Here is a 72,089-nt window from a genome sequence, read left to right as displayed (position 1 = left end):
AATCAGATGGACTTGGAATTTTGTCCCAATTGCCACACACTAGTTTTGTGAATTTCAGCATTACTTCACATCTCTGAGAGTCAGTTTCTTCATCTATAAAATGGATTTGATAATAATAATCCTCACCTCATAGGGCTATTGTGAAGATTACATGAATTAATACACATAAAAATTTTACTAGTGTACCTAGAATGCAGCAAGAACTCAGTAAATACTACTTATACATATTATAAAGCTGGAGAAGACTTTAGGGACACTCTAGAGTTTAGCCTCAGTTTGACATTATTCTGTGGCAAAGAAAATATACAGGCAGTAGCCCCACCAAGTGTGCCACCATAAGAGGGAAGCCTTCTGAGCAAGAGAGCCAGGCAGTGACACCTACGGAGCCAGCCTCAACAAATGACAGCTACAGCATTGCCCAACAGCACTGTTCGTATGCTGACAGCAATGGTGAGTGCCAGAATGTACTACTAGACAGTACTCAGTCTTCCCAGTCACATCTGAAGAGTCTCCCTTCAAAATCCAGGTACCAAGCTACCAGACACTCTTCACCTTCCATTTGTTTCTCTTATTCACCAGAAATTTTTTATCAGGCTTAGGAAATTCAAGATGCAAGCCTCAGTTTCCTCATCTTTAGAGGATCAAAATGAGATAACCAAAATTGCATTTATATTCCCAGGCCAAAAAAAAATCTAACTCATGAAAGAGGACCATATATTGTAATATAATGGCCAAGGAAAACAGATCTAGGTAGATCTGAGTTTAAACATGGCTCTGTTACTTACAGGCTGTGTGACCTTAGGCCAGTAACTTACCTTCCCTGAGCCTCATTTTTTATAAAATGAAGGACAGTTATGGTTGCTGCAAATAGTAAATGAAATGTTGGATGTGGAAGTGCTTTGCAAACACTAAGGAGTATATGAATGGTAAGTATGCTAATGTAGTCAGGCATATGTGAATAAAAATACTAAAAATAAAAATTGCTGTAAGACTGGTTAAATTTCTAACAGAAAAACACCACCAATGAATTAGAAAATATGTATTACTTATTTATTATTACTATCATTTTGACTGCCAAAGTTCTAGAAAATACAAGTATAATTTGAAGCAAAAGAAGGAATAAATAGAAATCTGTGGAGAAATTTTGAAGAAAGCTCGTGGGCAGGTTTTAGGGCTGTAGATGACACTGGTTCTTCAGAATGTCTCAATTCTCTATAAAATGTGTGGTTTCCCTTTTTCTTGATTAGGGGTGTGGATGATAAAGGATTACCCATGGTGAAGGTTCTCCAAGACCCCCAAAGAAAAGAAGAGTGTACGTAGGTACATTCTAAGCTGGAAAGGACAAATACTGCACACATCCTGACTCTCCCCAAATAAATCCCATTGTTAGGTCTCAGGAACCCTCTCCCAAGCAGAGCCCAGGCAGTCAGGACTGCATTGTTATCATACAGTCACGGGACCACCTTCTACACCTCCAATTTCCTGGAGATTAGTGTAACCAGAGCAATTTTTCTTCCTACCTTTGCTGAGATAGGGTAAAATTTTGAAAAGTGACCTCAGAGAGAAGCTAAGGAAAAACAATACAGAAAGAGGCAAATACAATTCAAGAGTAGAGAGACCAATGAGTTCAGAGAGCACTAATTTCTTGTATCTTGTATCTAATTATGTAACTTGGCAGTTATCTACTAAATTTGAAATGAAAATATTCTTCAGCCAAACAACTCCACTTTCAAATCTCTATTCACAGAAAGTCTTGCACATGAGCAGAAATGGGAATTTGCAAGGATGTTCAGTATAGAACTGCTTGTAATGAAGAAAGAAAAGGGTGAGGAAGAGCAAAGGAGGGAGACAAGAAAGGGGGAGAGAAATGAGGGAGATAGGGAGAGAAAGGAAGAAAAGAAGTAACAAAGGAAGAAAGCAAGAAAGAGAGAGAAAGAGAGAAAAAGAAAAAAAGAAAGGGAACGAAGGAAAGAAAAAGAGAAGCATTTGTATCAACTATGGTTTATCCAAACAGCATAGAATACTGAGCAACCATTTAAAATGAGATAGAGCTCTCTATGCTAACACAGAAAAACAATGTTAACGAATTGTTGAATAAAAAAGAAGCAAGCTATACAGCAATGCATACAGTAGGATATTACTTATGTGGAAAAAACCCACAAAACCAAACATATATTTCCACATATGTAGTCAAAGTCATAGAAAAATTTCTAAGAGGATGCACATCAAACTGATGTTTGAAGGAAGGTCAAAGAGAATTTTTGCTTTGTCTTTACTGTGTGAGTTTTTTTATTAAATTTTTAATTTTACATCTAGTATACTTGACATGCAATGTTATATTAGTTTCAGGTGTACAATATAGTGATTCAAAAATTCTATACATTACTCAGTGCTCATCATGATAAGTGTACTGTTTAATCCTCATCACCTATTTCACCCATCCCCCCCACCCCCTCTCTGATAACCATCAGATTGTTCTCTGTAGTTAAGAGTCTGTTTCTTGGTTTGTATCTCTCTTTTTTTCCCTTGTTCATTTGCTTTGTTTCTTAAATTCCACGTATGAGTGAAATCATATGGTATTTGTCTTTCTCTGAATGACTTACTTCACTTAACATTACACTCCCTGGCTTCATCCATGTTGTTACAGATGGCAAGATTTCATTCTTTATTTTTTCTTAATTTTTATTGTTATGTTAATCACCATATATTACATCATTAGTTTTTGACGAAGATTTCATTCTTTTTGATGGCTAAAGAATATTCCATTGTATATATACACCACTTCTTTATCCATTCATCTATTGGTGGACGCTTGGGCTGTTTCCATAATTTGAATATTGTAAATAATAGTGCAATAAACATAGGGCTACATGTAACCCTATAATTAGTGTTTTTGTATTTTTTGGATAAATACCCAGTAGTGCAATTACTGGATCCTAGGGTAATTCTATTTTTAAATGTTTGAGGCACCTCCATTCTGTTTTCCACAGTGGCTACACCAGTTTTCATTCCCACCAACAGTGCAAGAGGGTTCTTTTTTCTCCACATCCTCACCAACAACTTGTCATTTCTTGTGTTTTTTATTTTAGCCATTCTGACAGGCATGAGGTGATATCTCATTGTAGTTCTGATTTGTGCTTCCCTGGTGATAAGTGATGTTGAGCATCTTTTCATGTGTCTGTTGGTCATCTGGATGTCTTCCTTGGAGAAAAGTCTGTTCATGTCTTCTGCCCATTTTTTACTTGGATTATTTGTTTTTTGGGTGTTGAGTTGTATCAGTTGTTTATACATTGTGAATACTAACCCTTTATCAGATATGTAATTTGCAAATATCTTCTCTCATTCCATTGGTTGCCTTCTGGTTTTCTTAATTGTATCCTTCACTGTGCAGAAGGTTTTATTTTGATATAGTCCCAGTAGTTTATTTTTGCTTTTATTTCCCTTGTCTCAGGAGACATATCTAGAAAAAATCTAGCTATGGCCAATGTCAGAAAAATTATTTCCTGTGTTCTCTTCAAGGATTTTTATAGTTCCAGGTCTCACATTTAGGTCTTCAATCCATTTTGAGTTTATTTTTGTGTGTGGTATAAGAAAGTGGTCCAATTTCATTCTTTTCATGCAGCTGTCCAGTTTTCCCAAAACCATTTGTTAAAGAGACTATCTTTTTCCCATTTCATATTCTTGCTTCCATTGGCAGAGGGAGAAGGAGAAGCGGGCTCCCCGCCTTATCACATTGATTGACTTGCAAATATTGTACCATCCTTGCAATCCAGAAATAAATCCAACTTCATTTTGGTGAATGATTTTTTAATATATTATTGAATTCAGTTTGCTAGTATTTTGTTGCAGATTTTTGTATTTATGTTCATCAGAGATATTGGCGTGTAGTTCTTTTTGTGGTGTCTTTATCTGGTTTTGGTATCAAGGTGATACTGGTCTCCTAGAATGAATTTGGAAGTTTTTTTCCTTTTCTATTTTTTGGAATAGTTTGAGAAGAATAGGTACTAACTCTACTTTAAATGTTCAGTAGAATTCACCTGTGGCCTTCTGTTCCTTGATTTTTCTTTGTTGAGAGTGTTTTGATTACTGATTTCATTTCAATGCTGGTAATCACTCTGTTCAAATTTTCTATTTCTTCCTGCTTCAGTTCTGGTAATTTATATTTTTCTAGGAATTTATCCATTTCTTCTAGGTTATTCAATTTGTTGGCATATAATTTTTCATAATATTCTCTTAGAATCCTTTTTATTTCTGTGGTATTGGTTGTTATTTCTCCTCTCTCATTAATGATTTTGTTTATTTAACTCCTCTTTTTTTAAGTGAATCTTGTTAGAGGTTTATCAATTTTGTTGTATCTTTTCAAAGAAACAGCTCCTTGTTTCATTGATCTGTTCTATCATTTTTTAGTTTCTATATCATGTATTTTTGCTCTATTCTATATTTCCTCCATTCTGCTGGTTTTGGGTTTTGTTTGTCCTTCTTTTTCTAGTTCGTTTAGGTGTAAGTTTAGGTTGTCCATTTGAGATTTTTCTTCGTTCTTGAAGTAAGTTTGTATTGCTATAACTTTCCCTCTTAGAACCACTTTTGCTGCATCGTAAAGGTTTTGGACTGTTGTGTTTTCATTTTCATTTGTTTCCATGTGTTTTTTTATTTTTTTTAATTTTTTTGGTTGACTCATTCATTGTTCAATAGCATTTTATTTAGCCTCCATGTATTTGTGGTCTTTCCAGATGTTTTCTTGTGACTGATTTCTAGTTTAATAGCACTGTAGTCAGAAAAGATGCACTCTATGACTTTGTTCTCTTTGAATTAGTTGAGACTTATTTTGTGGCCTAATATGTCATCTATTCTGGAGAATGTTCCATATGCATTTGAAGAGAATGTGTATTCTATTGTTTTAGGATGGAATGTTCTGAATATATCTGTTAAATCCATCTAGTCCAGTGTGTCATTCAAAACCTCTGTTTCTTGTTGATTTTCTGTTTGGATGATCTGCCCATTGACCTAATGGTGTGATAAAGTCCCCTGCTATATTATATTATTATTGATTAGTACCTTTATGTTTGCTATTAACTTTTTATGTATTTGGGTGCTCCCATTTTGGGTGCATAAATATTTACAATTGTTATAACTTCTTACTGGATTGTCCCCTTAAATATTATTATTATTATTATTATTATTATTATTATATAGTGTCTTTTTTTATCTCTTATTTCAGTCTTTGCTTTAAAGACTATTTTGACCAATATAAGTATTGCTACGCCAGCTTTCTTTGACATCCATTTACATGATAAATGTCTCTATCTTCCCACTTTCAATCTGCAGGTGTCTTTAGGTCTAAAATGAGTCTCTTGTAGCCAGCATATAGATGAATCTTGTTTTTTCATCCACTCTGTCACTGTATGTCTTTTGACTGGAGCAATTAGTCCATTTACATTCAAAGTGATTATTGACAGATATGAATTTATTGATATTTTGTTACTTGTTTTGTGGTTGCTTTTGTAAGTATTTCTGTAATCCTTTCTTCTCTTGCTCTCTTTTATGGTTTGTTGGCTTTCTTCAGTGATACACCTGGATTCCATTCTCTTTATTCTTTGCATCTATTATTGGTTTTTGATTTTTGGTTACCATTAGTTTTGTACATAACATCTTCTGCATATAGCAGTCTATATTAAGTTGATGGTCACTTAAGTTTGAACCCATTCTTTGCTCCTCTCTCTCCCACACAAGTTTTAGGTAAATGGTTCCAAATTTTAGATCCTTTTATTTTGTGAATCCCTTGACTGATTTTTATAGAAATACTTATTTTTACTGCTTTTGTATCTCTTACTTTTCATACTCTCCAGTTATGGTCTTTCCTTTCCACTCAAAGAATCCTCTGTATTTCTTGTAGGGATGATTTAGTGGTCATGAACTCCTTTCGGTTTTGTTTTTTTTGTTTTTTGTTTTTTAATCTGAGAAACTTTTTATCTCTCCTTCTATTCTGAATGATAGCCTTGCTGGATAGAGTACTCTTGGCTGCAGATTTTTACCTTTCAAAGTTTTGAATATATCATGCCAATCCCTTTTGGCCTGCAAAGTTTCTGCTGAAAAATCCCCTGACAACCATATGGGATTTCCCTTGTATGTAACTGTCTTCTTTTCTCTTGCTGCTTTTAAAATTTTTTCTTTATCTCTACTTTTTGACATTTTAATTACTATGTGTCTTGGTGTGGACCTCCTTGGGTTGATTTTGTTAGGGGAGCTCTGTGCCTCCTGGATCTGGATATTGTTTCCTTCCCAAGATCAGGAAAGTTTTCAGCTATTATTTCTTCAATAAATTTTCTGCCCCCTTTTCTCTCTTCTTCTTCTTCAGGGATCCCTATGATGTGAATGTTATTACACTTGATGGAGTCACTGAGTTCCCTAAGTTTCTTCTCATTTTGCATATTTTTTTTTCCTCTCACTGACTAAGCTTGATTACTTTCCATTATTCTGTCCTTCAGGTAATTGATTTGGCCGTCTGCTCCTTCTAGCTTTCTATTTATTCCTTCTAGTGTATTTTTACTTTCAAATACTGTGTTCTTCATGTCTAATTGGTTCTTTTTATTCTCTGTGGTAAGGGTCTCACTATTGTCTTCCACTTTTTTATCTAGTCCAGTGAGTATCTTTATGATCATTGCTTTAAATTTTCTATCAGACATATTACTTATATCTCTGTTTTACTTAGGTCTCTTGCTGTGATTTTGTCCTTTTTTTTTCATTTGGGACATATTTCTCAGTCTTCTCATTTTGCCTAACTTTCTGTGTCTGTTTCTGTGTATTAGGAAAGTCAGCTACCTCTCCTGCTCTTGAAAGTAATGGCCTTATGAAGAAAAGGCCATGTAGTGCTCGACAGTGCAGTGTCCCCTATTCTCCTGGACCTGGTGCTTCAGGGATTGTCTCATATATGTGTTGCATGTGTCCCACTGTTGTGTCCTGGTCACTTTTTCCTTCAGTCCAGTTGCCTGGAGAGGCTCTCTTTGCCTCTTGTGGACAGGGTTTTGTCCCTGGCCAGGTGGGGTGCATTTTAATAAAGTTTGCCCTGGTCTGCTTGCAAAATGAGACCTGCCACCCCCATTGCCAGAATTGAGGCTTTGGGTTGGGAGACAAGGTGTTGGCAGGGTATGCCCCAGTCTTCTGGAGGAGGGGACTTGCAGTACTGAGACTGAGGCAAGCATGACTAGAAAGGGTGGATCCACCAAAATGTGTGGGGCAGAGCTTGGTGCAAACAAGTTAGGTAGCAAGTGTTGGAATTTTCCCTGTTCCCACAGGTGGCCATATGTTTATGCTGGGGTATCTGGGAAGGAACTGGCACCTGCCAGCTCCTTTGTTCCTGGTGGCATCTCCCTATGATCCCTGCATCTCTGGGCCCTGCTCCAAGATGAGCAAATAACTCTCCCTCCAGTGTGACCTAGGCATTTTTCAAACTGCTGCTTCTATGCTGCATCTCCACTGTTTGTCATGCTGTCTTTTTAAGGGGGAAGACTCAGCTTCCTAACACCCTTTTGGCTCTCCCAGAGCAGAGCCTGCTGATTTTTTAAATTCCAGGTTTTAATTGCCATTGCTTGTAAAGACACAAAATTTGGCCCCTCTTGCTTTCAAAGCCAAATGTTATGGGGATTTGTCTTCCCTGAGCAGACTGCCCATGTGATAGTCTCTTTCTTGCCCCTCACCACGCCCCCAGCTCCCTCCTGACCTCAGTTAGGTACAGTCTGTTTTGCTCCCAAACTGCATCTCCACCCTTCCTACATTCTTCTATGTGGCCTCTTACCTACCTTTAGTTGTGGAGTTTGTTCTGCCAGTCATTGGGTTGTTTTCTGGGTTATTTACACTGATATGACTGTTATATATAGTTGTATCATATCTATGGGATAAGGTGAGTGTAGGAACCTCCTACTCTGCCATTTCCCCTGACTCTTATTGTGTGTATTTTTTAAATGAGAATGTATTTCATATACTTATATTTTTCTTTTTAATTTAAAAAAATATTTGTAATCTATAGCCACAGACCAGGAACCTAAAGTGGCTTCCTATGGGCACTGTAACAGCCAAGAGCTGTCCTTATTACAGTGGGGGCAGGCTCAGATTGCCCACTCTGGTCTACTCTTGTCCTACTTCAGACTGGCAGCCTCCAAAGCTTTCCTAGGTTCTTCCCCAGCTTTTAGTTAGAATTTCCCTTTCTGCTGCTCTTAAAAGCATTTATTTATTTATCTTTCATTCAGATCCATGAACCACTTTTGAGTACCCACTATTTGTTAGCAGTTGAGAATAAAATTATAAATAAAAACAGATACAGCCCTTTCTTATGATCTGGAGCCTGTAGTTAGTACTCTAATATGGGAAGAGTTTGGACACAGTATGAGGTTTCAGCTTTGCATGACTTGGGATGCAGTGTCCTCATCTTTAACATGATAATAATAATGCCACCTATCTCCCAAGGTTATAGTGAAGAAGTAGTGCAAGTAATTCATAGAACAGAGCTTCTGGAATATAGCAACTACTTGGAGAATGTTAACCTGTCTCCTTCCATGTACTCAGTATTTTCCTGCACGAACCTGTTCAAAATAATAATAGTTATTATAGCAAACATTTATATTGTTTTTGTTATGTGTCAAACACACTATTCTAAGTGTTTTACACCTACTAGCTCATTCAATCCTATCAAAAACCCTATGAAATAGATACTAATTTCCTCCATTTCTAGATTACGAATTTAAGGCACAAGTTAAACAACTTGCCCAAGATCACATAGTTAATAAGTGGCAGAGATGAGATTTGAAGCAAAATAGTTTAGTGCCAGTCTGTGTTTCTAACTATTCTTTGTACTTTATAATTGTCTCTATGGTTGTGGGCCCCTGTCCTTCCTCCTCTAAGATCCAGTTATCTGTTTCTTCATTCATTCAACAATACTTACTGAAGACCTACAATGTGCTAGGCACTGTTCTAGGCATAGTGCTATAACAATGAACGAGATCTGCCACCATAAAGTATCTATTGGGGTACAGCAGGTGAAGAGTGGTGAGAGAAAATGAATCCATCTATAATATAACATCATGTAGTTTTACATGTTTGAAGTAAATAAAGTAGAGATGAGTTTTATTCACTTTGTCTGAACCAGTCACTAATTGCAAATTAAGGCAGTTTCTCCTCTTTGGAGAAAGTCAGGTTTGCTGCCTATTGTTCTGGGCTCACAGGAAGGCACGTGGTTTCTGTGACAGCTTTTTCCTCATCTCATTCCTTCTTGCTTGCTGAGATAGCAGAAAGCTGCAACTTATTCTCTTTCAGAAGCCCAAACTCCTGATGAGATTGCCCACTTATTCCTATTTTATAGGGCCCAAAATCTTTCTCAGGCAATTTACAGAACAAAGATTACAATATACTCTGAAGTTGGAGAAAGCTCAGTTCTCTCCTAGTTCAGGTTCTTAGCACTTCTCAGGTCTTAGAAGCTCTCTTCCCAGCCCTGCCACAAGTGGATGATCTCACAACATTCCAACAAAGCCAGTCTGACATGATCAAAATATTTCCAGCATCCAATAACCATCTGTTCCACTTCTGGCCCTTTAAGCCAGGGCACTCTGCCAGGCACCATTCATCGTAATGCCAAGCTTAAAAGTAAATCAGCCAGCTATTTTACCAGCAAAATGGGTTTATTCAGGAATAGCAGAGGAATTGCAATTGAAGACATAGAGAGTGTAGATACGGACAGAACATCTGGGAGGCTTAGGAAAGAAGAGTGAGTCTCCTTCTTTGCTTGGGGCCTGGGGTTTTTATTGAAGATGATGGTCAGTGCACATTTCTTCTCAGTAATCCAGGAACAAAGATGTGTTTAGATGTTCTCCATAAATCACTTATGCCCTTGGGCCAGGGATCTTGCTGAGTCAGTGATCTTGGAAAATGTTCATGATGACCCCACCTGGTGACTACTTAGTTGTTATCTATTGTGCTGGAAGACTCCAAAGAGATCATTAAGTCCTTCACTTTTACAAGGAGGACATATATTATCTGTTCTATAAGGTGTGTGTAAGGCGTGTGTGTAGGTACTAGCAGCAGAAACAGGAAAAGGAGGAAAAGGAGCAAAAAAGCAGTATTTCATGGGGTCCCTTTAGTTTCCCTGTCTCAGTAGAACATGAGAGTTTTCCCTTCTGGCCTACCAACTCCATTCTAAATGAGGTGTCCTTTATTCAGTTGCATAATACCCATAAAAGCAAATCAAGAGAATTTGTGCAATAAATCCACCTCATCAAAGAAACTAAAAAGCCCACTTCTGGTATTAGGAACTGGTGTGTGCCCAGACACTAACTCCCATGAGCCCATTTCAACTCATTTTTTGTTGTTTTCAGACCTTGATCCAGTGAACCATTTTGGACCTCCATCTGATTCTGTCCCCAAGCACCTTCCCTCTCATAAACTGCTACTAGTAAAAGGCTCTGGGAGGTCTCTCCTTCCAGCCAGCTCCCTGGTAGATCTTAGCAATTAAGAGTGTAGGTTCTGGAATGAGAGATCTTGGGTTAGATTCCCAGTCCTGCCACTTCCTGGCTTTGTAGCTGCGATATCGTGATTTAAAATAAGATATACAGATTTGGTATTTTTTCTGTTTCTAACACAGAGCTCCTAAAACCCTTGGAATTTCCTAAGTGATAAGACCAATAAAGGTGTCATTTGCTACACTAACAAGGTGACTTTTGGACCACACCTAAGGAAAGGGGATGGTTGCCAGGAGAACCAACCATGTGATTAGAGAATTGGAACTTTCAGTCCCACCCCTCTGATCTCTGGGGAGAGGTGGGGATGGAGGTTGACTCAATCACCAATGGCCAATGATTTAATCAATCATGCCTATGTAATCAAACCTCCATAAAAAAACAAAAGGACAGGTTCAAAGAGCTTTTGGGTTGATGGACACATGGGGGTACTGGAAGAGTGGTGGACTTGGAGAAAATATGGAAGCTCCATGCCCTTTCCCAATACCTTACCCTATACATCTCTTCTATCTGGCTATTCCTGGGTTATACACTTTTATAATAAAGTGGTAGTAATCTAGTAAGTAAAATGTTTCTCTGTGTTCTGTGAGCAGCCCTAGCAAATTAATCAAGCCCAAGGAGGGGCCATTGGAGTCTCCAATCTACAGTCAGAGGGTCAGAAGCACAGGTGACAACCTGGACTTTCAATTGGCATCTGAATGTGGCAAGGGGGCAGAGTGTTGTGGGACTGAGCTCTTAAGGTGAGATCTGATGCTATATCCAGGTAGATAAGGTCAGAATTGACCTGAATGGTAGGAAACCCAGCTGGTGTCACAGAATTGCTTGAGTACAGAGTATTAGTAACCATAAGCCTTGGTTTGCTCCTATATTAAATAGGAATAATCATACTTACCTTACTTTCTAGGACTTTCATAAAGATTGAATGAGATAATGCATGTAGAGTGTTTAGCACAGTATATGCTCAATAAATGAACTATAAAAAATGTTGATATCCTTCTGGGTCCTATTCATGGCTGTATCCACATTTTTCTATTCTTCCTGGGAAATCTTGTCTACTCCATACTTTCAAATACTGCAAATATATTGATGACTCCTAGATTTTACTCTAGCCCAGAGTTATCTGTAGAGCTATTCAAAATGCTAGTCAGATTGGGGAGGAAAAGAGGGCAGAGGAGTTGGGGACCCTATTCCAACTGATCCCCAGAATTGAGCTGGATATCTACCAGACCACTCTGAACACCCATGAAATCAGCCTGAGATGTAAGAACATAGAACTGGATCTCTACAAACAGAATATCGCAGGTGGTTGGTTTTGAGGTATGAAGTGGGAAGCCATGATTCCACGGGCAAATATCACAAGATAAACAGCAGGGGGAGGGAGCTGTCAGGATCCTACACCACCAGTGAGCAATAGCCTCCCGCGCTGGGGACCGGGCACAGACTCGCAGACCGGTAGCAGTGAGGAAAGGACTTTAGGGCAGCCCCCGGACTGAAACCAGTGGCACAGCCACACGTGCAAACTGGGGGTGGCTGGTGGTTTTAGAAGCACAAAGGACAGAGACATGCCCCAACCTGGAGGCGAGGACTGGGAGCACTGCTGAGGGGCACACAACCCAGGACACTGCAGTTTATAGCGGCACAGACAGAAATAGATAGTGTGGCCTGGAGAGCTCACTGAAGAACATACTGCGATCTCTCAGCTCTGAGGCAGAGGGTTGGAAATGGTCTCTTCTGCTCTGACTCTCGGAAGAGATGCGGAAAGCCGCTGGGGAAAGCCACCAGAAAACAAAAGCTCCCAAAAAACCGGTTTTCACTGAGCCCATCCCCCACCACAGGGGGCAGGGCAACTCTGCCCAGAAAGGGTTGCCTGAGTAGCAGCACAGCAGGCCCTTCCCCCTGAAGACAGGCTGGGAGAACAAGAGGCCAGCAACCCTAAGGTCCCTAGAAAACAGGTGCATCTTGCTCAGGTTGTGGTCAATAATTTGGACTCTATACATTCCTTGAACCACCCCTTAAAAGAATGAGTAGGAGGAGGAACCCCCAAAATAGGAAAGACTCAGAGACTGTGAATTCTGCCACAGATTTACAAATGGATACAGATATAACCAAGACGTCGGAGATTGAATTCAGGGTAGCAATTGTGAAGACAATGGCTAGAATGGAGAAATCAATTAATGGCAACATAGAGTCTCTAAGGGCAGAAATGAAAGATGAACTTGAAGAACTTAAAAATGCTATCAATGAGATCCAATCTAATCTAGATAATCTAACAGCTAGGGTAAGTGAGGCAGAAGAATGAATTACTCACCTAGAAGATCAATTAATAGACAAGAAGGGAAAAGAAGAGGCTAGGGAAAAACAACTCAAAATCCATGAAAATAGAATCAGAGAAATAAGTGACACCATGAAATGTTCCAATGTCAGAATTATTGGGATCCCTGAGGGGGTGGAGAGAGAGAGAGGACTAGAAGATATATTTGAGCAAATCATAGCTGAGAACTTCCCTAATCTGGGGGATGAAACAAACATTCGTGTCCTAGAGGCAGAGAGGATCCCTCCCAAGATCAAGGAAAATAGGCCAATGCCCTGACATGTAATAGTAAAACTCGCAAATCTTGGAACCAAGGAAACCATCTTAAGGGCAGTTAGGGGGAAGAAAGGGAGGAACATCAGAATAACATCAGACACATCCACCAAGACCTGGCAAGCCAGAAAGGGCTGGCAAGACATATTCAGGGTACTAAATGAGAAAAACATGCAGCTAAGAATCCTTTATCTGGCAAGGCTGTCATTTAGAATGGATGGAGAGATGCAGAGCTTCCAAGACCAGCAGAAACTGAAAGAATATGTGACCACTAAGCCAGCCCTGCAAGAAATATTAAGGGGGGTTCTATAAAAGGAGAAAGACCCCAAGAGTGATATACAACAGACATTTACAGGGACAATCTATAAAAACAACCTCTTCACAAGCAACATGATGACAATAAATTAATATCTTTCAATAATCACTCTCAATGTGAAGGACCTAAATGCTCCCATAGAACTGCACAGGGTTGCAGATTGGATAAAAAGACAGAACCCATCCATATGCTGTCTACAAGAGACTCATTTTGAACCTAAAGATACATCCAAACTGAAAGTGAAGGGATGGAGATCCATCTTCCATGCCAACAGACCTCAAAAGAAAGCTGGGGTAAGAATTCTTATATCAGACAAATTAGATTTTAAACTAAAGACTGTATTTAGAGACACAGAAGGACACTATATCATTCTTAAAGGGTCTATCCAATAAGAAGACTTAACAAATGTAAATACCTATGCCCCCAACATGGGAGCAACCATCTACACAAGCCAACTGTTAACCAAAATAAAGAGTCATATTGATAACAATACATTAATTGTTATTATTGTATTGTTGAGGTCTCCTCAATTGAGGTCTCCTCAATTATCTATTGAGGAGACCTCAATACTCCACTCTCAGCAATAGACAGATCATCTAAGCAGAAAATCAACAAAGAAACAAGAGCTTTGAATGACACACTAGACCAGATGTACCTCATAGATATATATAGAACATTCCACCCTAAAAGAACAGAATACTCATTCTTCTCGAGCACACATGGAACATTCTCCAGAATAGACCACATACTGGGTCACAAATCAGGTCTCACCAGATACCAAAATATTGAAATTATTCCCTGCATATTCTCAGACCAAAATGCTTTAAAACTGGAACTCAATCACAAGAAAAAATTTGGCAGAAATTCAAACACTTGGAAGCTAAAGACCACTCTGCTCAAGAATGTTTGGGTCAACCAGGAAATCAAAGAAGAACTTAAACAATTCATGGAAACCAATGAGAACAAAAACACATCAGTCCAAAACCTATGGGATATTGCAAAGGAGATCCTAAGGGGGAAATACATAGCCATCCAAGACTCAATCAAAAAAATAGAAAAATCCTGAATTCACCAACCAATTTTACACCTTAAAGAATTAGAGAAAAAGCAACAAATGATGCCTAAGCCACTCATTAGAAGAGAAAATAATTAAGATTAGAGCAGAGATCAATGATTTAGAAACCAGAAACACAGTAGATCAGATCAATGAAACTAGAAGCTGATTCTTTGAAAGAATTCATAAGATCGATAAACCACTGGCCAGACTTATCCAAAAGAAAAGAGAAAGGATCCAAATTAATAAAATTATGAATGAAAGGGGAGAGATCACGACTAACACCAAAGAAATAGAAACAATTATTAGAAATTATTATCAACAACTATATGCCAATAAATCAAGCAACTTGGAAGAAATGGATGCCTTCCTGGAAACCTATAAGCTGCCAAGACTGAAACAGGAAGAAATTGACAACCTGAATAGGCCAATAACCAGTAACAAGATTGGAGCAGTGACCAAAAACCTCCCAAAAAACAAGAGTCCAGGGCCTGATGGATACCCTGGGGAATTCTACCAAACATTCAAATAAGAAATAATACCTATTCTACTGAAGCTGTTTCAAAAAAAAAAAAAAAAAAGAAGGAAAGCTTCCATACTCATTCTATGAGGCCAGCATTACCTTAACGCCCAAACCAAGCAAAGACCCCATGAAAAAGGGGAATTTCAGACCAATATTCCTGGTGAATATGGATTCCAAAATTCTCAACAAAATCCTAGCTAATTGGATCCAACAGTACATTAAAAGGATCATCCACCATGACCAAGTGGGATTTATCCCCAGGATGCAAGTGTGGTTCAACATTCGCAAATCAATCAATGTGATAGAACACATTAATAAGAGGAGGGGGAAGAACCACGTGGTCCTCTCAATTGATGAAGAAAAAGCATTTGACAAAATACAACATCCTTTCCTGATTAAAACTCTTCAGAGTATAAGCATAGAGGGAACATTCCTCATGTTCATAAAATCCATCTATGAAAAACCCACAGCAAATATCATCCTCAATGGGGAAAAGCTGAGAGCCTTTCCCTTAAGATCAGGAACAATGACCAGGATGCCCACTCTTGCCACTATTGTTCAACATAGTACTAGAAGTCCTAGCAACAGCAATCAGACAACAAAAAGAAATAAAATGTGTTCAAACTGGCAAAGAAGAAGTCAAACTCTCTCTCTTCACAGATGACATGATACTTTATATGGAAAACCCAAAAGACTTCACCCCCAAATTACTAGATCTCATACAGCAATTCAGTAATGTGGCAGGAAACAAAATCAATACACAGAAATCAGTTGCTTTCTTATACACTAACAGTGCAACTGTAGAAAAAGAAATTTGAGAAAGAATTCCATTTACAATAGCACCAAAAACCATAAGATACCTCGGAATAAAGAGGTACAGGATCTATACTCTAGGAACTATAGAACACTCATGAAAGAAATTGAAGAAGACACAAAAAGATGGAAAAACATTCCATGCTCATGGATCGAAAGAATAAATATTGTTAAAATGTTTATGCTACCCAGAGCAATCTATACCTTCAACGTCATCCCGATCAAAATTCCAATGACTTTTTCTTAAGTGCTAGAACAAACAATCCTAAAATTTGTATGGAATCTGAAAAGACCCTGAATCACCAAGGAAATGTTGAAAAAGAAAAACAAAGTTGGGGGCATCACGTTGCCCAATTTTAAGCTATATTACAAAGCAGTGATCACCAAGACAGCCTGGTACTGGCACAAAAACAGACATATAGACCAATGGAACAGAATAGAGAATCCAGATACGGACCCTCAACTCTATGGTCAAATAATCTTCGACAAAGCAGGAAAAAATATGCAATGGAAAAAAGTCTCTTCGATAAATGGTGCTGGGGAAATTGGACAGCCACATGCAGAAGAATGAAACTCGACCATTCTCTAACACCATACACGAAGATAAACTCACAATGGATGAAAGGCCCCAATGTGAGACAGGAATCCATCAATATCCAAAAGGAGAACATAGGCAGTAACCTCTTTGACATCACCCACAGCAACTTCTTTCAAGATACATCTCCAAAAGCTAGTGAGACAAAAGCAAAAACTAACTTTTGGGACTTCGTCAAGATAAAAACTTCTGCACAGCAAAGGAAAAGGTCAACAAAACAAAGAGGCAACCCACAGAATGGGAGAAGATATTTGCAAATGATACTACAGACAAAACACTGATTTCCAAGTTCTGTAAAGAACTTCTCAAACTCAACACCCAAAAAACAAGTAATCAAGTCAAAAAATGGGCAGAAAACATGAACAGACACTTCTCCAAAGAAGACATACAAATGGCTAACAGACACATGAAAAAATGTTCATCATCATTAGCCATCAGGGGAATTCAAATCAAAATCACATTGAGATACGACCTTACACCAGTTAAAATGGCAAAAGTTGACAAGGCAAAAACAACAAATGTTGGAGAGGTTGTGGAGAAAGGGGAACCCTCTTACACTGTTGGTGGGAATGCAAGTTTGTACAGTCACTTTGGAGAACAGTGTGGAGGTGTCTCAAAATATTAAAAATAGAGTTACCCTGTGATCCAGCAATTGCACTCCTGGGTATTTACCCCAAAGACACAGACATAGTGAAAAGAAGGACCATATGCACCCCAATGTTCATAGCAGCAATGTCTGCAATAGCCAAACTGTGGAAAGAGCCAAGATTCCCTTTAACAGATGAATGGATAAAGAAGATGTGGTCCATATATACAATGGAATATGACTCAGCCATCAGAAAGGATGCATACCCAACTTTTACATCAACATGGATGGGACTGGGGATTATGCTAAGTGAAGTATGTCAAGCAGAGAAAGTCAATTATTATATGGTTTCACTTATTTGTGAAACATAAGGAATAGCATTTAGGAGATTAGGAGAAGGAAGGGCAAAAGAAAGGGGGGAAATCAGAAGGATAGACGAACCACGAGAGACTATGGACTCTGGGTTTTAGTGGGGAGGGGGGTGGGGGGATTGCTTAGCCCAGTGATGGGTATTAAGGAGGGCAAGTACTGCCTGGAACACTGGGTGTTATACGCAAACAATGAATCATGGATCACTAAATCAAAAAACTAATGATGTATTGTATGATGACTAATGTAACATAATAAAATCAAATTAAATTTTAAAAAATGCTAGTCAGCTATAAGATAAGGAGCTTGTCCAGAAGGACACATATAAACATACCACTTCCTTCCTTGAGAAAGTCTTTCTATATAAAAAAAATTCAGCTCAACTAAATAAATGTATGCACAGTAAAATAGTTGATTTACAGTCTAGTTCAAATTCTTTATCTCTTCATACACCAGCAACTAGCAAAGAGTTTGCAGACACACATGGAGTTGCAAACACATTTCTAACTGGATATTCCATAAACACTTGACCTTCCCATCAATGAAGAAAAAACAGCTATAAGACAACTTCTGTCTTTCTAGACAAGTGTCACAGACATGCCCACCACCATCACTACTACTATCCTTAGCCACTATTTCTGATACTGTCACCACATAGGTCCCAGGTTCCTGTAATCTGTGCACAGATCCCCATATCTGACTATGGGCATTTGGTGACCCTCCAGACTACTCCCCTCCTCCTAACTTTGGAAACTTGACTTTCCTGCACAATTTTAGTTCTGTTCATATTTTTGGTTTTGGCCACTCCACTCTTGTCCTGGTTCCATGGATCCCAGTCTATACTTCATCCAGACTCCCCATCAGAGACTGAGGGTTTAATAGCGACTTACCTAGAGCCCATGGCTTCTATGACCCCATCTCACCCATACAAAGTCAAGGACCCACAGATTTGTGCGTCAAGTTACGGATGCAGCTGGGGACCCTTCTCTACTTGCACCCTAACACCTCCTCAAGTTAATATTTTAAAAGAAGCTTTGCTAGCCTACACTTTGAATGTGTTCCACCAGGGAGGCAGCTACATGACACCCACTGAAACTGCTTGGTCTTCTTGAAATTGTAGAAATGATTGGGGTTTGACCTACATTTCAACCCCAATTACAGGAGAAGGAGATATTCTATGTTCCCATGAAAGTGTAGGTAGGAGTCTCTAAACTCCAGTTTATTCCTGGTCCAAAAAACTCAGTTGCAAATCCAACCAAACTATCTGCCAAGTGAATGGGTAGCCTAGAAACTCATTGAGTACCAATTCCCACATAACTGCAGTCATTGACCATCAAAATTTTCCATTTTCTCCTAATGGGGTGCCTAGGTGGCTCAGTCAGTTAAGCGCCTCAATTCTTGATCTCAGCTCAGGTCTTGATCTCAGGGTCATTAGTTTAAGCCCCACATTGGGCTCCATGCTGGGCATGGAGCCTACTTAAAAAAAAGAAAAAAGAAAAAAGAAAAAGTCTCCCAGTTTCTCCTCATTCTCAGCTTCTGTTCAGTGACGATCTATGCCTTCACTCTTGCATAGAAAATTACAAACACTCTGTACTTTATTTCCCACTATGTCCACCAGCATTGTCTATCACTTATTTAACTCTTACTTGTCTTTCAATTGTAGCTCAAATCTTCCTTGACCACTTAAATCTCCTCTATACCCCATCATAATACACTCATTCATAACATTTACCAAATTTACGATTTTTATATCTTGTACTTGTACACCCACATGTTTGTGATTCAGCCACATGAATGGGAACTATACAGGGGCAGACCATATCTAGTTTTACTCACTCTATATCCCCAGCACCAACACAGCACCAACCGCATATTAGGGACTCTGATAAATATTCACTGACTGAATGACATGAATGAATTATTAATATGGATCACTTCCTGCTAACCTCTGACCTCTGGAAACAACTCTGCAGCCCATATATTCACAAAGCAAAACCAAAAGGGTTTACAGCATGGCCCAATTCAAAGAGGGCTACAAAATAGAGACTTCTTTCCGATCCAACCTCAGTATGAAAACACAGTCCTTCTTTCATTTTAATGCAATGCCCTTATTAACTTTTAGTGATTATTGAATAAGATCTATGCTAGTTTGTCCTCTTCTCAACTTGGGCACACTGGGAACTATATTTCCCAAAATCCTTTTCCTTGGATAGTGTTTGCTTAGAGTTTGCAAAAAGTGAGATTGTGAGAGATTTCAGAGGCAGAAGTAAAGCAACAGCCATTCCACTAAAAATGTCATCTTTGTTTAGAAGCAGTAAGAAACAGAGGTGTAGGTAGGTTCCAATCTGCCCTCGTTTTCCTGTTCCATCTCCAGTTTTTCTTCCCTACCCAAGGCTCACCACCAGATGCTTCACTGCAACTTCACAGAGACAGTATAACCAAACAAAGCCAACAACCTTTCCATAGTCTTCTGCATCATCCCCCTTCACAGCCCAACTCTCACAGCCTGACATGCCTGCCTTTCAGATTTCCCTCCAAGTTCAACTTTTGCACCTGCCCTGGAGCTGATTAGTGGCCTTTACGGTGATTTTTGAACTATTCTTTCCAGACCTTTATTTCTCTCTGGCAATATGTTCCTCCCACAACTGTAAGCAGTTTAATTCTTTTTCTTTTTTTGAGGTCTATTTCTTACCATAAATTTCTTACACTATAGAACTGCCCTCCTGATTGAACTCTAATACAAGATCCTAAACAAACTACTGAATTGAAGTATCATTGGCTTTTAAAAAACATATGGTGCCAAGGTAAAATTAGAATGATCTCACCTTGCCTCACTCTTACTTCCTATACTTCCTGAATCTTCCATCTGCACTTTCTCATCTCCCAATGGGAAGGAATATGAAAAGCTTTCAAATCCATTCTTTTATCTTTATCCTTTTTGTTTTCTAATTACTCAGGTAATACACAAATAGAATGCATTCTCATCATAAAATGTCTACAAACTATGTCTCAATAAAAATTTTCAAAATGTTAACCATACAGAAGTATATAAAGTAAAAATGAAAGCCTCTCTTCACCATCACTCTCCATTCTATATCACTCCCCCAGAGATAACCTCAATGCTAACAGTTTTGTTTATATCCTCCCAGAATTTTTCCTATGCATGTACAAACATATGCATAGAATTTGGGGTGTTTTTTCACAAAAATTGGATCATATTATATGCATTTTTATGCTACCTACTCCTTTCATCTTAAAATATGCCTTGGAGATCCCTATATGTCAGTACAGATAAGTCTGTTCCATTTTGTTTACAGCTGACCAGTAGTATTTCATAGCAAGAAGGTACAATAATTTATTTAATCTTTCCACTACAGATGGACCATTAGGTAGTTTACAGTCTTTTAAAACCATAAACATCCTTGTGTAAGTCTCCTTGTACAGATGTGAAAGCATTTTTGTATGTGAATTTTCTGCATCAAAGTATATTTGCATTTTAAAATTTGATATAATAGTGCCAAATTATCTAACAGAATGGCCATATGGATTCCAGAAATAGTGTGTGAGTATCAGTTTCCCACACCCTAATCAACACTACACATTATTAGTCTTTTTAATTTTTTGCCAACATAATGGGCAAAAAAATCTGATTTTTGTTTCATTTTTCATCCTCCTGATTACTAGTGAGAAAGAGCATCTTTTCATATACTTATTGGTCGTTAGTATTTCTTCAATGAATTGCCTATTCATAGCCTTACTCATTTTTCTAATGATTTGTTTTCTTATTGATTTGTAGAGCAGTTGGTATCTTATGGATTTTAATCAGTTGTCTTTTACATATGTTGTAAATATTTTTTCCAGTCTGTTTTTTTTTCTTTTCATTTTGTTTCACAGGTCACAAACTGAAACAATTACAAGGCCAGGAAGGTAGTGTAATTGTATGATGCTTACCAGGTGTAAGACATCAAGGAACAAAGAAATAATGATCACCTAGAAGTATTAACATTCTACAAAAAATACTTAAAGCAGCATTCCAAAAAAATATTTGAAGTTCTGTGCAGGAAAGTACCTTGCATGTATGGGCCATGAGTTTGAGACCTAGATTTCAGTAAGTTTTTGTTATTGTTGTTTTGTTGTTGTTGAGATGTTCAGAGGTTTTTGTTTTTGTTTTGGTTTTGGTTTTTCATTTTTAATTTATTTTATGTTTTTGAATTTGTCAGTGTTTTCCATTGTGGCTTCTAGGTTAACTTTAGTATTTTGCTTAAGAAGGCCTTATTTTCTTGTATTTTAGTCTAAGACATATAGATATTTTATGTTCATTTCTTTAGTCCAACTGGAATTTAGATTATGGTAAAGAACTAACTGTATTAAATTATTATTTTGTCCAAAAAAATCTTTTACTAAAGAGTCCATCATGTTCCACTTATTTTAAATGTCACATTTATCACCTGCTAAATTCCAATTTTAAAAAATAGGCTATTTTGGAATTCTGTTAGTCTGTTATTGTATTCCTAAACTATATCCACACTGTTTTGATTATTATAAATTTATACAGTATTTTAATATCAAGTAGGGAGATAGAGTTATTACTCCTTTTTTTCTTTTTCAAATATCCTTGGCATTTTCTTTTCCAAAAGAATTTCATTCAAGTTTCTTATAGTATCCTTTTGAAATTCTGTTTGAATTGCATTAATTTGGAGAATATTTACATCTTTAAAATTCTGCACCTTCTAATCCAATGGCATTCTTCCCCATTTATTTATATGCTGTTATGTCATTCAATAACCTTTAATAAATATTACCATGTAAAATTATTCCATGTTTTATTAGGTTTATTCTGTGTTATTTTAGTCTTATTGCTAATGTGCATTAGACCCTTTATCCATGATATTTTCTAATTGTTTTTTACTGGAAAGATAGTGACATTTGTATATTGATATTTTATCTAGCCACTGTACTAAACTTATTAGTTCTTATAGATTGCCCATTGATTCTCATGGATTTTTCTAAATATGTGATCTTATTATCAGCAATTAATGACTGACTGTTCCATTCTTTCTAATATTAGTACTCTTAATTATCTTTCTTTTCTCCTCTCCTCCACCTCTTCCTTCTCTTTCTTCTCCAAATTGTATTGGTTATGTTCTTCAGAGTAACATTGAATAGTAGAGGTGAAAGCAAGCACTCTGGCTTCTTCCTGACTTTAATGAGAATGTGTCTAATATTTTATCATTAAGTATCATATGTGCTATATATTTCAAGTAGAAACCCTATTTGAAAGTTAAAGAAATGTCTTTCTTTCCATAATCTGTTTTGTTTTTAATCTAGAGTGATTATTGAATTTTATCTAAGGCTTTGTTTTAACACTTATTGCAATTATCATGTTTTCTCCCCTTTAATATGTTAATATTGTGAATTACATTTATGGATATTGTAATGTTGAACCATTCTTGCCTTCACAGAGTAGAATTTACTAATAACAAGGCTTTCTTATTTTAATACACTACAGCATTTAGTTTGCTAATATTTCATTTGGGATTTTTGTATCTATAGTAATAAGTAAGATTGACCTCTGTGTCATCACTCTTCACTTGGGTAAGTTCTTCATATCAAATTCAAAAATCATACCATATGAAAAATTCTTTAAATAAGTCCCTGTTCCAAGTATTTCTTTGGGCCAACCTTGAGAAATGTGTTTTCTGAACCCAGAGCTGGAATGCCTAAGTCATATTTTGTCCATTTAGTGGATTCTCGTGACATCAAAAAAGTTAACAGTTGTTCTGAACTAGAAGGATCCCAGTAAATTACATCTAGTTTTTCCTTCCAGACTATTCCAGTAGTCATCCTCCTTAGGAAAAAAATAATGTATCTGGTTCCCTGCTGTTGCAGCATCATTCCAAACATTAAAGATTTCAATTATATTCCCACATTGGCTTATCCTGGCTCATCACAGCCATACAGAATTAGTCACAATAATTTTTGAATGCTTACTACATATGAGCACTCCTTTAATCTTCAAAGCAACTCTATGTAAAACCACAATTTTACAGATAAAATTCAGGGGCAAAGAGATTAAGTAACTTCCCCAAGTTTAGAGAACTAGTAAGTAGCAAAGCCAAATTTCTGAATTAGATCAGTCTGATTTAAAAAGCCTATGCTATTAACCACTATACTGCCCTTCAATAACACAACGAGGGCTAACCTGAACCAGAGAGATCCACAACACAGTTTACTTCCACCCTTACAGCTTCTTCTCAAAGCTGGATCCAGCCAAATTCAACTATTTTGCTTGGGAATGGAAATTCCTATAGATTGAGGCCACCTTTGAGTGGTAGAAATACTACTTTGAGAAGATCAGCAACTTGATGATGATCACTTTCCAACTGTTGGACCTTGAATAAATTACTTAAATTCCCTGAAAACCAGTTGCTCAACCAAGAAAAATAATAATGCTTAGTTCCTGAGGGTTTTATGAGCATTAAATAAGCCAATACAAAAAAAGCAGTTACCCAAGTCTTTGGCCCTTAAGGGTTCAAACATATTCACAGTTGCTATCATTACAATCAGACAGTAGAGAGACATTTTGCTACCACAGACTATCCAGCTCCCGGATCTCTGGTCACACCTCCAGTTTATGCTCTAATTCTAAAAACTACTCTAAAACTCTATGTGTCTTGATATGCCTATCTAACTACCCATTAGGCTGAACTAAAAAAAAAAAAAAAAAATCAAGTCAAATATTGAAAATTATCCTGCATTTGAGGGATCTTCACTTCTAAACTTAGAAAAGCCTTAGCAAAGTTTTTAATTTTCTTTTTTTTTAAGATTTTATTTATTTATTTGACAGAGAGAGAGATAGTGAGAGAGGGAACACAAGCAGGGGGAGTGGGAGAGGGAAAAGCAGCCTTCCCACCAAGCAGGGAGCCCGATGCGGGGCTCGATCCCAGGACCCTGGGACCATGACCTGAGCCGAAGGCAGACACTTAACGACTGAGCCACCCAGGTGCCCCAAATTTTTTAATTTTCAAGAAAAAGAAATCCCATAAGCATCAAAGCAGAAAAATGAGTTAATTTCAAAGGAATAAACCTCAGAATTAACTACAACATTAAATGTATATATTAACCAATTTTGCTTGATAATCTCTATTTGTCCCTCCAGATCTATTTCCTGCCTTCCCAGCAGTACTGTGGGAGAATGACCTACATAGACTGTATCACCTGAGCTTCTTTGATTTCCAATTTCCAGTTAGGTTTGGAAAATGGGAGGAAATGGTAGGACATCGGAGGGTAGGACAAGAGTAAGTTCAAGATACTTACTCCCCTCCAACTCTCTCCTCTCCCCAGCCATTCTATAGATTGGATAATGTTTGTGTTTTTCTACCTGTGATGATCTTATCTGGCAGTCCCCTTCTCATAGTTACTGGTCTCACCTGGTTCTAGTAACCACTCTTTCTCTGTGCTTTCAGGCCTACCAACTGTTACTGCACTTGGGTGTCTCACTACCCTTTGTGGGTTCCTTAACTCCGCCCATAATTCTGTAGTCTCATCATTAAACTATATCCCTAGTTGAACCATTTGAGAATTCCATCTCTTTCCTGCTGTGACTTTGATCATCACATCCATGGCAGGATCATGGAAAAGGTCAGAAGTAGCTTGAGATTATTTCAATGAGAAAAGTGGAACTGTGAAAGAAAGGCCTCCTGATAAGAGCTATATTTCTAAAGGGATGCAGCTATTATCAAAGATAAGATACAGAGGCAGGAAGGAAACAAATAATAAATGCCCCAGGTTCTCTATCCTTCTGCCCTCCAAAATCCTGCCATATGTGGAATCTAAAAAAACCTCATAGAAATAGAGACCAGATTTGTGATTGCCAGAGGCAAGAGTTGGTGGGACGAAGATGGGGAAGGTGGTGGAAGAAATGGGCAAAGGCGGTCAAAAAGTATAAACTTCCAGTTACAAAATAAATAAGTAATGGGGATGTAATGTACACTATAGTGACTATAGTTAACAATACTGTATTGTATATTTGCAAGTTGCTAAGAGATTAGATCTTAAAATTTCTAATCACAGGAAAAAAATCTTCATAACTGTGAGATGATAGATGTTAACTTGTGGTAATTATTTCACAATATATACATACATTGAATCATTATTTCACAATATATACATACATCAAATCATCCTAAACTTACACAATGTTATATGTTAATTATACCTCATTAAAATTAGGGAAATTTTTTTAAATATTTTGAATGGATGAATGCTGAAAGACATTGCAACCATAGCTATGAAATATTAAGGGAAAAAGTTTTTAACCCAGGAATTCTGTACTTAGGAAAGTTGTCTTTCATATTTGAAAGCATAAAAAAATTTTCATATATGCAAGGGCTCAGGAGATACATCAGTCATAGGTCCTTCTTAAAAAAAGGATGACATTTGGGTTGGCCAAAAAATGACTTAAAAATAAGAGGGCAGGAGTAAGGTAGTTGTGGTTTAAAAGGAGGAATTCTTAATCTCAGGAAACAAACTGAGGGTTGCTGGAGTGGTGGGGAGTGGGAGCGATGGGGTAGCTGGGTGATAGACATTGGGGAGGGTATGTACTATGGTGAGCGCTGTGAATTGTGTAAGACTGTTGAATCACAGACCTGTACCTCTGAAACAAATAATACATTATATGTTTAAAAAAAAGAAGAAGATAGTAGGAAGGGAAAAATGAAGGGGGAGGAGTTGGAGGGGGAGACGAACCATGAGAAACTATGGCTCTGAGAAACAAACTGAGGGTTCCTAGAGGGGAGGGGGTTGGGGGGATGGGTTAGCCTGGTGATGGGTATTAAAGAGGGCCCATACTGAATGGAGCACTGAGTGTTATATGCAAACAATGAATCATGGAACACTACATCAAAAACTAATGATGTAATGTATGGTGATTAACATAACATAATAAAAAATATTTTAAAAAACTAGAGCAATATTTTGGTAGAATAAACACAGTTGTAGAAAAAAAGTTGTGGCTTAAAAGGAATATTTAGTCTCTCTTTCTAAGAATATATCCTAAGAAAAAAATACTGAAATGCAAATAAATATTTGTGCACAAATATGTTTGTGGCAGAGACTGTTATCTCCCAAAATCTCATTTCTCTTTCCTCCATAGTAATAGGCATGCCAAGCATGTGATTGCCCAGCTATGCTACATGTTCAAGCTTCATTTGCTTGTGTGTGGCTGTACGACTAAAAATCAAGCAAAAGTGTGTGTTATTTCTGGACCAAAGCTCTTAAAAAGTAGGCATACGTGTGCCCTGCTTTATTTCCTTTCCCTGTGAGTCTGAGCATAGGTGTTCAAGTGACACAGTTTTCATCAGGACTGGTAGAATGAAAAAGACAGAAGAACTCTGAATTCTTGAATGATTACATTAAGTAGAACCATGACCTGACTCAAAATTCAATCTATTGCTTGAAAAAAATTTCTCTCTGATTTAAAGCATTACATGTTAGTCAGTGTATTTATTATAGCAGTTGGCATTATCCTAACTAATACTATACTAATGTATTATATTAATACAGTACTAATATTGTACTATACTAATACAATGCTCATTGTAGTATCACTGATATTAGGGAAATATCAAAAACAATCTAACACTAGGGAACTTCCAAACAATGGAAAATTATGCATAAATAATAATTCATAAGGGCATAGGGAAATGCTTGTTACATAATATTAATAAAACAAAATAGGGGCACCTGGGTGGCTCAGTCGTTAAGCATCTGCCTTCGGCTCAGGTCATGATCCCAGGGTCCTGGGATCACGTCCCACATCAGGCTTCTGGCTCAGCGGGGATCCTGCTTCTCCCTCTCCTTCTGCCTCTCCCCCTGCTCATGCTCTCTCTCACTCTGTATCTCTGAGTCTCAAATGAATAAATAAAATCTTTTAAAGAAAGTAATATATATGTATTATAATCTCAATTATGTAAAGAAAAATACATCAATTATAAAAAAACTAGAAGAAAATAGGCCAATACGTTTTTAGCAATTGCCTTTTTATAGTGAAATTGTGCTCTTTTCCCAATTTACTCTTTGTTATACTTCCCAGATTTTCTACAATCATACACATTACTCTTATAATCACAAAAATTCAAATGAAAACTTGAAAAAGACTGTGAAGATTAGGTGGAGACATTTAAAATGTTTAGGATATAAAAAAATTTAAAAAATGTTTAGGATATGATGTTATGAGAGAAGAGAAGATACAAAATTATGTTCATTTGGATTGCAACTATATAAAAAATGTGTATGCAAGTTGCAGTATGTAGGACGAGTAAGTCTAGAGATCTAATGTACAGCATGATGACTATAGTTAATAATACTGAATTGAATACAAGACATTTGCTAAGAGAGCAGATTTCAAGTGTTCTCATCACAAAAACATGGTAACTATGTGAGGAGATAATATATTGATAAGTTTGACCGTAGTAATCATTTCACTATGCATAAGTATATCAAATTACAATGTTGTACACCTTAAATATATACAATTTTATTTAAAATATAATTTTTAAAAAAAAAATTAAATTGGATGCAGACTAGAAAGGGAAATGCAAAAGTGAAAAATAGCTGCTGTGTTAGAGGGCTTGTGGAGGATTTGTTTGTTTTAAAACTTTTCCTTCAATGTAATCATAATATTGTTTTACTCCAATAAAACATGATACGTAATTTTTAACCTAGTATCTTATCCTCAAATATTTCTGGTGTTTATTAAACTGCGATTTGAGCCTCAACTGTGTATGAGATTTTTATGGATCAGCTACGTCATGGGCTAGAATCTAAAATGTTTTGAGTCCAACTCAGTTTATTCTTGAACCAATAATTCTACCAGGTTAATGGAAGGGTGACTCAAAGGACAGGAAGAAGCATTGCTGGTGATGAGTTTGTACGGTACTTAACCTAATACTGTACAAACCTGGCTATTTGCCTCCATCTCCTTTTCTTGTTGCTACTACAGTTCAGCTAACAGTTCAGGGCTGTTTAGAAGTTAATAAAAGGGATGATGCAGAATTGTTGGGTGTCCTCTGGGAGCTGGTGATAGGCTTTTGTCATTGGCACATTCTTTTGCACTGCTGGCCACTTAAAGCCTATTAGCAGGATGCGCAATAGACTGAGAGTGTTTTACTTGGAAAAGAGTACATAAGTCTCACTCCTTGCAGCATATGTTCCTCCACACAAGCACTCTATCCAGTGTAAAATTCTGCAAACACACCCTCATATTCCCTGCACCCACGTGAACTCTGACCAGCCATCTGCTATTCCTCTACCTCTGGTATTGGTACATCCCAGCTCAGCTGAAATGAAAACTGACAAAACCTTCTTGTGTGAAACAAGCTGGAAAGATCATAACAGACGTGTCTGTGGTGTCTACTTGAACAAGAAAGAAGAACTTCAGACATCTTTCTTGCTTGCATCTGCTGTTCTGTGGCAAAGCACGGACACTGCCCAGCTGCCGCAGTAAACCTTCTCTGCCGAGGCTGAGGAGGAACTCAGATGGATGGCAGCCCAAGAGATCCAGAGTGTGCTAGACCCTGGAGCTGGAGATCAGCTGTCCTTTGCTATAATCAAAGGGAAGGCAAAGGTGTCTCTTTAATTAGAAAGTGTTTTTGTGTACAGCCCTAGCAATGTCTCTACTAGGCACAAAATAACTTACCCCAAATCGATTGGTTTTTGGGGAATAAGCTATAGATTATTTGAATACAATAATTTGGCAAAAGGAACATTTGATCAAAATAGACTGATCAGAAATTGGCATTTTTGAAAGAAGAAAAATATTCTAGGGTTCATCAAGCTTGCAAGGAAAGTCAAAGAACTGCTAAGTCAGAAATGTTATAACTTGCTTGCAAAATATCTGAGGTCCTTCTAGTACTTCCCAAAGGCACAGTGCTGACGTGTCAAATAACTGAGAGCAATAGTTATTGAAGAAGAATCTCGCCATCGCTTTGGAGTGAATTTTCCTAAAAATCTTACTTGAAAAGGGCTAGTCGTCCTTAGCAAAACTGTAAAGTCAGTAATTTGGCTTCCACATTTCCAATCTTTCCTTTCTCACTCTCCCAGTGCCCACCACTCCCACTTTCAAGCAGGCAGTACTCTTGGACTCTGTCCTTTCTGCTAAGAAAATCTGCTCTGAAAAAGGATCTAACACTTCTGTGTAACTGTGGCCATGACCTCTGTTAGAAAGATTGGGAGAGTCAAAAAAGATTATGGAATGAAAGGCTCTGTCACCTTCTAAAATAATTTTACTCATCTGCCAGTAGGTGGGAGAAGTGATATATTTTTAGGAATGTCACCCCCAAAACCCTACTCCTTGGGTTTCTACTTTTCTGTCTAGGGCAAATTTCGAGGTTTGAACTAATTTTGCAGACACAAAGGTCCCAGACAACATTTTCCAGTAGTATTTCATCTCCTACTTCCTTTTGGGTGAGGCTCAGACCCACTGATGGTGTTCTGGAAAATCATGGTCGATTACTCCTTGTGTTTATCAGTCTGAAACTGTTACATTGGCTAATCTGCTGGTTATGAGTCGGGTCTAACTTTGGCCAATAAACTGTCCTTATTGTAAAGAATCTAACTCTAAACTTAAATTCCAGGCAGATACCCATAAAAATTGATTGCTTGGCATTAAAAGGATATTTTCCCTGGAAAATCAAAAGAAGGTAAAGTCATCATTGACAGGGTGGGACTTGGTAGAGGTGAAGAGCAGACCTCGAGACAGGTTTCACTGTGATCACAAGTTTCCAGCCAGTCCGAAGTAGTTTACAAAAAGAGGAATATTCCATCTTCAACTCCCACATAAGAAACTTTTCATGGTCACGTTTCTCTCCCGGGACTGCAAGTTCTTCCAAGCACACCACACCCTTGCACTTTGCAGGCCAATAAGAGTTAAACTGAGATTCCTTTAAGGTCCCACGAGGGTCTGATCCTGCCAAGTTTTTCCAGTGGAAAGTTTCAGATGTTTCTATTTCTGATCTAATGACAAGGCTTCTCCGCCTTCCTTTCTATTCCCTTCATGCACTCCTTTGCTTTTAGTTGTATGTGGAATAAAATTACAGAGGATCTCTCCTTGTCCATCTCTAGATCCATAGGAGGGATGGTGGCAGAGAGTGAGTGTCTTACTTGTTCTTAATAATGTGGGCCTTCATCATCTCACAGGCCATTTTCCCTCTGCCTCATCTCTATTCCTAGAAGGTACTTTTATCCCACATCTCCTCTCACCATTTCAATTTTCCTTTTTCAAGCTGACTTTACAATCTCTCCTTTCCCATCCTCATGACCCTCCTACCAGTCTGCAGGTCAATTCTACTATTCGAGGATCACAGGCTTTCCTATAACTCATTCTTTTTCTCTGGTGTCTTTAACACCAATGATAGCCCTCCCTCTATCTATGCTCTGGGGTTTCCATGATTCTGAAGGATCAAAGAAGTACAAAGAAAATTAAACAAAGTACAAAGAAAATTAAATACCTCAATGCTTTGGGGTAACTATTTAAGATGAATCATTTCTACAGAAAAAAGATACTTTTGTGAGGGAAAGCCAAGGGCCTTGACATGTTGACCCCTAAGAGCTCCAAATCTGTGTGGAATGGCAAATGGAAGTGGGACACTTGCTCACTAAGGAACTCAGCTTAATGAATGCTCCCTTTTAAAGCAATGCCTTGACTAAGATCTCCAGGGTAGGCCAATGTTGACATGTTTTGAGAAAGTTAGTGCAAAGTAGTGATAAGCATTTGTCAATCCCCTGGTGTGCTCCTGCCATCTGCTCTCCTGAGCTTGAGGGAGAAATCATGGGTTTATGACATCCTATTTAGGGCACTGCTTTTTCTCATCAGAGAGCAAGGGGAAGCTCCCGCTCCAAGTGCTTTGTCTTATTGAGGCTGAGGTGTGGCATTGCTCACCCTCCCCAGGCAGTAGTGTTCAAGAGGGCTCCATCTGGAAGTGTTTCCTTTTGATGTATTCAGATGTGTTCAGACACACTGGCAGAAATGAATCACACCCTATGTAAGTACCATTGTGCCCTAAATAAATCTAGACTAGAGCCTGCCAAGAGGCTAATTAGAGGCACTGGTCATGTGACCTGTCCTTACTCTAAACTGCCTAGCAGGAATCATTATCCTCGCTGGAGGGAGATTTAGCCTTCAGATACTGTCCCTTGATTACTCAAGCGTAGGAACAGTAGGGAGGAGTGCTGTACATCAGAATTGCCTAGTGACAGAGCTCTTGAGTTTGCCATTCAGAAACAGCCAGGAATCTTGTCCTTTTTTCCATTCTGAGTGAACCAGCTGAGCAAGTGGGAGCAATGGGACTAAGGAGAGAGCCTCTTATGTAATTCTTCTGATGATATAGGAAAATATCTCCAGAAGAAATTAAACAAAAAATCAAGGAAAGGAGCTAGACGATTTCACCCCAAAATAAGACAATGGGACAAAAGTCTAAATATAAAACACTACTTAAAATCATCCCATAGGAAATGAAGTGTTCTGTTTGCACATACCTAGTGATAGATGAAATTCATGGCTGAAGAGGTCACTAATAGTATTAAAGGGTATCATCAAGGTTGACAAAAGAAGGTAGTAACTGAAGAGGGGAATCTTTCAGAACATGGAAAATAAAATAAGGAAAGAACTGCTCTTTTCAGGGCACCAGTGACCTCCATATTGACAAATCCAGTGGAAAACTCTCTATTTTCTTCTGAACTGCTCAAAAATATTCAACATGGTTTAACATTTCCTCCTTATTGATAATCTTCTTTCTCTTCTCTTCCATGACACCACACTCTTCTAGTTATTCCTCATCAGTCTCCTTCACTGGGTACTCCTCTCCCTAACCTCTAAATGTGATAGAGCCCTGGGGCTGAATTCTGCTTCTCTTCTCTTGAGAGGCAATAAAAGCATGATAGTTAAGACAATAGACTTGGAAGCTAAACTTCCTAGTTTTGAATCCTATCTGCTATTACTTAGTGTGAAACTGTGCAATTGGCCTAATCCATCTCCATCTGTAAAGTAGGAATAATAATAGCACCTATTTCATGGTGTCGTTTTAAAGATTAAATGAGTTAATATATATAAAACAGAATAGTATCTAAAATATAATAAACACTATATACATGTTTGTTATTATCAACAACACCATTACTATTATTATTATTCTCTTCTTTATCTGTACTCTTCCTTCAGTAATCTCATCCACTCTCATAATCTTAAATACTCTCCATAGGCAAATGATGACTCAAATTCATATCCCCCAACTCTGACCTCTCCTATGACATACAGACTCATAAATCTAACTGTGTATTTGACATTTCCTCTGATATCTAATAGGCATTTCAAATATAATATGTATCTTAGCTCAGGCTGCTGTAACAAAATACTATAGACTGATGGTTTAAACAACATTTATTTCTCACAGTTCTGGAGAAATCCACAACCTAGGAAGTCTAAGATCAAGATGCCAGCAGATTCTGCTCCAGGCAAAAGCCTTCTTCCTAGCTTTCAGATGACGGCCTCCTCATTGTGTTCTCACATGGCAGAGAAAAAGAGCACGCAGAAGAGCTCTGGTCTCTCTTCTTCTTCTTAGGCCCCACCCTCAAGATTTCAGCTAAACTTAATCACCTCCCAAAGACCCTACCTCCAAATACCATCATATTGGGGGTTAGTGCTTCAACATATGAATTTGAGGGGACACAAACATGCAGTTCATAACACTTAAGTCTTAAGTATAACTCTTGTTTTTCCTCCCAAATGTGTTTCTTTCCCAGACATTCCTATTTCACCATCCATCCAGTTGTTCAAATCCAAAGCTAGGAATCATCCTCAATTCCTCCATTTTCATTGTCCCCAATATCCAATCCTTTAGCCAGTTATAATGGCCCTACCTCTAGAGATATCTCAAATATGATCATTCCTTTCCATTTCCACTGCTACCACCCTAGATCCAGTACTGGAACTTTTAACCTGGACTACTTCAATAGGCTGCTAATCCACACACCACACACCACACAACAGCCAAAGTGGGCTGTTAAAAATATAAATCACACTAAGCCACTCCCTCACTTACAACCTAGTCATAAGCTTCCCATTACATTTAGATTAATCCAAAATCCTCAACAGGGACTGCAAGACCTTTAATGTTCTTTCTGTGCCTGTCTGTCCAACCTCTTTTTCTACCTCTCTGCTCCTCACTCTCTAGATGCCAACCATCTTGCCCACCTTTCTCTTCTTTGAACAATTTCATCTCTTTCTAAACTCAAGGCACTTATATTGACTTTTCCTTCTTCCTGGAATGGCCATCTTTGACTCTTCACCTGGCTAGCTCCTCCTTATCCTTCAAACCTCAACATCAGCTGCAGCCCTCAGATGCCTTTCTTGGACTATCCTTTCTATATCAAACAGCCCTCTAGTTACTCTATTTATTTACTGTATAAATGTAATATATTTATTTTTAACTTGTTTATTCATTTTTTCATTCCTCTTCCACACTAGACTATAACTACACAAGGTGAGAACTCTGTTTTGTTCAGTGTGCATAACCAACAAATATTGTAGTGCCTGCCACATATCAGTTGTGCAACGATTATTTGCTGAGTGAATGAATGGATGAATTGAATGAATGAATGAAACCATGTACTGAGCACCTTTACTGTTCTAGGTGCTTTAAAAACATAATTTTATTTAATGGTCAGTATAAGACTTTGAAATATCTTTTATTCTTACTGCACAAAAGAAGAAACTAAGACTCAAAAAAATTTTATAACTTTACCAGATCACACAGCTAGGCAGAGCCAGGATACAAATCCAAGTTTTCTAATTCCAAAAGCTTTGTGCTTTCTATTTGATCAAAATTTATTTGTTTATTCATTCATTCATTCAACAGTTACTGAACATCTATTTTGCACCAAACACTGTGCCAGTTTCTGGGGATACGGAAATGAATAAAACACTACCCCCTGCCTTGCACAGAATTTTCAATCTAGTTGTGGATATAGACAAGTAACCAGATAGTTACACTAGTGGCAATAAATGCTACATTAGCTGTACTAGGGAAGGGAGAGACAGTAAAGTATAGGCTTTGGAGCCCAAATGCCTGGGTTTGAATTCCAGTTCTGCCACTTCCTAACTTTGTTACTTTTGACAAGTTGTTTAACTTATGCCTTAAACCAATGCCTATTTCTTTATCAGTCAAATGGGAATAACAATAGAGTATCTACCTTAAAGAATGATTATGAGAATTAAATGAGTTAATACATGCAAATGCCTGGCACATAAGAACTACTTAATAAATGTTAGCTGTTTTTAGAGGTGTATAAGAGGGGGGACAAGACCAGTAAAGCAGTGTCCACTGAAAGCTTCCCAGGAAAGGTAAAGATGTCTGAGCTGAGCTTTACAGAAATACTAGATATAGTGGTCAGCTCGGTTCAGAAGGCTGGGAAAGGCACTCCAGGTAGAGGAAAACACATTCAAAAGCCCTTTTCCTGCCAGCTTATTTCAGGTTTATCAGCCCAATCACAATTTACTCAGAAACTTGACACTGTGAACTCTGTTCTTTCTTTAAGCTAAAATGGCTTTCACATAAATCATGTGGTTCCAGTGATGCTTCCAGAATCCCAAAGATATATAAAATGAGACTGAAGAGAAAGGCAGAAGTTGTGGGAGCTCTGGATAGGCTGGTGGGCATAGAAAAAAGGCAGGACATAAAGAAGAATATCCCATACACATTGGTGTCTGTCCAAGTGCCTTGCAGCTGGGAAGGTGGCTGAGGAGGACAGGAAGAGAGCCAGAGAGGAAACCAGGGTCCCAAGGGAGGGAACTGCTACTGAGTTAAGACAGTTGGGGCTGATGGAGAAAAAATGAAGAGAGGTAAAAGCAAAACAGATATAAAATGAATTTAAAACTCTTCAAAGTATGCACTCCCAATTAAACCAGCTTTATGCAGTTTCCCAGACAAAGTCCTAGCAATCATTTGAAGAGTTCCTTTAAATCGCATTTGCCATGCAGGCAGCCTGCTGAGAACAAGCCACTGTGTTGTGGCTGTAACTTTTGTAGAGACATTTCTGGAAGAGTCCTGTGAATGGGCCAGATGAAAGACTGCCAGTGGGCCAAGGATCCCTGGCCTTGGCCTCAGCTCACATCAGAGAGTTGAAGGGAAAAAAGAAGGGACCAGCTTGCAGCCCAGTTTGTAACTGAAGAGAGGCAAGTCTGATGTTTGGCAGTCTAAGCTCACAAAGAGAATTTTTAATGTCTCATGATGCCTCTTGCTTGACAACATCTGCAGGAATTGGCCCACACAATGTGACATTTTTGTATCTAGAATCAGGACATAATTTCTTCCTGGAGCCCTCGCTCTATTTCCCTGGGATGTGGCAGAGCTTGATGATGATGATAACTGGTGTTTGGGGCCTACTTTCCTTTTTATGCATTCATGATTACTGTCTGTATGCAAACTTTATAGCATTCCCTCACCTTCTGAAAGCAGCTGGAGAAGCTGTGAGCCATGGTGGGAGGAAGGAGGAAGCATACAAGCTTACTGAGAACCAAAGACTTGAAAATCCAAAACAGGATCTTAGAAGCCATTTGCTTCCTTCCTTTAGGGAAGGAAGGTACACCTGGAATGAGCATGTGAGTTCTCAAAGTTACACAGTTAGTGACAGAGCCCTGATCCAGTTTCAACCAGTTTTGTTCAACCTGAGGGAAGTGCTGGCCTGAATGTTGTTTCATTAATACAGCTAAGCACAACTTTAAAAAAGGAAGCCGCATGATTCATGTTAATTTTCTTGATTTTGCTGTAATATATTATTACTCTGTCAGGAGGCTCCAGAGAAAAGAATGTAATTTCTCATGCCAACAGGTTACTGACCTATGTGGCATAGACATTTCAAAGGTGGCTTAAAGTAAAATTCAAAAGATTTAAAATAACCCTCTCAACTGCAAAACAAACCCATCCTTTTTTAATTGCCTTCCTAGGCCTTTCAGCCTGAGGATGCCAAGGGCTTTTGAATAGCCCTTACAGTCCTCAACAAGTCAGCCAAATTGACTTGTTTCCTCCACCCCTTTGTACCCCCTTCTCATTTCCCCTCCTTTCCAACATTTCCCAGGTCACTACTTGCTCAGTGCCCCTGCCTTCCTCCAAACTGCCCTCCCTAGCCAGTACCCCATGCTCCCAACTTTTCCAAACATTCCTACCTTAATTTATTTCATTAAGTACTTTTTCCATGCCAGGTACTTTGTACATGGTACATCACTTAATCCCTGAAATTCCCTCTAGGATTCCTGCCTTCACCCTCAGCATCCAGGCAAAATTTTCCTATCCCATGTCCCATGCTGTCAGGGAATTGCTTGAATTGCCAAGGTAATAGCTACTTATCTGGCAAATAAATCTGTGCTAAGATGTTAAATGACACCCTTCGAAGCACACTGTGTAGACATTTCTAAACCCTTGTATTGGCCTTATTGGAAACCTATGGTTTGCCCAAGAGTCCGATTCAGTACTCTTCATAATAATAATACCCTCTATTTCTACAGCTTGTCAAAGCCCTTTCACATAATTACCAAATATTATCCCTTAGCTGTGTTGAGGTGTTAATAAGGACTTTATCCACTGCCATATAATACAAAGGCATGTTTTTAGTTAAAAGGTGACCTTTAACTGTTCCAAATTACCTGCTGTTTCTTCTGAGGTCCTGGCCCTGTTCTGACAAATCCTACCTCACTGACATAGGAAGTCAGAATGCCCAGGCCACCTAGGGCTGGAGGGGGGAGAGCAAAGGCAGTAAGAAGGCCAGAAAAGTCAGGAGAAATGCTAAAAACATGGTCTCCTAGCCGTGTCCCACAGTTTAATTCTGTAAAGGTCTGAAACTCAGGCCACATCTCTAGCCCAGCCACCCCTGGCAGCTACTGCTGCCCATACCAACTCCCACCTCAAGCTAAGGGCTTGGCTTTAATCTCTATCCCCTCACCTGCCACCCTGCACAGTGTGAGGTAAAGAGGCACACCTAACTGAAGCCTTACCTCCAGGCCTTCCCAAGACACTAAATGGTGTGTTTGCCCCATCAAAAAGGGCATTCTTCAAATTTCTGGACCACATACTAGTTTCAGATTCAGCACAATCATCATTTTGAACAAGTTTCCTAATGATGTTGGTGCTCCTAGTCCAGAAATCACACTTTGAGAACTACTGTGTTAATCTACTCTATACATGTCACAGGTAAAGATATTGAGTCCCAGAGAAGGGAAAGAACATCTTCACTTTACTGATGTGAAAACTATGAGCAATTTAGTTACTTGCTCAAGGATACACTAGTAAGTGGTACTGACTTAAAATGTGGCAGTCCAACCACACACAAAAATAGACTCAAAGTGGTTGAAAGACCTAAATGTGAGACAGGAGTCCATCAACATCCTAAAGGAGAACACAGGCAGCAACCTCTTCGACCTTAGCCACAGCAACTTCTCCCTAGAAACATCGCCAAAGACAAGGGAAGCAAGGGCAAAAATGAACTACTGGGACTTCATCAAGATAAAAAGCTTTTGCACAGCAAAAGAAACAGTCCACAAAACCAAAAGACAACCGACAGAATGGGAGAAGATATTTCCAAATGACATATCAGATAAAGGACTAGTATCCAAAATCTATGAAGAACTTATCAAACTCAACACCCAAAGAACAAATGATCCAGTCAAGAAATGGGCAGAAGACATGAACAGACATTTTTCCAAAGAAGACATCCAAACGGCCAATAGACACATGAAAAAATGCTCAACATCGCTCGGCATCAGGGAAATCCAAATCAAAACCTCCATAAGATATCACCTCACACCAGTCAGAATGGCTAAAATTAACAAGTCAGGAAATGACAGATGTTGGTGGAGATGCAGAGAAAGGGGAACCCTCCTACACTGTTGGTGGGAATGTGAGCTGGTGCAGCCACTCTGGAAAACAGTATGGAGGTTCTTCAAAAAGTTGAAAATAGAACTACCATATGATCCAGCAATTGCACTACTGGGTATTTACCACAAAGATACAAATGTAGGGATCCAAAGGGGTATGTACACCCCGATGTTTATAGCAGCAATGTCCACAATAGCCAAACTGTGGAAGGAGCCAAGATGTCCATCGACAGATGAATGGATAAAGATGTGGTATATATATATAAAATGGAATATTATGCAGCCATCAAAAAGAATGAAATCTTGCCATTTGCAACAACGTGGATGGAACTGGAGGGTATAAAGCTGAACGAAATAAGTCAATCAGAGAAAGACATGTATCATATGACCTCACTGATATGAGGAATTCTTAATCTCAGGAAACAAACTGAGGGTTGCTGGAGTGGTGGGGGGTGGGAGGGATGGGGTGGCTGGTAATAGACATTGGGGAGGGTATGTGCTATGTATGGTGAGCACTGTGAATTGTGCAAGACTGTTGAATCACAGACCTATACCTCTGAAACAAATAATACATTATATGTTAAAGAAAAAAAAAGAAGAAGATAGCAGGAGGGGAAGAATGAAGAGGGGGATTCAGAGGGGGAGACGAACGATTAGAGACTATAGACTCTGAAAAACAAACTGAGGGTTCTAGAGGGGAGGGGGTGGGAGGATGGGTTAGCCTGGTGATGGGTATTAAAGAGGGCATGTTTTGCATGGAGCACTGGGTGTTATGTGCAAACAATGAATCATGGAACACTACATCAAAAACTAATGATGTAATGTATGGTGATTAACATAACAATAAAAAATTTTAAAAAACTAATGATGTAATGTATGGTGATTAACATAACATAATTAAAAAAATAAAATGTGGCAGCCCAATGCTAGTCTCTACCTTTGACTATGCTAATGCTATGTCTAAGGGTATGGCTTTTGGAGTCTATGTTCGAATCCTGGCTATGTGACTTGGGTAGCTTACTCCATATATAAAATGGAGGTAATAATGATACCTATTTCCTGAGATTATTGTGAGAGTGCACTTAGATAATATATGTAAAAATACACATTGTATTTGTGTAAAAATACACAAAGTAAACACTTTGCCCTGTGCTTCACCATAGTAAGTGCTCAATAAATGGCAGTTGCTATCATCTTCATGGCTGAAGCTGTTTTTGTTGCTAGTTAAGGAAGGCTGGAGACACCCCTTCTCTTGGCTGCATGTTCGCAAGTGGAGAAATATCAATTAGCATAACACTGTTGACCTCTCATCAGCCTCTCATTTTTTCCTTCTCAGGAGGAGGGAATTCTGATTGGTAGATTTGGGAGCAGGAACAAACCATGTTAAAGATCTATCTGCTTTTAGACGGAATGAGCTCTGTTCGATTTGCTGCCATGAAATCCCTTTTCTGAGCAAGACCTACAGTTTTCTTGAATTTCTTGGTTCTAAACGGATATTTCTGCCTAATTCTGAAGTTCAGAATTAAGAAGCCCACTTAGTAAACATATCTAAATCACTTTCTCTAGCATTTCCATCAGAAATAAAGCTCTTTGATCTCTGCCTGCTTTACTTCTTTGTCTCTATCACTTCAAAACTGGAGGAAGAAAAGAAAAGATGTCATTTATTGGGCTATCTCAAACCTCTGCATTATTACTTATTCATGTGAGTTAGTGGAAGAGCTTATACTGAACCTAAGTCTCTAAACTCCTACTCCAGTGTTTATTAATTATCCTGGATTTATTATATTGAAAGTGCCTTCAGAGTTGCATTTCATTTAGTTCACATTTTATAGAATTTTATTGAAGTATAACATATACATAAAAGAGCACAAATCATAAGTGTACAGCTCACTGAATTTTCACAAATTGAACACACTCATGTAACCAGCACCCAGATCAATAACTACCATAGCAGAAGCCCTCTCATTGCCTCCTCTGGGTACAACCACCTTATTTCCTTATATTTTTTTAATAGAAAGATGAAATCTTCCATCGCTGAGCAAATTATTTACATATCCTACCATCACATCATCTTGGGTTGAATTAAGAAATCAAATCAGCCCTATCAATCTTCGTTTGAATAAACAATTTCCTCTCCACAAGCTATGTAATTCGAGCACCATGTAAATGCTTCCAGCATCATGTAAATACATCCTGTGCATTCACTGGAATTGCCAATGTAAGATTCAAAGACATGCAAACATCTTCCCTTCATTTTCATTGGAAGCTGAATTTCATTCAGGAGGGACTCAGGCAGGTAGACCAAGAAATAGCCACAAGCAGTAAGGAGAAGTGGTTATGGTACCTTAAGTTGGAGAGGAGATGGGCTGAAGACTGTTGAGGTCTGTGGGTATTCCCACCCACCTCCTTGACCTTCCAGATCTTGTAGTAATGCATACCACACTTACCTCCACACTCTACACACACACACACACACACACACACACACACACACACACACAGATGGGGTGGCAACCACTGAATTGGAATCTTATGCCATATACAAATTGTCATTTAATAAGTGTTTTTGTCTTGAAAGATATTGATTAATTCTATCTGAGAGGTAGCTAAGATTTATATTAAGAATCTTAAATCGTCAAGTTTATTCTCAGGAAATCCTTCCATTAAGACCTGGTGGAGAAAGTAGCTGAGGATCCTAGTGGCTCACTATCATTCTTAGAATAAAAGCCAAATCCTTCATTGTAATATACAGTTATCTATATCACCTTCTTTCTTTCTCTCCCTCTCCAGTTAAACTGGCTCCACTTCTATTCCTTGCTGTACCTCTGTCTGAAATTTCCTTTTTTCCTGGCCTTCATAGGCCAGTTTCTGAATCATTCTAGAGTGAACTTCAATGTCACTTTCTCAGAGAAACCACCTATGACCACCTCACAATCAATTTCTCCCTATTTAATTTTCTTCAAAACACTTATGGCTACCAGAAAATTATATTTTGCTACTTGCATACTTGTTAATTATCTGTCTCCCTCACTAAGAGGTAGGTTCCTAGGCGGTAAGAGTAGGGATTTCAACTGACTTGTTTTTAGCAGTCTCTGAAAAGTATAGACTTTGAAACCAGCTAAACCTACGTTCAAATGTTGTTGGTTTTTCCCTTTACTGATAAACCTGGGTGAACTTGGGCAAGTTTCTTAGCCTCTCTGAGCCTGTTTCCTCTTCTTTAACATTATCATAATCTCTACCTCACATAGCTGTTGTGGTGATTAAGTGCTATAACATATATAAAGCCCACAACACAGTGGGCTAGAACATGATAGATCTCAATGCACAGTCTCACTGCTTTCTTCCAAATCACTCCTTGCTATTATATGCCTCTCCATATGCCCTGATTGTTCTTTTTGTCTAGGAGAGTGTAAATATTCCCCTCCCTCTCTCCTCTCCCTACTCTCACAAACTGTCCAAACCAAACAACTATAGCAACAACAAAAAATTCTGACGTCTGCCAAGACCACATAGAAGAGTCACCATTTAAGTTCCCATTTCTGCAGTGACTGGTCTTATTTCCTGCCTATCATCTGTCTCCTTCCATTGCCTCCTGTTGTGAAGAAATCAAGCTGAAGTGTTGTAAGTATGGACTTTAAGTCATAATAAATCATTCAGAAGTCAAGAGTCCTAATCTGCCAATCTGAGGGCAAGGAGATTGATTAGAAACTTAAAAGCTTCACTTATCATTTGTAAAAGTTTGTTCTTTCTCCTTTCTCCCCTCATCCCCCCTCCTTCTTCTTCTCCTTTTTTTTAACTTTGTTTTTCTTCTTTTCTTTCTTAAGGAAGATTGGGAGATGCATCAGTCTCCTTTCCAGGGTCCTGGGATCAACCCCTCTTGGGCTCCCTCTTCAGTGAAGAGCCTGCCTCTCCCTCTCCCTCCACCCCTTCCCCTGCTTGTGCTTGCTCTCTCTCTCTAATAAATAAAAAAAAATCTTTTAAAAACAGAATGTCTGCTACAACTCTATCAGGTAAAGCTTCAGTCACTGTGGAGTAAGCACCAGAAGTTACTATTGAAGTCATCTGATTCAATCCCTTCCTTTTACAGAAGAATTGAGACCTATAGAGGAGCCATATCACTTGCCCAAGCTCAGAGAGTTAAGAGCAGAACCAAAGTAAAGCTCTAAGTCTTCTGACCCTTTGCTGTGTACTGTTTTCACTAGACCAAACTGTCCCCTCATTGGAGCTCAGCATCTCAAAAGAAGGACTGGGGCAGCTAATTCAGGCCTTTATAGACAAACCGAGTGCATGTGTCTTCCTTCTATTTGTCATAGATATTTAGAAATGGTAAGAGAATGTACCAGTCAGGGTCTCAGCAAGAAACAGGCAGGCATGCTCAAACTGAATAATTTGAGGAGAGTTTAATAAAGATACTATTTACAAAGGTGTAGTAAACCACAGAAAGAGATAACTAAGTATTGGGAGGGATTAGAGGGGGGTTATCACCTCAGGCCTGAAAAAGCAACAGAAAGAAAGAGAAAGGTTTCCATAGAAAGGACTTCCTGACTGGAGTTGTGACTCCTCCTTGAGGAACCTAATCAGCCCTTGGCATCCTGCAGGATGGAAGCTCAAGGAATAAATACCTGAACTTCATTTTCCTCCCTCTGATCTCCTACTAGTGCTCTCCATTGATCTAACCCACCAGGAAGCCAGAGAACAAGGAAATCCAGAGATGGAATCTATACAGGTCAGTTTTCCAGAACACAGAGTAGGATAGAAAAGGATAAAGAGGCAAAAGGAAGATATCCAACACAGTTTGACAAGGGATAGGGAACAAACACTTACGGAGCAACTATTGCATTTCAGATATTATTTTGGAAGTTTTCAGATTGCACTTATTCCTTACAGCAAAATTTTGCCATACACAGTATTTCCCCCATTTTACAGATGAGAAAAAATGCAGCTAAAATGGGTTAGGTTACTTGTTCAAGATGACACAGCTGGTATTTGAACCCATGCTTGTCTCACTCCAAAGCCTGTGCTCTTAACTACCTCATAGTATTGCCTTAATAACAAGTCCTCTCCTGTGTATTAAGAACCAAGTAATAAATACTATCCAAGCAACCTCAGGTATATAAAGAAAACTATACCTACTTCTTAATTCCTTCTTTTTTTAAAGATTTTATTTATTTATTTGAGAGAGAAAGTGCAGGAGACAGCATGAGTAGGGGGAGGGGCAGAGGGAAAAACAGACTCCCCACTGAGCAGAGAGCCTGAGATGAGGCTCAATCCCAGGACCCTGGGATCAGGACCTGAGCAAAGGCAGATGCTTAACCGACTGAGACACCCAAGTGCCCCACTTCTTAATTCCTTCTTAACCACCTTCTCTAAACTGCCTAGTCTTTATTATCCCCCCAAACCTCTACTGAGGTGTTAATGGACAATTCTTTTGTTAAGTAATAATTTAGTATTAATTGCTACAACTTTAAGGTGTAACTACTTCCAGAGGAATCTGCATTTTAATAAAGAACTTCTCTCTTGTCATTTCATTCCCCTTCGTATTTTCCCCAGAGTAACTATATAAAAAGGAAGACTTTTGAACTCAAAGAAGCACACAGAAGAATGGTGGTTGCCAAGGACTAGGGGGAGCAGGGTAAAGGATCTTGGTCAAAGGGTAAAAATTTCAGTTATAAGATTAATAAGTTCTGGAGATCTAATATATAGCATGGTGACTATATATACACAGCCTGGGTAATAATATTGTATTGTATACCTGAAATTTGCTAAGAAATAGATCTTAAGTGTTTTCACACACAAAAGTAATTATGTGAGGTGATGGATGTGTTAGGTAGCTTGTGGTAATCATTTCACAATGTATACATATATCAAATCTTTACACAGTATACCTTAAATGTATATATATTTTATTTGCCAATTATACCTCAATAGAGCTGGAAAAAATAAATATAAAGGAAGACTTAGAAAATAAATAAAAAGTAAGACAGTGCTGAGTTGAAAAGGCAGATGAGTCTTGCCTTAGTCAATAAAGAATTAGAGAATGCATTTGTTAGAGGAAGTACAAATTTACACAATGACTCAGTTACAAAAAAAAAAAATCAACCTAATGTTCTCTATCTGACTTCATTTTGTTTTGGAGCCCTAATTCTTCCAGTATCTGTCAGGTTAATATTCAATCAATTTAAAATTCAAACTTCCTGTTAGGGCTGCCTCTATTGTCTTCAAAATATCTTCTCTTCTTCCTCAAGATGGCATTGGGGTGCAGAGGAAAGCTTATATAATCTCATTGCACTGGAGAAAGAACCTCTGTATTGCATGTTGGTCTCTGATTCCTTTCTGACTTCTGCCAAGTTTGCCTCTAACCATACCTGATCTTTGTGTACCTTGCATAAATGACCACAGCATAGTGTCTCAGGGCCACCTGGCTTTTGAGGAATCATGTTGGGAGCTACTGCTAATGATCATGAACCTTGCCATTACTCTGATGGTAAGATTCCTGCACTCAGCATCCACTTCTTCTAACCCCAGGCCTGTTCTGAGCCACCTATATTTTCTTTACTCTTCTATCCCCCACCAGGGCACATGAGAACTTAAGATCTGTTTTACAGCTCTTCAGGTACACTATCTCCAGACCTCTTTGCTTTATCATGCCATGGTGCCATTTCTACTCAACTATGGATACTTTGTGTTGATACAGGGCACCATGTGATCCCCTCCAAGATTTATGAACAGGAAAAGCAATACCAGCCCCTTCTGTGGCCCAGAGTGTGGGATAAGCATCTTAAGAGTAAGTACATCCCTCCCCAAATGTATCTTCAAGATCCTCCAAGCACCAAAATGGTTTTGGTTTCCTGAGTGGCAGAAACTTCCCTTATGTTAGTATCTCCCATCCTCTCTACACAATGGCTGATGCTGAACTACTATTTTCACACCACCACATTTTTCTCTTAGTATGTAAAGGGAATCTTTACCCTCATCAAAGCCTGGCTTTTGAAACTATTATCTCACAATGCACTAAAAAATTGCAGTCTGAAACTCAGGGATGAGCAATGATACATTTGTTCCAGGTCATATCTGTCTTCCCCTGAAGCAACAAGTTCAATTGATTCAATGAGTAGGAGTACAAGACAAAAAGGAAACAGATTATCAGGAGCAACTGGCAACAAAAATAGGTTTAATATCTTAAAAATATATAGGATACAGCTCGTTCTTCTATTTAGACAAAAAAATATTTTAAAGCATTTACCATGTTAAGGTCACCCTCTGGTCTGGGTGGCTGCATATAGTGAGTAACAACAAACACTCTAGATCAGTTTCTAGTACCACGAATTTACTCTAAAACAAAATAATTTCCAAACCATAGGCAATCATTTTTGGCTACTTTCAATACAATAACACATCATCATGCCCAATCCTTTTTTCACTGGGTCTGAGAATAAAATACTGTGGCTGTTTTTTGTCTGGGTACCTGGGGGTTAACCTGAAACCCTATTATTTTTCAAAATTTATGGCTGGAAATCCTATGAGTCCAATTTCCTGCCTTAGTGAGTAGAGTATATAAGTTACATTAGTGAACAAAATTTAATATTTGAAGATTAAAGATATTGCTGGGTCTTGGAGTCATCTTTCCAACCATCAATGGCATCAGCCCAGTCTAGTGATGTAGCTGTAAAAGACTTAAAAGATTGTATTTAACCCATAGTGAACCCACAGTGTACTAGAAATGCTATTTTTTAAAAGACTAGAACATGATTATCTTCTGTACACCTCTTTCTGCAAAAATACGATTTAGAAAAGGTTTGGTTAATCAAGGGTCCTGGTTAAAGAAAGTTGTATTAGTCATATGGATACTTATTTGAAGCTCACTGGAATGAGATTTTGAACTATATTAAATGAAATTTTATTTCAAATGATGCTACAAATTCTTAAACATTCCAGTAAGCCTTCTTCTTACTGAAAGATCTTTAAGATTGTTCACCATTATCATTTTGCCTTACTGAGCCTAGAATGCAATGGCTTTTATATTTCCAAATAAGCCTTAAATAAAGTGCTTGCAAGCTTTCACAGCAGAAAACTACTTATTAGGGCAGTGATGTTATTCTTAATTTTTTCCTGATTTTATTGTCCTGCCCTCATATTGTTCAGAATCAGTTCAATTCTTGCTCTCATTTGAGAGAAGTTGTCATTAGTTAAAGGGATTCTTTAGACAGGTCACTAGGAGCATCTTGCCCTTCCCCTCAATAATTATATTTTCTACTTAATGAAAAGCTTGTAGTTTAAAAACATCTCCAGTTATAGCTAGGCAAAAACATGAAAGGAAGAGCTACTTACATGAATATATGAGATTTCATATCTCTTTTAATTGCTAAACAAATTTTACAGACTTGAAAAGGGCAGTTTGACAGCCCTGGAGCAAAAGTCCTAGCGTATTAACAGTTGTAACCTTAACCTATTGAAAAACAGTATGAGGCCAAAAAAGAGAGCAACTCAGGGGTTTCTTAGGAATGGGAGTGTAAGAGGTCAAGAATGAAAAGTTGCATAGCAGTTAAGGCAATTACCTCTGTCAAGGGGAGAGCAAAGCACCCCTTTTTTCTTCTAATTTCTTCCCCCAAAGCTGGTAGAAATTGTCCTTACATCATTAAGATAGGCTTGGTGATTAGAGCAGAAATATTCTCATCCAATTCAACCACCAATTCCTCCTCCCAGAATTTCTTAGGGAAAATTACAATGATTGGTTTGTATGCATAGAAGGTGAGCCACTCTGAGATACAGTTAAGGAAGGTTTGGGAATGTACTGGAGAATGTCTGAACGGTAGCAGGGATATTTCTAGCAGTAGCAGAAACAGAGAAGGCTGGGTGGTGTATGGATGAACGCCAGCCAGCAGAAGCCAAGAGTCCCAGCACAAGGTTTGTCTGCTAATCACATTCAAACCTACACCTTGCCAGAAAGCCACTTCCCAAACTCTAAATAATGCTTGCTTCAGGGGTCAATTTTTCCAAGAGCTTTCCTTGAAAAGATTTTAAATGGAAATATAAGCTTCATGCAAGCAATAAGGAAAAAACATGTAAATCTCTTCTCCACCTTGCATATGCTTTTCCTGCTGTGTTTTAAGCAAAAGAAAAACTCATCAAAAATGACTCCAGAGCCCAGACTCTGACCTCCTCAGATCCTGCTCCCTCTAATCAGGCCACAGTTGACTGACAGTCAGGAAATAAACTGTTCTTTGAAGGTACAGCCGGAGCAGGTTTACAGCAAATGACTAATATGATCTAATCTTCCAGCAATTTCGACAGTTTTCAATTCTGGAAGATTCTATATGTCTGTTTAACTTTCTGATTCTGTCCTGTGACTGCTCATTGAATTATCCTTCAAGATTCAATCTTCTCAAATATTGTAACCTTCTTCATTATCAAACTCCAGTATAATATCAGGACCCACAATGTGCCCAAGCCCCACAATACCAATCTGGATACATTGAAAAGCCAAAGAAAAGGCCAAACAGCTAAAGCTTTATTGGTAGGAGGGGTAGATAACCACTTATCCAATTAGCAAATTCTCATTGAACTGCTACTAGGTGTACTAGCCTCTGTTAAGTATTTGGAGTGGTACAATCATCCATCAATTTCTGAAATGCCTAAGGTCTGGTGGCCAAAAATCTACCTTCCCCATAAGCTGGATGAAGCCTGAAATCTCTTTAATAAGAGACAAAGTCTTTAATTTCATAATTGGAGATAAGCTTAGAGGGATGCTCTGTATGAGAGGGAAGAAAGTTGATTTAAATCCATACTAAGTCATAAATAATTATATTAGAGTGACTCCTCAGAGCAGATATTAATAAGAAGGAAAAAAGAGAACAGGTGAAGGGAAGGTGGGGGGGAGAAGGGAGGGAAGGAGGAGGGCAGATAACACAAAGAGAAAGTTGGAGACAGTAAGGAAGCTGGGGGAGGGGGGTCCAAAAACTAACTTTGCCAGCTACATTGTTTTACCAAAGGCAATCTAGCCTGTAACTCAAGTAAGCAACTTTGGGGTTTAAAAAGAAAGATACAAAATTCAGCTGGTGCTAGCCAGACTCTGCAAGAGTTTTACATTTTCTTCTAAATCCAGTAATAAATTATATACCCAAACGGTCCTGATTGAAATAAAAAACACTGCTTCAAGTGTAAAGCAGAATAAAATTCAAATCTTAAAATTGCAAAGGGTATTAACATATAAATTAGCTATTCCTAAAAGATTTTCAGACTCACCTATGCATATGGCTCATTTTCTTTGGCCCACTTTAATTACCTTTTACATTTGGAGCTTTATTTTATTTTATTTTCCATTATAAAAATTTATCAAGGGAATAATTTGAGTTTTTAGAGGTTTGGTTTAGCAAAGTAACCAAAAACCATGAAAACACTCTAAATTCTTTTTTAACCTACCAAGTAGGATGTAAATTAAATAAATCCTTTATTACTTTAGGAAAGAGGCTGTTTTCCTAAATCAGAAAAGTTGATTTCCAAGTCATGCTCTCTTACCTCTACTGCCTTGCAACCTGAAGGAGAACTGAATCTTACCAGGAATGGTTCTTCTGTAAGTCAAGGAGGGAAGAAGAGGCGATATCCTAAAACAGACTAGGTGGAGACTCTGAGCCAAAATCAGAGTCTGTGATACGGTGTGATCAACCAACCAGGGTACTTCTGAAAGTGAAATGATGTTGCTAATTACTTGAGAACAAAAGGCATAAAATGAGACATGGGGCCACCCTAGTGATAAGGCAGTTTGAGAAACTACATTTCCCAGTATGCTCTGCCCCTTGAAAATCAAAAGGCCTGACTGGAGCAAACACCCTGGGATCTGTGTTTAGCACCATTTAAAAGGTAAATAGCATAGGGCTGAGTCTGATGTAGAGGCTTTCTCCTTCCATGGGATACTTAACGAGACACAGAAAACAACACCTGAGGTGAAATTTCAATGGATATTAAGTCTAGGGTGGAGCCTCTTTCTCCCTCACACTTCAAGCTTGCAGAGAGGTGAAGCTGGTAGAGCTGTCCACTGGTCCACAGCCCTGTTTCTCCTGGCTGCCATGCTCCCTCTGCCTCCCCACATTGCCAGCGTCCCCACTGCTGCTAGTCTTTTGGGGGGATTGTGGGCCAGGTGCTGTTCCCATTCCACTTCAACCAACTTGTACAGCTCCATGGTGCCCTGAGCATCTTCCACAGACGAATGTCCACTTTTCCCAGTCTGCATGTCCTGATTCAGAAGCTTCTTGGTGAGACACTTCAGAGACATGGTGGCATTCTTCAAGCAGTGGGCCTTCCGGCTGGGGAGGGGAGGGATATGGGAGGTGTCGTGGGTGAGGGACTTGGGGTGGAAGTACTGAAGGGCTTTGAAGTTGTGGGTGGCATGCCCCCACTGTCTTCATTGTCTTCCCTGCGAGTATCTTTAAGATCTGGCTTTGAGCGATCTTGAAGGGTGCAGCATTCATCATGTACTGCTTCCAGATGCCACTCCATCTGGTCCAGTAGTCTACAATGGGGGGAGGGGAGAATGTACTCATCATAAAGCACATCTCCATGATAATTGACAATGCTACATCAAGCCAAGGTACTGACATGCCCCTTGGGTCCTGTGCTCACCATCTCACAGTCAATTGCCACCATCTTCCTTGGCATCTCCTGGGATACTCTGGAGCATTTATTCTCTGAATGAGATTGGGTGGAGTTATGTGGGGACATTTTTCTGAGTAAGGTTCTTCTGGGGCCCCTTCTTCTAGGGGCAAATTGAGTGGCTCCTAATCTTTGGAAGGGCACTCTGGAACTCCCATTTTAGACTTCAATATTAGATCAGGTTTTGTATTTGTTTTGTTTACAATTTTGATACACAGGACTCTGAAATTTCCTAACATACAGTTCAGACCCCATCCGTCCTTATTTCTGTTTTAATTTTCAATGGTCTATGCAAGGGCTGTGCTTTTATAGCATGAAGGTTCTGCTAGAGAGGGAGTGTGTGTGTGTGTATGTGTATATGTATGTGTGTGTTATGTTATGTGTATGTGTGTGTGTGTCTAGTGGAGACAGGGGTTTCCAGATTCTCACAGAGTACATCTTTAGTTACAAAGCAGGAGACCACATTCTACATTGATGGAGCAGGTTCTGAAGCTCATCACCCTACCAAAAAGGAGACTAGCTATAAGGCTGACACACTGCTGCATTCATGATTCCATTCCCCTCCTAATTAGGAGGTGTTGAGATTGTAGTGTTCAGTCAGCTTCTGAGAATTTTTATGGTCCTTTTGTTCCTTCATTGATACTTTTAGAACCTTAAGGTAGTTGGTAAAAACAATGCTTATGTATAGCTGACAACATGAAAGGCCTTTATGAGCTCCATGGGAAAGAGACACTTCATATTTAAGAAGGAGAAATTAGAAGGGTTTCTTCCTCTCTGTCATTTCTCTGACAGACAGTAATGTCTCTCCTGCTGGTAGCTTTCAAGACAAGGAAATTTGTATGAGTTGCCATGAAATTCATTATCATACATTTATGCTCTAAAAATGCAATTGGAACCACTCTTCATGTGTTCCACATTTACAATAATTATCCAATAAAACCTTATCCACATAAATGACTAACAAGAACTCCAAGTGGGAAAAGAGATGTTTTTTCATTATTGGATCATATCTCAGAGCTGAGGACAATCATGGTACATAAGCCAAATACAGCCTTCTCATGGATGGCACAATTACCTTTCATTTGAGAATGCCTACTCCTTGCCAAAAGGCCTTTCTAAGCAAGATCCATTTGACAAATCAGTTGACAATCCACCCAGATCACCTGAGCTTTCATGCTCTTTCACTATGCTGAAGAAACAGCAGAAATGTGGGAGTTAGAGATGTAGGGGTTTAGGTTTGGCTCTGTGAGCAATCCATGGCATGACTTTAATGGGTTTCAGCATTCTGGTCTATACAATAAGACAAAAAATGCTACTTGAACACAGTAACACTTGAGCTTTCTGTTCCAAAAATGTCCAAATGTGATAGTAAGTATTACTATAATTTTAAACGTATAAAATGTAATACAAATGCAAGATGAAATTATTCTTTTAACCCCAGAGGAGAAAGATCATCCAGTGGGGGAATATCATGCCTAATTTTCTGTCCTGGAAGATATGCACAAAACTTTTGTACCATTAAACTATAGCTGTGGAGGCTTTTAATCAGTTACCAATTAATTCAGTTCTTCCTCTGGTTTCCCCTCCCTCCCAGGCTTTTTCTCTGTGAAGCTCACCTATTAATCTCCCCAATGATACTTCATTTTCTTCTTACAACTAATGCTGCTATTGAAAAGTCTGAGATTTACCTGATTCTTGATACTTTGTAGGTGCATTCTTTGTTCTTTCAGGACACTCAGAATTTTCTCTTTGATGCTCTTAATGTTCACTATAGAGTATCTAGTATAGGTTTTCCTTTTCTCTCCTGTTTGACACTCTATGGCTCTTTACTACATTAAGTCTTTCATTATTTTTCAATTCTGGAAAATTTATTTCCATTATTTCTTAAAGTAACTACTTCTTCCTACTTTTGATTTTGTCTATTTCTTGGACTCCTTTTATTTGATATTGGAATTTTATTTTCATCTTCCATATCCTATGGATTTTCTTTCATATTTTCTATCTCTTTATCTTTTCCTACTACCTTCTGGGAAAGTTCTTCAATTTTATCTTTAACTCACCAATTTTTTCTTTAGCTAAATTTATCCTGGGATTGATTCCATCAGTCATATTTTTTATTTCAATTATTATACTTTTATGAATAGAATTTCCACTCACACTCATGATAGAGTAACTGTCACTGGACTTGCCCTCCTACCATAAATGACTAGAAAACTAAGCAAAATATAGGAGACAACTGTTTTCAGACAATAGACAACAGGCAGTGCAAGACTGATTTTTGAAAGAGAAACAAATGAGGTAATCTCTATGATTGTCTCAGCTTGCTGCCTAGAAGCAATTTCTGGACAACAGCATATGGATGGAAAGTCCAAGCAGAACACAGTGATCTTGCTGATTTGAGGTCAGAGATCAGAATTCAGGGAGACTGAGGCAGCTATAATTAGTGGAGCAGAGTACTAGAGAAGAGAGACCTATACAAAGAAAGAACTACAGAAATTGGCATAGGAATTCCCTTTAGTCTTTGATACATACTGAGTTGTGCATGCATAGCATGAAATTCCAGTGAGGATGGGCAAAGAACAACTGCTGGAGAGCTGGAAGGTGAACAATTCCCAGAGTTCATACAGGACTAGGAAATGTTTGCTTTCCAGCCAGCCAGAGCAAAAAAATGTTGTAGAGTACCCAGGCACTTAAGTAGAGACCCCAGGATGATCACACATTAGTAGTATAGCTAACCTAGCCCTACAGTAAAGGCTATCCTAAGCCTGCCATAACAAAACTTACAAACAAGCCTTGAAAGTTTAAGGCTGATCTGGAAGTGATTTAACTGCCTCCCAAAACAAGACTCAACATTCTTTAAGATAAAACAATAAAATCCAGGCACTCAACAATAAAACATCACAATATTCAGCATCCAATAAACAACTACTATACACGTGAAGAAGCAGGAAAATATGACCCATAACCAGGAGAAATATCAGACACAAAAAAAGACACAGAAATGACAGAGAGGATGGAATTAGCAGACAAAAAATTTAGAATACCTATTAAAATATTAAGGTTAAAGGTTAAAGGAAAGGTCATAGGTTAAAGGAAAATATTGCTATAATGAGGAAAGAAATGAGAACTATAGGAAAGGACCAAAGGAAAGAATTAGAGGTGAAAATATAATATTTGAAATGGAAATTTCACTGAGTAGGATTGACAGCAAATTAGACGCTGTAGAAAATGAGTACATTTTTAGATGCAGCAGTGGAAACTATCCAAATCGAAGCACAAGAAGGGGATGAAAAGTTGAAAAAAGATGAACAGAGCCTTAGTGACATGTGGGTCAATATCAAGTAGTCTAACCTATAAGTAATTGGAGTCCCAGAATGGAGGTTCAGAGAAAATATTTGAAGAAATAACGGCTGAAAGTTTTCCTATTTGATAATAACTGTGAATTCACAGATCCAAAAAATTCCACAAACCCAAGCAGTATAAGCACAAAGAAAATTATGTATAGGCACATCATAATCAAGATGCTGAAATTGATACAGAAAAAAAGTTCCTAAATGCAGCCAGAGGAAGAATAAGAATACCTTACATATACAGGAATAAAGATAAGAATGAGTACTTACTTCTTGTTAGAAAGAATATAAGCTGGAAAAGAATTCTATATCCAAGGTGGGGAACCTCCAAAAATAAAGACCAAATAAATACTTTATCAGGCAAACAAAAGCTGAGAGAATTTGTCATCAGCAAACCTGCACAAAAAGAAACACTACACCCAGTACCCAGATCTTAGTTTCTAATATCATTCTGCAATAAAAGGAACCAGGGCTCCTTGGAGAAATGGCAGACTCTAAGATTGAAAATGGAAATAGACAGAATGAGCCTGGAGCATCTTGTAATACCAGAAAGTAAGAAAGTGTTAGAAAAAAAAATGATGGGGTCATGTCAAAGAGACACAGCAATCAATTGAAAGAGCTCCCAGGGGCCAAAGTTGGAGTGATGTGAAAAAGAGAATAAAGTAGTATTAGATTATAACCCAAAGTGTAAAATAAATTTCCATAAGTCCATATTGGTGTTAATAAAAGATTTAGTAAATAAATAAATGGAGGATAATATACTCATAATAAACCTCCCATATAAAAGAATTCCAAATAATTTATGTAGATAGTCTCCCATCAAGGAGGTGAAGCATAATTCCCCACTCCTCAAATGTGGGCTGCACAAAATAACTCCCTTCCAAAGAGAACAGTAAGGAAAAAGAGGAGAAAGAGTAACTTTATAGTGGAGAAACCTGACAAACACTACCTCAGACAGATGATCAAGGTTAATATCATCAGTGATAAATCATGCTGATAGCATGTACCCATGATATGATGTGACAAGAAGGACATTTTGTGACTTCCTCCCAAAAATACATAACCTAGTCTAATCATGAGAAAAACATCATACAAACCCAAATGGGGGACAATCTACAAAATACCTGACCAGTATTCCTCAAAACGGTCAAAGTCATCAAAAACAAAGTCTGAGAAACCATCACAGCCAAGAGGGACCTAAAGAGACAGGATAGGTAAATGTAATATGGTATCTTAAATGTGTTTCTGGGAATGAAAAAAGACATTAGATTAAAAACGAAGGAAATAAAAAAAGTATGGACTTTAGTTAACAATGTATCAATATTAGTTCATTAGTTGTGACAATTGTGCCATACTAATGTAAGATGTTAACAGTAGGGGAAACAGAATGCAGGGTATATGTAAACTCTCCATACTATCTTTGCAACTTTTCATAAATCTGAATCTATTCTAAAATAAAAATATATTTGAAAAGAAATGATAAGAGAATATTTTTAGGTTGAAGTAAATTGCTATGACATGGAAACTGAGGTCTGCACAAAGAAATGAAGAGTGTCAGAAATGGTAAATATGTAGATCAATATATATTTTATGGCTAATATTTTTCATCTGATCCTTTAAAATTATCTTATCTTATTTCATATTACTAACTTATTACCTTAAATATTTAAGTATATTTACCTTGTATATTTTAAATTATTAGCCCATCCATTCCAATAATTCTGCATTGAATGGCATATATTTTCAATTTGTTGTCCTTTTCTATAGTAGTCATTCATCCCTCTCAGAAATCTAGGTATACTTACTCCTGTTTCCTGGGGGTATCAGCTACTACATCTAATAAATGTATATCAAAAAAGGGCCAAAGGCCAGGCCCTAGTCTAGTCCTAGTGAAGAGTCCCAGATACCACAGAACTACTGTTACTCCTATATCTTGGCACCTTATGAGGCAACTCATCTGGTCAGTCACCTAGAGTTGCAGAGCATCAGATCTAAGAATTTGGAGAGGGGTAAGTGGAGGAATGAATGTCAGAGGAAAACCGGTTAGTCCACCCTTATGCTCATCAACTTACACTAGTAAGACTTTTGCATTGCCCATCTACTCATAGTCTGCTGACACAGGCAGTTTGGGCTATTGTCCCTGATTTCTGTCATGAATGAGGTAAGCAGTAATTATACTAAGGTTACACAAGGGAGCGAAAGAAATAGGGCTCTAGAAGTTTTGTTCTTTTTTTTGTATTTTTGTATTTTTATTTTATTTTTTTATTATGTTATGTTAGTCACCATACAATACATCATTAGTTTTTTTTAAATAGTATCCCATACTTTATTTTTTTATTTTTATTTTTTTAAGATTTCATTTATTTGACAGAGAGAGACACACCGAGAGAGGGAACACAAGCAGGGAGAGTGGGAGAGGGAGAAGCAGGCTTCCTGCTGAGCAGGGACCCCGATGCGGGGCTCGATCCCAGGACTCTGGGATCATGACCCAAGCTGAAGGCAGACGCTTAACGACTGAGCCACCCAGGTGCCCCTACATCATTAGTTTTTGATGTGGTGATCCATGATCCATTGTTTTCGTATAACACCCAGTGCTCCATGCAGTACATGCCCTCCCTAATACCCATCACCTGGCTAACCAATCCCCCATCCCCTCTAAAACTCTGTTTGTTTCTCAGAGTCCATAGTCTCTCATGGTTCATCTCCCCCTCCGATTCCTCCCCCTTCATTTTTCCCTTCCTTCTCCTAATGTCCTCCATCCTATTCCTTATGTTCCACAAATAAGTGAAACCAAATGATAATTGACTATCTCTGCTTGACTTATTTCACTTAGCATAATCTCCTCCAGTCCCACCCATGTTGATGTAAAAGTTGGGTATGCATCCTTTCTGATGGCTGGGTCATATTCCATTGTATATATGGACCACATCTTTATCCATTCATCTGTTGAAGGGCATCTCAGCTCTTTCCACAGTTTGGCTATTGCAGACATTGCTGCTATGAACATTGGGGTGCATATGGCCCTTCTTTTCACTACATCTGTGTCTTTGGGGTAAATACCCAGGAGTGAAATTTCTGAGTCATAGGGTAGCTCTATTTTTAAATTTTTGAGGAAACACCACACTGCTTTCCAAAGTGGCTGTACCAACTTGCATTCCCACCAACAGTGTAAGAGCGTTTCCCTTTCCCCACAACCTCTCCAACATTTGTTGTTTCTTTCCCTGTCCATTTTTGCCATTCTAACTGGGGTAAGGTGGTATCTCAATGTGGTTTTGATTTGAATTTCTCTGATGGAAAATGATGATGAACATTTTTTCATGTGTCTGTTAGCCATTTGTATGTCTTCTTCAGAGAAGTGTATTTTCATATCTTCTGCCCAATTTTTGACTTGATTATTTGTTTTTTGGGTGTTGAGTTTGAGAAGTTCTTTACAGATCTTGATACCAGCCCTTTATCTGTAGTGTCATTTGCAAATATCCTCTCCCATTCTGTGGGTTGCCTCTTTGTTTTGTTGACCTTTTCCTTTGCTGTGCAGAAGCTTTTTATCTTGATGAAGTCCCAAAAGTTCGTTTTTGCTTTTGTTTCACTAGCTTTTGGAGATGTATCTTGAAAGAAGTTGCTGTGGGTGATGTCAAAGAGGTTACTGCCTATGTTCTCCTCTAGGATTTTGATATATTCCTGTCTCACATTGAGGTCTGTCATCCATTTTGAGTTTATCTTTGTGTATGGTGTTAGAGAATGGTCGAGTTTCATTCTTCTGCATGTGGCTGTCCAATTTTCCCAGCAGCATTTATTGAAGAGGATTTTTTCCATTGCATATTTCTTCTTGCTTTATAAAAGATTATTTGACCATAGAGTTGAGGGTCCATATCTGGGTTCTCTATTCTGTACCATTGGTCTATATGTCTGTTTTTGTGCCAGTACCAGGCTGTTTTGGTGATCACAGCTTTGTAATATAGCTTGAAATCGGACAACATGATGTCCCCAGCTTTGTTTTTCTTTTTCAACATTTCCTTGGCGATTCGGGGTCTTTTCTAATGCCATACAAATTTTAGGATTGTTTGTTCCAGCACTTTGAAAAATGTCATTGGAATTTTGATCAGGATGGCATTGAAGGTATAGATTGCTCTGGGTAGCATAGACATTTTAACAATGTTTATTCTTCTGATCCATGAGCATGGAATATTTTTCCATCTTTTTGTGTCTTCTTCAATTTCTTTCATGAGCGTTCTGTAGTTCCTAGAGTATAGATCCTTTACCTCTTTGGTTAAGTTTATTCCGAGGTATCTTATGGTTTTTGGTGCTATTGTAAATGGATTCAATTCTCTAATTTCTCTTTCTACAGTTGCATTGTCAGTGTATAAGAAAGCAACTGATTTCTGTGCATTGATTTTGTTTCCTGCCACATTACTGAATTGCTGTATGAGTTCTAGTAATTTGGGGGTGGAGTCTTTTGGGTTTTCCACATAAATTATCATGTCGTCTGCGAAAAGAGAGAGTTTGACTTCTTCCTTGCCAATCTGAATATATTTTATTTCTTTTTGTTGTCTGATTGCTGTTGCTAGGACTTCTAGTACTATGTTGAACAATAGTGGCAAGAGTGGGCATCCTTGATGTGTTCCTGATCTTAAGGGAAAGGCTCTCAGCTTTTCCCCATTGAGGATGATATTCGCTGTGGGTTTTTCATAGATGGATTTTATGAACTTGAGGAATGTTCCCTCTATCCCTATACTCTGAAGAATTTTAATCAGGAAAGGATGTTGTATTTTTTCAAATGCTTTTTCTGCATGAATTGGGAGGACCATATGGTTCTTCTCCCTCCTATTAATGTGTTCTAACACATTGGTTGATTTGAGAATGTTGAACCACCCTTGCATCCTGGGGATAAATCCCACTTGATCGTGGTGGATGATTCTCTTAAAGTATTGTTGGATCCTATTAGCTAGGATTTTGTTGAGGATTTCGGAATCCTTATTCATCAAGGATATCAGTCTGAAATTCTCCTTTTTGATGGGGTCTTTGCCTGGTTTGGGGATTAAGGTAATGCTGGCCTCATAGAATGGGTTTGGAAGTTTTCCTTCTGTTTCTATTTTTTGAAACAGCTTCAGTAGAATAGGTATTATTTCTTCTTTGAATGTTTGGTGGAATTCCCCAGGGAATCCATCAGGCCCTGGACTCTTGTTTTTTGGGAGGTTTTTGATCCCTGCTTCAATCTTGTTACTGGTTATTGGCCTATTCAGGTTGTCAATTTCTTCCTGTTTCAGTCTTGGCAGCTTATAGGTTTCCAGGAAGGCATCCATTTCATCCAGATTGCTCAGTTTATTGGCATATAGTTGTTGATAACAATTTCTAATAATTGTTTCTATTTCCTTGGTGTTAGTCGTGATCTCTCCCCTTTCATTTATAATTTTATTAATTTGGGTCCTTTCTCTTTTCTTTTGGATAAGTCTGGCCAGTGGTTTGTCGATCTTATTAATTCTTTCAAAGAGCCAACTTCTAGTTTTGTTGATCTCATCTACTGTGTTTCTGGTTTCTAATTCATTGATCTCTGCTCTAATTTTAATTATTTCTCTTCTAATGCGTGGCTTAGGCATTGTTTGTTGCTTTTTCTCTAGTTCTTTAAGGTGTAGAGTTAGTTGGTGAATTCAGGATTTTTCTATTTTTTTGAGTGAGGCTTGGATGGCTATGTATTTCCCCCTTAGGGGGGGTAAGGTTGCTTTTGGACAAATGTGTTTTTGTTCTCATTGATTTCCATGAATTGTTTAAGTTCTTCTTTGATTTCCTGGTTGACCCAAACATTCTTGAGCAGAGTGGTCTTTAGCTTCCAGTGTCTGAATTTCTTCTAATTTTTTTCTTGTGATTGAGTTCCAGTTTCAAAGCATTTTGGTCTGAGAATATGCAGGGAATAATCTCAATATTTTGGTATCAGTTGAGACCTGATTTGTGACCCAGTATGTGGTCTATTCTGGAGAAAGTTCCATGTGTGCTTGAGAAGAATGAGTATTCTGTTCTTTTAGGGTGGAATGTTCTACATATATCTCTGAGGTCCATCTGGTCCAGTGTGTCATTCAAAGTTCTTGTTTCCTTGATTTTCTGCTTAGATGATCTGTCCATTGCTAAGAGTGGAGTATTGAGGTCTCCTACAATTAACGTATTGTTATCAATATGACTCTTTAATTTGGTTAACAGTTGGCTTATGTAGATGGCTGCTCCCATGTTGGTGGCATAGATATTTACAGTTGTTAGATCTTCTTGTTGGATAGACCCTTTAAGAATGATATAGCGTCCTTCTGTGTCTCTAACTACAGACTTTAGTTTAAAATCTAATTTGTCTGACATATGAATTGCTATCCCAGCTTTCTTTTGAGGTCCGCTGGCATGGAAGATGGATCTCCATCCCTTCACTTTCAGTCTGGATATATCTTTAGGTTCAAAATGAGTCTCTTGTAGACAGCATATGGATGGGTCCTGCCTTTTTATCCAATCCAGAACCCTGTGCCGTTTTATGGGAGCATTTAGGCCATTCACGTTGAGAGTGATTATTGAAAGATATGAATTTATTGTCATCATGTTGCCTGTGAAGACCTTGTTTTCATAGACTGTCCCTGTAAATGTCTGTTGTATATCACTCTTGGGGTCTTTCTCCTTTTATAGAACCCCCTTAATATTTCTTGCAGGGCCGGCTTCATGGTCACATATTCTTTCAGTTTCTGCCGGTCTTGGAAGCTCTGCATCTCTCCATCCATTCTAAATGACAAACCTGCCAGATAAAGTATTCTTGGCTGCATATTCTTCTCGTTTAGTACCCTGAATATGTCTTGCCAGCCCTTTCTGGCTTGCCAGGTCTCTGTGGATAGGTCTGATGTTATTCTGATGTTCCTCCCTCTGTAAGTAAGGAATCTCTTCCCCCTAACTGCCCTTAAGATGGTTTCCTTTGTCCTAAGATGTGCGAGTTTTACTATCACATGCCGGGGTGTTGGCTTGTTTTCCTTGAACTTGGGAAGGGTCCTCTCTGCCTCTAGGACATGAATGTTTGTTTCATTCCTTAGATTAGGGAAGTTCTCAGCTATGATTTGCTCAAATATGTCTTCTAGTCCTCTCTCTCTCTCCACTCCCTCCGGGATTCCAGTTATTCTGACATTGGAACGCTTCATGGTGTCACTTATTTCTCTGATTCTATTTTCATGGACTCTGAGTTTTTTTTCCCTGGCCTCCTCTTTTCCCTTTTTATCTATTATATCGTCTTCCAGGTCGCTTATTCGTTCTTCTGCCTCACGTACCCTAGCTGTTAGATTATCTAGATTAGATTGGATCTCATTGATAGCATTTTTAAGTTCTACCAATTCAGCTTTCATTTTTGCCCTTAGAAACTCTATGTTGCCATTAATTGATTTCTCCATTCTAGCTATTGTCTTCACAATTGCTAGCCTAATTCCATCTCTGACATCTTGATTATATCTGCATCCACTTGTAAATCTGCAACATAAGTCATAATCTCTGAATCTTTTCTACTTTGGGGGTTCCTCCTCCTAGTCATTCTGTTGAGGGGTGGTTGAGGGAATGTAGAGTCCAAATTATTGATCAGAACCCAAGCAAGATGCACCTGTTTTCTAGGGACCTTAGGGTTGCTGGCCTCTTGTTTTCCCAGCTTGTCTTCTGGGGGAGGGGCCTGCCAGTGCTGTTACTTAGGCAACCCTGTTTGGGCAGAGTTGCCCTGCCCCCTGTGGCAGGGGATGGGCTCAGTGGGAATCAGTTTTGGGGGCTTTTTTTCTCTGGCGGCTTTCTGCGTCTCTTCTGAGAGTCAGAGCAGAAGAGACCATTTCCAGCCCTCTGCCTCAGAGCAGAGAGATCGCAGTCTGTTCAGTGAGCTCTCCAGGCCACACTGTCTCCGTTTCTGTCCCTGTCCGTGTTGCTATAAACTGCAGCATCCTGGGTTGTGTGCCCCTCTGCAGCGCTCCCAGTCCTGCCTCCAGCTCAGGGCACATCTCTGCCCTTTTTGCTTCTAAAACCGCCAGCCACTCCCAGTTTACACATGCAACCCCGCTGCTCCAGGTTTCCCTCCTGGTGGCTGCCCTAAAGTCCTTTCCTCACCGCTACCGGTCTGCGATTCTGTGCGCTGTCCCCAGTGTGCGAGGCTATCGCTCACCGGCGGTGTAGGATCCCCATGGCCAGGCACCCTCCCACTGCCGTTTATCCTCTGATATCTGCCTGCGGAATCATGGCTCCCTGCTTCATACCTTGAAACCAACTGCCTGAGATATTCTGTTTGTAGAGATCCAGATCTTCATCACCAATGCCTCTGGCCATCCCTTGAACCAAGCTACAACCATCTACCTTTTACACACAACAGTTCAAGGCTGCTTTCAGTATCTCCAGGGCTTTTTACAGTGGTATTGTTGGAGTGGTTGCTATTTTCCCTGGAATTTATGCTTCCCTCTGGCTTCTATCTCCAGAGTTGATTTTGGGTAGGAAGCAGAAATTCATTTGTCAAGAACTGTAAATATAACTCTTGTTAGGTGCTTATTCTGTGCATAGAACTTTACTTGCATTAATCTCATTTAATCCTTTTAACATCCCTATGTGGTACCTACTATTGTCATACGCATTTTACAGATGAGGAAACTGCAGCACAAGGACATTTAGCAACTCACACAAGATCACAGTGTAAGAGATGGAGTCAAAATTCAAACCCAGTCAATCTTACTCCAGAGACTAAGATCTTTTTCACCACCAGATGCCCAATGATTAGCATATTGTAGGTGCTCGAAAATATTTATTGAATGTTTTTCAAATAATGAACAAATGGATGGATGGTTAGAAGTACACTGCCAGCTTCCTCAGTAGCCTTATTTCCTCTGTTTTCCTCTGTTCGATTGCTTTAGTGTCTCTGAAATATACTATGAAGACTATCTGTGTATCTTTTACAGAGTGATGCATTCTACTTTCCTTTCAGCTTTTATTATTTAAAAAAGCATATTTGTACTTGTTGTTGTTGTTGCTAAAACTTTTTTATTTTGAAGTAATTTTAGATTTACAAAAGTGTCACGAAGATAATACAGTAGGTTCATCTACCCTTCACCCAAATTTTCCTAAAGTTATCGTCTTACACAATCATGATACATTTGATATATTTGTACTTCTAATAAAAAGAAACACTTATCTTTTTATTTTTCTGCCTAAGTATAGGTGACATACCTTTCTCATTATCAGAGCTCTGTCACAAAACCTGTCTTATTTTCCCTCTGTAATTTCTGGTGGAAATAGGTCCTGCAGAAGAAAGAACATAAATGGCCATCAAAAATATGGGAAGATGCTCTGTCTCACCAGCTATGAATGAAATACACATTAAAACAACATGGAACTGGCAAAAAGTTTTTTTCAAACTGGCAAAAAATTAAAGGATTAAAATACACAGTATTGGTAAGGGTTCTAGGAAACAGACCTTCTTATACATTGGTAGTGAGAGTTTAAATTGAAGCAGCTTTTTTAAAAGGAAATTTGACAAAATCTATCAACATTTAAGTATGTAGACATTTGACCCAGGATTCCCATTTCTAATAATTTATGTTACAAAAAAACCTTGTATTGTACAAGTATATTTGTTGTAGCATAAATTCATATAGAAAAAACTGGAATAAATGAAATTTCTGTTAATGAGGGAATGGTTAAATAGGCTGACAATGGGATACTATGGAATCATGCAATGATGGGAATCAATATGTATTTATGTAGGAAAGTATTCATGATATACTGATAAATGAGAAAACAGAAAAGTATACAAAATGTCCAATTTTTATAAACCAAAATAATTTATATATCTGATTGTATATGTTTATATATGCATATTAAAATTCTGAATTTATACCAATCTGTTAACAATTGTTAACTCTGAAGAGTGGGATTAAACAGAGAACAGATTGGTGGTTGCCAGAGGTAGGGGGTAAGTGTTGGGGAAATGGGTTAAGAGGGTCAAATTTATAGCCTCTCTTTGCTTCCAGATTCCAGACTGTGTGAATATCTCACTGTTGGACCTAAGTTTCCCAAAAATATATTTTTTGGGGAAAAACTTCTGATCTTACCCTAAAGAAAGACATCTTTCTCAATAAGACTATAATCATGTACTCAGGCCTTTCTCCCCTGCAGCACAGCTGAAATGTGGCTATGTGGTATTGTGTAATTAACTGGAAGTCAATTAATATGTGCAACAATTTACCATCACTTTCATTTTCATCATGGAGACTACTCCTACCAATCCTGAGATTTGCAGTGATAAGAATCAATATTTTTAAATATTTTTTTAGGAATCAATATTTTTTAATGGATCACTTATTTAATTAGGTTCTTTGAAAAATTTTTATTTATTTATTTATTTATTTTAAATTTTAGTTAGTTAACATACAGTGCAATATTGGTTTCTGGAGTAGAATTCAGTGATTCATCTTTAATACCCATCACCCATCTAGCCCATCTCCTACCCACCTCCCTCCAACAACCCTCAGTTTGTTCTCTATCATTAAGAGTCTCTTATGGTTTGTTTCCCTCTCTCTTTTTTCTTTTCCCCCTTCCCACATGTTCATCTGTTTTCTTTCTTAAATTTCACATATAAGTGAGATCATATGGTATTTGTCCTTCTCTGACTACCTCTCTTAGCATAATACACTTTAGCTCTATCCATGTCATTGCAAATGGCAAGATTACATTTTTTGTTGGCTGAGTAATATTCCATTATATATATCTTCATTATCCATTCACCAGTTGATGGACATTCGGGCTCTCTCCAGTTTGGCTATCGTTGATAATGCTGCTATAAACATCAGGATGCATGTACCCCTTTGAATCTGTATTTTTGTATCCTTTGGGTAAATACCTAGTAGTACAATTACTAGATTGTACAGTAGTTCTATTTTTTTAAAGATTCTATTTATTTATTTATTTATTTATTTATTTATTTGACAGAGAGAGACACAGTGAGAGAGGGAACACAAGCAGGGGGAGTGGGAGAGGGAGAAGCAGGCTTCCCGCAGAGCAGGGAGCCCGATGCAGGGCTCAATCCCAGGACCCTGGGATCATGACCTGAGCCAAAGGCAGACGCTTAATGGCTAAGCCACCCAGGTGCCCCTACAGTAGTTCTATTTGAACTTTTTGAGGAACCTCCATATTGTTCAGAGTGGCTGCACCAGTTTGTATTCCCACCAACTCTTCACAAGGCTTTCCCTTTCTCCACATCTCACCAACACCTGTTGTTTCTTGTGTTGTTATTTTTAGCCATTCTGACAGTGTGGAGTGGTACTCATCATGGTTTTGATTTGTATTTCCCTGATGATGAGTAATGTTGAGCATCTTTTCATGTGTCTGTTAGTCAGCTGGATGTCTTCTTTGCAAAAGTGTCTATTCATGCCTTCTGCCCATTTCTTAACTGGATCATTTGTTTTTTGGGTGTTAAGTTTGTTAAGTCCTTTATAGATTTTGGATACCAACCCTTTATCAGATATGTCATTTATAAATATCTTCTCCTATTCCATAGGCTGCCTTTTAGTTTTGTTGATTGTTTCTTCACTGTGTGGAAGATTTTTATCTCGATGAAGTCCCAATAGTTCATTTTTGCTTTTGTTCCCCTTGCCTCTGGAAACGTGTCTAGTAAGAAGTTGCTACAGCCGAGGTCAAAGAGGTTTGTGCCTGTGTTCTCTAGGATTTTGATGGTTTCCTGTCTCACATTTAGGTCTGTCATCCATTTTGAATCTCATTTTGTGTATGGTGTAAGAAAGTGGTTCAGTTTCAGTCTTCTGCATGTTGCTCTCCAGTTCCCCAACACCATTTGTTGAAGAGACTGTTTTCCATTGGATATTCTTTTATGTTTTGTCAAAGATTGGTTGGCCATATAGTCATGGGCCCATTTCTTGGTTCTTTATTCTGTTCCATTGATCTGTGGGTTTGTTTTTTGCCAGTACCATACTGTCTTGATGACTACAGCTTTGTAAAATGACTTGAAAATAACTTGAATTGTGATGCCCCCAGTTTTGTTTTTCTTTTTCAGAATTGCTTTGGCCATTTGGGGCCAATTGTGGCTCCATACAAATTTTGGTTCCTTGTAAGAAATTTAGAACACCAACTTGTGAGGATAAATTCCATTTGTGGGAGAAAACACAGCAGAGGTAGCCCTGAATCTGAGGAACAGCTTTAATTATTGGTAGAATGTGCTAGTCTAGAGCTTTCTGATCAACCTTGTGCTGCTCTGTAATCTCATATTTCTCCTTCTCAGTGTTGAAAATCTCACCTTCCTGGTGTCTGGGTTTACAAAGTATCTTCTTCTTGAAATAAGCATCAGTGAGATATTTTGGGATTTTCACATTGCTGGTATCAATTTTGGTGGAGGTGGCAATGACAAAATTTGGCGGTGTTCTACATAAAGGAACTCATTTCAGGGCCAGAAGTCCAGTCATAAGAAGCAAGCCACTGCTCAGTTGCTTCAGAAAACCACCATCTTGCCTTTGTGGCTCCCAGTGAGGATGATCAAAATGGCCAGGAGTGAGGCTAGTTTGAACTTTTCTCACATGCTGACTGAAAGCTTTTTTGCCATGGCTCAATAGTTTTCAAGGCACATCTTCAGTAGGATAATACACAGGCATTTTGTGAAGTTTAACTACTCTGATGCCATTCTTCTCACAACCAACTGGTTTTGTGACAGTAGCAAGAACCTTCTCTTTCTTCTTTTCAAACCTGGATTTAGCTGTTGAATACTTCATCTTGTACATGACCTTTCGGGAATACATAGCTGATGGGGATTATCTGCCAATTCCTCTGATTAGACAGAGTTTCTGCTGCTGTGGGGCTTCCCCTTCTTTGGCATTTTAGTCTTGAGGTTACCCTTCTTAACCTTGCCACCAGCAGAGGCGGGGAAAGATGACAAAGGAGTAGGGGACCTTATTCCAACTGGTTCCCAGAACTGAGCTGGACATCTACCAGACCACTCTGAATACCCACAAAATCAGCCTGAGATGTAAGAAGATAGATCTGAATTTCTACAAACAGAATATCACAGGTGGTTGGTTTTGAGGTACAAAGCAGGGAGCCATGATTTCGCGGGCAGATATTGGAGGATAAAGAGCGCGGGAGGGAGCCTGGCAATCGGGATCCTACACCACCTGTGAGCAATAGCTTCCCACGCTGGGGACGGGGCACAGACTCACAGACTGGTAGCAGTGAGGAAAGGACTTTAGGGCAGCCCCCCAGAGGGAAACCCTGAACAGCGGGACCACAACTGTGAACTTTGGACAGCTGGCAGCTTTAGAAGCTCAAAGGGCAGAGAAGTGCCCCGACCTGGAGGTGAGGACTGGGAGTGCTACTGAGGGGAGCAAAACCCAGGACGCTGCAGTTTATAGCAGCACAGACAGAAACAGAGATAGTGTGGCCTGGAGAGCTCACTGAAGAACAGACTGCAATCTCTCTGCTCTGAGGCAGAGGGTTGGAAATGGTCTCTTCTGCTCTGACTCTCAAAGAGATGTGGAAACCTGCCAGGGAAAGCCGCCAGAGAACAAAGGCCCCAAAAAAACAGTTTTCACTGAGCCCATCCCCCACCACAGGGGGGAGGGCAACTCTGCCCAAACAGGGTTGCCTGAGCAGCAGCATGGCAGGCCCCTCCCCCAGAAGACAGGCTGGGAGATCAAAAGGCCAGCAACGCTAAGGTCCCTAGAAAACAAGTGCAATTTACTTGGGTTGTGGTCAATAATTTGGACTCTATACATTCCCTCAACCACCCCTCAACAGAATGACTAGGAGGAGGAACCCCCAAAATAAGAAATATTCAGAGACTATGACTTAAGCCACAGATTTACAGATGGATACAGATATACCCAAGATGTCAGAGATGGAATTCAGGCTAGCAATTGTGAAAACAATAGTTAGAATGGAGAAATCAATTAATGGCAACACAGAGTCTCTAAGGGCAGAAATGAAAGATGAACTGGCAGAACTTAAAAATGCTATCAATGAGATCCAATTTAATCTAGATAACCTAATAGCTAGGGTAAGTGAGGCAGAAGAACGAATTAGTGACCTAGAAGATCAATTAATAGACAAGAAGGGAAAAGAGGAGGCCAGAGAAAAACAACTCAAAATCCATGAAAATAGAACCAGATAAATAAGTGACACCATGAAACATACCAATGTCAGAATTATGGGAATCCCTGAGGGGGTGGAGAGAGAGAGAGAGGACTAGAAGATATATTTGAGCAAATCATAGCTGAGAATGTACCTAATCTGGGGAATGAAACAAACATTCGCATCCTAGAGGCAGAGAGGACCCCTCGCAAGATCAAGGAAAACAAGCCAACATCCCAGCATGTAATAGTAAAACTCGCAAATCTTAGAGCCAAGGAAACCATCTTAAGGGCAGTTAGGGGGAAGAGATTCCTTGCTTACAGAGGGAGGAACATCAGAATAACATCAGACCTAGCCACAGAGACCTGGCAAGCCAGAAAGGGCTGGCAAGATGTATTCGGGGTACTAAACGAGAAGAATATGCAGCCAAGAATACTTTATCGGCAGGTCTGTCATTTAGAATGGATGGAGAGATGCAGAGCTTCCAAGACTGGCAGAAACTGGAAGAATATGTGACCATGAAGCCGGCCCTGCAAGAAATATTAAGGGGGTTCTATAAAAGGAGAAAGACCCCAAGAGTGATATACAACAGACACTTACAGGGACAGTCTATGAAAACAAGGTCTTCACAGGCAACATGATGACAATAAATTCATATCTTTCAATAATCACTCTCAACGTGAATGGCCTAAATGCTCCCATAAAACGGCACAGGGTTCTGGATTGGATAAAAAAGCAGGACCCATCCATATGCTGTCTACAAGAGACTCATTTTGAACCTAAAGATATATCCAGACTGAAAGTGAAGGGATGGAGATCCATCTTTCATGCCAGCGGACCTCAAAAGAAAGCTGGGGTAGCAATTCTTACAACAGACAAATTAGATTTTAAACTAAAGTCTGTAGTTAGAGACACAGAAGGACACTATATCATTCTTTTTTTATTGTTATGTTAATCACCATACATTACATCATTAGTTCTTGATGTAGTGTTCCATGATTCATTGTTTGTGCATAACACCCAGTGCTCCACGCAGAACGTGCCCTCCTTAATACCCATCACCAGGCTAACCCATCCCCCCACCCCCTCCCCTCTAGAACCCTCAGTTTGTTTTTCAGAGTCCATCGTCTCTCATGGGTCCTCTCCCCCTCCGACTTACTCCCCTTCATTCTTCCCCTCCTGCTATCTTCTTCTTTTTCTTTTTTCTTAACATATCTTGCATTATTTGTTTCAGAAGTACAGATCTGTGATTCAACAGTCTTGCACAATTCACAGCGCTCACCATAGCACATACCCTACCCAATGTCTATCACCCAGCCACCCCATCCCTCCCACCCCCCACCACTCAGCAACACTCAGTTTGTTTCCTGAGATTAAGAATTCCTCATATCAGTGAGGTCATATGATATATGTCTTTCTCTGATTGACTTATTTCACTCAGCATAACCCCCTCCAGTTCCATCCACGTCATTGCAAATGGCAAGATCTCATTCCTTTTGATGGCTGCATAATATTCCATTGAGGACACTATATCATTCTTAAAGGGTCTATCCAACAAGAAGATCTAACAATTGTAAATATCTATGCCCCCAACATGGGAGCAGCCATCTACATAAGCCAACTGTTAACCAAAATAAAGAGTCATATTGATAACAATATGTTAATTGTAGGACACCTCAATACTCCACTCTCAGCAATGGACAGATCACCTAAGCAGAAGCTCAACAATGAAACAAGAGCTTTGAATGACACACTGGACCAGATGGACCTCATAGATATATACAGAACATTGCACCTTAAAACAACAGAATATTCATTCTTCTCGAGCACACATGGAATTTTCTCCAGAATAGACCACATACTGGTTCATAAATCAGGTCTCACCGGTTACCAAAAGATTGAGATTATTCCCTGCATATTCTCAGACCATAATGCTTTAAAATTGGAACTCAGTCACATGAAACAATTTGGAAGAAATTCAAACACTGGAAGCTAAAGACCACTCTGCTCAAGAATGTTTGGGTCAACCAGGAAATCAAAGAAGAACTTAAACAATTCATGGAAACCAATGAGAACAAAAACACATCAGTCCAAAACCTTTGGGATACAGCAAAATAAGTCCTAAGGGGGAAATACATAGCCATCCAAGCCTCACTCAAAAAAATAGAAGCATCCCGAATTCACCATCTAACTCTATACCTTAAAGAACAAGAGAAAAAGCAAAAAACGATGCCTAAGCCACGCATTAGAAGAGAAATGATTAAGATTAGAGCAGCGATCAATGAATTAGAAACCAGAAACACAGTAGATGAGATCAACAAAACTAGAAGTTGGCTCTTTGAAAGAATTAATAAGATCGATAAACCACTGGCCAGACTTATCCAAAAGAAAAAACAAAGGACTCAAATTAATAAAATTATGAATGAAAGGGGAGAGATCACGACTCACACCAAGGAAATAGAAACAATTATTAAAAATTATTATCAACAACTATATGCCAATAAGCTGAGCAACCTGGATGAAATGGATGTTTTCCTGAAAACCTATAAACTCCCAAGACTGAAATAGGAAGAAATTGACAACCTGAATAGGCCAATAATCAGTAAAAAACAAGAGTCCGGGGCCTGATGGATTCCCTGGGGAATTCTACCAAACAGTCAAAGAAGAAATAATACCTATTCTACTGAAACTGTTTCAAAAAATAGAAACAGAAGGAAACTTCCATACTCATTCTATGAGGCCAGCATTACCTTAATCCCCAAACCAGGCAAAGACCCCATCAAAAAGGAGAATTTCAGACCAATATCCCCGATGAATATGGATTCCAAAATTCTCAACAAAATCCTAACTATACATTAAAAGGATCATCCACCATGACCAAGCGGGATTTATCCCCAGGATGCAAGGGTGAGTGAACATTCGCAAATCAATCAATGTGATAGAGCACATTGATAAGTGGAGAGAGAAAAACAATACAATCCTCTCAATTGATGTGGAAAAGGCATTTGATAAAATACAGCATCCTTTCCTGATTAAAACTCTTCAGAGTATAGGGATAGAGGGAACATTCCTCATGTTCAGTCAATATGCAGAAATCAGTTGCTTTCTTATACACTAACAGTGCAACTGTAGAAAAAGAAATTTGAGAAACGATTCCATTTACAATAGCACCAAAAACTATTAGATACCTTGGAATAAACCTAACCAAAGAGGTAAAGGATCTATACTCTAGGAACTACAGAACGCTCATGAAAGAAATTGAAGAAGACACAAAAAGATGGAAAGACTTTCCATGCTTATGGATCGGAAGAATAAACATTGTTAAGATGTCTGTGCTACCCAGAGCAATCTATACCTTCAATGCCATCCTGATCAAAATTCCAATGACATTTTTCAAAGTGCTGGAACAAACAATCCTAAAATTTGTATGGCATCAGAAAAGACCCTGAATTGCCAAGGAAATGTTGAAAAAGAAAAACAAAGCTGGGGACATCATGTTGCCCGATTTCAAGCTGTATTACTAATCAGTGATCACCAAGGTACTGGCACAAAAACAGACATATAAACCCATGGAACAGAATAGAGAACCCAGATATGGACCCTCAACTCTATGGTCAAATAATCTTTGACAAAGCAGGAAAAAATATGCAATGGAAAAAAGACAGCCTCTTCAATAAATGGTGCTGGGAAAATTGGACAGCCACATGCAGAAGAATGAAACTCGACCATTCTCTAACACCCTACACAAAGATAAACTCAAAATGGATGAAAGACCTCAATGTGAGACAGGAATCCATCAATATCCAAAAGGAGAACATAGGCAGTAACCTCTTTGACATCACCCACAGCAACTTCTTTCAAGATACATCTCCAAAGGCTAGTGAACCAAAAGCAAAAACGAACTTTTAGGACTTCATCAAGATAAAAACTTCTGCACAGCAAAGGAAAAGGTCAACAAAACAAAGAGGCAACCCACAGAATGGGAGAAGATATTTGCAAATGACACTACAGACAAAGCACTGATTTCCAAGTTCTGTAAAGAACTTCTCAAACTCAACACCCAAAAAACAAGTAATCAAGTCAAAAAATGGGCAGACATGAAAATACACTTCTCTGAAGAAGACATACAAATGGCTAACAGACACATGAAAAAATGTTCATCATCATTATCCATCAGGGAAATTCAAATCAAAACCACATTGAGATACCACCTTACACCAGTTAGAATGGCAAAAATTGACAAGGCAAGAAACAAGAAATGTTGGAGAGGTTGTGGAGAAAGGGGAACCCTCTTTCACTGTTGGTGGGAATGCAAGTTGGTACAGCCACTTTGGAGAACAGTGTGGAGATGTCTCAAAATATTAAAGATAGAGCTACCCTATGACCCAGAAATTTCACTCCTGGGTATTTACCCCAAAGACACAGACGTAGTGAAAAGAGGGGCCATATGCACCACAGTGTTCATAGCAGCAATGTCTGCAATAGCCAAACTGTGGAAAGAGCTGAGATGCCCCTCAACAGATGAATGGATAAAGAAGATGTGGTCCATATATACAATGGAATATTACTCAGCCATCAGAAAGGATGAATACCCAAGATGGGATTGGAGGAGATTATGCTAAGTGAAATAAGTCAAGCAGAGAAAGTCAATTATCATATGGTTTCACTTATTTGTGGAACATAAGGAGTAGCATGGAGGACACTAGGAGAAGGAAGGGAAAAATGAAGGGG

General features: G+C 38.7%; 2 pseudogenes; both read right to left on the bottom strand.

Moving 5' to 3' along the window:
- Positions 1-49,252: 49,252 nt before the first annotated feature.
- LOC114207471 (interferon-stimulated 20 kDa exonuclease-like 2 pseudogene) lies at positions 49,253-49,980 on the bottom strand (annotated as a pseudogene).
- Positions 49,981-65,358: 15,378 nt separating this feature from the next.
- The window catches only part of LOC114207416 (large ribosomal subunit protein eL6-like), a 7,059-nt pseudogene continuing 328 nt past the window's right edge, over positions 65,359-72,089 (bottom strand).

This window comes from Eumetopias jubatus, unplaced genomic scaffold (genome assembly GCF_037043125.1).
Source record: "Eumetopias jubatus isolate StellerSeaLion01/CBP00866 unplaced genomic scaffold, mEumJub1_p1.0 scaffold_11, whole genome shotgun sequence".
Classification (NCBI taxonomy): Eukaryota; Metazoa; Chordata; class Mammalia; order Carnivora; family Otariidae; genus Eumetopias; species Eumetopias jubatus.
Note: the sequence above shows the minus strand (reverse complement) of the source record. Positions and strands in the feature narration are given on the sequence as shown.